Consider the following 72,089-nt stretch of genomic DNA (forward strand, 5'->3'; position numbering starts at 1 on the left):
TAGTTATGGAGGTCATGACTGAAATATGGTCCCACTTAACTCTCTTGGGTTCTCCTTGCTTTGATGCTCAAATTCAAGATAAGTTGAAACTCTGAACTAATAACATGTTTCATCAATTAGTATTGATTATTAGATACCTAGATCTTTAAATGAAGAACAAGATTCTCATTTTTTCCCAGATTCATGGAAAATGACACAATATCCAGGTTCTTTGCAGAATCCAAAGTCAATAATATCTCATATATCAACAATAAATGAATAACTCAAGATAGTCATTATTGTGAGTCCATAAAGATTGTAGATTATGAAGAGCATGAGAATAAAAACTCATGCTGCTCATACATAACTGATAGTGCCCTGAATCTGTGCAATCTTAGAAGCATGTTCACTTTTAAGAAGTTTCTTTGGAAATACAGGCTGTTGGCATTTTATATGAGTCAAAATAGGAGAGAAAAACGACCAGTTCAAAAGATTGATAAACCAAAACCACAGCACTTGAGTTGAAAACTTTCTTATCACTTTATCTCCATGCCTAACAATGGAAGAGGTGCATAGTAGGCCCACTGGAAACATTTGCCGAGTGGGTCTGAGCTGAAGCAGAGCTCTTATGTTAAAGGATACCTGGTTTCTCACAAACTTAATTAATCCCAATCACATATGTAATTTATTTCAAAACCTTTCTCAAGCAGGGCTTAGTGTCATATACCACTACACTTCCTCCAAGGAATTGTTTTCAATCTGAAAACCCAACAAATCTAAATCTAAAGTTCAGGATTTCAGGTGAGCTTTCCTTAAAAGCAGCATAAAATGAACTAAAACTCACTGACAAATAAGCAATGTAAGCAGAATTCAGGACTCAGAATTTCATTTCCAAAGGAAAATGCCACTGCACCTGTACACTGGTTAAAGCAAATGCTGTCAGATAAATAAGCCTTGAGCTGGGATGCTGATATTGTTCACGGCACCCTGGGGAGAAAGAACACAGAAAGGGAGACCTGGAGGAGTTCCCTCCCTCAGAACCCTGCACATGATAGTGACACCAGCTTAGGGAACAAGAGGACAAAAAAGAACAAAAGACTTGGTTATTAAAAAGGATCTGTGAGCCTACAGAACCTTGCAGATCCTACAGAATCCACTTGAAAAGGTGCCGAGTAGTGAGGCTGTTCTGTCACCACACACACTCCAGTGACATATGGCCAATAGGTTGTTGGTAAATATTTAATACACCGAAACTCGAGACTCTGATGCCAAACCGCTAGGATTACAAAGAAGGAGAGCCATCATGACAAAGCTAGGGCCTGCTGGTGACAGTGGTGCTGTGTTACAGAGCTCAGATCTGCAGACTAAAATTAAAACTCACTCCATTCACATAACATGACTCCCTGCAGGGGACCTTGGTAGATTTTCCCTTTAGTTAAAGCTGTCTTCTGTGGTTCAGCAGCTCTAACACAGGGGGAAATTACATTGTTGGGTCTTCACATCTCTTACTGTACAGTGACCCAAGTTTCTGCTTTTTCTTGTAATTCCCAAGTCCCCAATTCAATAACAGTGTTTAGTTTGGGACAAATTTGTCATGCTCTCCTTAATTTGGTAACATAGGAGAATCTGCTAGTTGGTCCAATATTAGAGATAGACTTTCTGATTAGTGATGTATTTTAATTTTTTAAGTCAGAATTTTGGATAATTATAGTCAGGTCCCACTCATCGTATGGTCCTGAAGAAGTATTACAGTATTTAGTAATCCACTGAATTGGAGCATTTGTCTGTTTTCCCTACCACCCAATTCTATTGACTCACACCAAAAATTCAGGTCATCAGGAAAGTAACTGGAGAAGGAGAAACATGTTAATAATAATATTACTAGTTACTATTTTTGATCATGTGCCCAAGGTCCTGTGTTAAATGTCGAATATTCATTATCTCCCTTAATTTTGATAATAAATGTATAGCAAATATTATCTATATTTTATGGGAAAGAAATTGAGATAGAAAAGTCATCTGTCCTACAGGGAAAAACCCAAAAGAGGACATAGGTGTGTTCATATAAAACCTGTGTTCTTTGCTAGAAACCTGTATTAAGAGAATCTAAGAAGTCCTTTTAGGGGAAGGGGAAGGAAACTAGCCAGATTAACACAGAGAAGCAGGCTGAGAGCAAGATAGAGACATAACTATAAGAACTTTTTATTTCTCTTCTTTAAAGGGCAATTGACACGTTGTCTCCTGATGGGGTACAGTGGGGGTGGAGGATGGTGGCGAAACCAGAACTGGTGAAGAGGGTGAGATTCATGAAGCAAGATGAGCCCCAGTGTTGACCATGTACTCAGGTAGAGACAAAGTCTCTTATCTGCCTGAAATCCTAACATCCCAAAAAGCAGGATCTAGACCTATTTTTATAGACTTGGCTTAGACCAAAGAATAACAGAAAAGAGTGGTAATGAGCAAAGCTGAAAGGGAATGAAGAGTCTCAAACTTGGTGAAGGGTCTACAACTCATGGGTGATGAGTTTCATCTGTGCTGGAGGAATGGTCCTCCACTTGAGGCTGTGTGGCTGTCCTGCATACTTTATAATCTTTCTTTAAGGAACATCTGCCAAGAAAGCCACTGGGGAGGAATCAGCAGATACTGTGTGAGAAATTCTCTTTGGATTCAACCTTTCCTTGTTTCCTGAGTACAGAATATTTGTAAGACACACATAAATACTTAAGCTACTAGTGGATGAAAGATTTTACCAATTATTTATGCCCAGCCTACTGACTGGCCTTGGCATCTGTTCTGATCTCCCTATAAGGAAAAGTACCTGCTCCCAACACACACACACACTCATGTGGACTGGTCACCCCTGGCCAATATAGTGGTCCTTAGGTTACAGTTTCTACTGGAATCTTAGTTTCTAGCCAACCAGCACATCCGTCTGGAAGTCAGGTGATCAAATCTGTGTTACATTACTCATTGTCAAAATTTCAGCCAAATGAGGAACATATGTAAAATTTATAGGCATTCTGGCATCACTCTTAATTAGTAACCACGATCTGAGCATTTGTTATTTAAGCTCATTTAATTCTAGCCAGATTACAGTGTGTTGCAATGCAAGCTGCCTTCTGCAATATCATGTGAGGTTCCATTAGCAGGCTTCAGGGAAGCATGAAAAGTCACATCCAATCAGTTCTCAGAGCATGCTGTCCTGAGATGGAGCTAACATGAGCTACCAGGGGTGGCAGCTTCACCATGGGGGACCACCAGGTGGCGTTATACGAGAGGGGCTGCTGGTCAGCACACCTTAGTGACTGCCACAGGCCTTTTTAATTTTCCAACATATGTTTCATAATAAACATCATTTAGGAGTCATGCTCTTGTGAGTGCATGTACTCATTCACCCAAGTGATCAGAGGAAAGAAATAATTTTTTTTCACTCTAGATGGTAGGGCCTGGAAATACCATTGTTAACCTAGGTGAAGAGTGGGAGGCCTAATGAAGATTAATGAATTTTTAAAAATAAAAACAAGTGTCAAATCATGGGTTCAAAGGCTCTCAGTTGGCCATGTGGTTGCATGTCAGAGGGCTTCGTGTACTGTGGACACGTGTTACAGCTCTTTCTAATAAAACCTAAAACACTTGGATGCAAAATCTGGCAGGATTTGTCTCTCCACAAACATGCAGGGCAGTTTGTGCCAGGACATGCAGAAAATTAGGAGAGGCCAAAAGGATCAAGAGAAAGAAGGATGTTTAATAAACTCCCTATCTTCTCATTCTCTTTTCAGGGGAAAGGAGGTTATTTCAGGACCTTTGCATATCAGGGAAGACTTGGCTAGAAAGTCCGTGTTTTGATCTAGAAAAAAAAAAAGAAGAAGAAGAAGAAGAAGAAGAGGAAAGAAGAACTGGGGAGATATGAGGTGGAGCCCAAGGGAAGGGGATGACTCATCCAGACGTGGTCAGAAACAGTGCACTGTCATTCAGACCATCTCAGCTCTCTCCTGGAAAGGGCCAAACCTTGATTCTCGTCCTCATTCTACTCCTGTAGGACTTGGGCAAGTACTGCATTTCTTCAGATCTTATTTTCTTCACTGGACCTACAGAGGTTAAATTGCATGGCCCCATAGATCTTTTCCAGTTCGAATGTTCTATTATTTTAAGTAATGAATTCTAACTTCTCTATGATCCTTAGTGTATGGAATAAATCCTTATTTATTTAGACAAATTAAGATAATACCAAACCTTTCACACAAAGCTTTTTATTGAACTTAAAATGGATCAATGTGTATTTAGGGTCTTCTCTGTGCTCAAGCTTTTGATAAGAGTTGTAATATGAGACCTATAAGTAACTTATAACTCCTGTCGGAAGGAATTTGCAGGTCAGTTGAGAGATCACACAAATACACACAAAGCAATGAGTGGGTGGGACAATGTGACATACCGTAATGAATCATGATGGGGAATTGATAGTGCAATGGATGTCACCAAACTGAGTTGATCAGTCTGAGTTTGAGCTATCTTATATCTTGGAGGCAGAACTGATGCTGGAGTTTGGAGAAGATCTATAGAAGGGTAAGGATAGAAATGATAAGACAGAGGATAGCTTGAGCAAAAAAAGAGAAGTCATTTACAATTTGTATGATATATGTGAGCAAGAAGAGGGGCACAGAGGATGGAAGAACAGCGAGGAGACAGCCCAGACCTAAAAGAAGTAGTCATAGAATGAAGCAGTAGGAAGCGTAAGAGTGAAACAGAATCCAAAGGAAGACCTTAAAGGGTCAGTAAAATTTAAAACATACATTATCTATTAGGTATTGGTTTTCAACATAGCATTTTATCATACCATAATCTTACATTGCACTGGAATATTTTAATTTAATATTTACATGAGCATTTTTCATATTACATGCAATTCATAAAATCGCCATTAAATATCTAAAATATCTCAGTCTAGGCCACCTAAATTTGAATCCCTATCTTACCCTGTGCTAGGTGGGTTACCTTGGACAAGTGATTATGTTCTCTATGCCTTAGTTTCCTCATCTGTAGAGCTGGAACAGTAATACAATTGTCATGAAAGTAGATGGATTGAGATACCACAAGTGTCTAGAAGAGTGTCTGGTATGGTATAAGCTTTCAATAAATGCTAGTGTTTAAGTAGATTTACCACAATTTACTCAATCATTCCCCAGTTTCAGGAATTTACATTATTTTCAATTTTTAACTCTCATTGAAAGAGGCACTGCTGTGCACCTCTTTGCACAAAAGTTTTTTGTTGTTGTTGTTATTTAGAATTAGCCATTTCTTTAGGAGAAAGTTTCCCAGATTTAGAACTTCCCCAGTCAAAGGGTGCAAATATTTGAAGATAGTTGTTACATATTGCCAAAGCAATTCCCCAGAGGGCTGTATAGCCTTGCCTGTCTGAGATACAGTCTTTTCAGAAAAGAAATAGAGAAGTTGCTCATTTGATAAGGTAGATTAGCATGTGAGCATTTTCAGTTTGCTTTGCATTCCCTTAACTACTAGTGAAATTCAATCCGTCTTTATAAATGAGCAACCCATCTACTTTTATGGATTATCTCTTCATGATTTTTGCTTATATGACTGTTGAGGTCTTGATCACTTTATACCATTTCCTCATGGTACTCTATTCAGTTTGTAGTTGGATGATATTTAACAGGAACTGATACATTCTTAATCAATGGTTTTCTGGAATTTAAAAATCATATATACGTTCAGATATGAAAATATATTTTTGTATATGTAAGTTAGGCACATGACTCTCAACTATAGACACTTGTTTTTATTAGTGGAAATTTGCACCTAATTTCAGAGTGCATTATTGAGACTTGATTGGGGAAAAAATTATGCATTGGTAAATCTAAATAGTAGAATCAGACTAACATGGCCCAGAGAAATTTCCAATCCAAAAGCCTTACCTCTACTATTCAACAAGCTCCCAGTCCTGCAAAAAGAAGGAGAAGGAAGATGGCATGATTTCAACCTAATACTTTTGGGTTATAGAAGGTTTGATGGATGGCAAAGGAATAATGAAGTGCATGTTCTCTTGGACAGTCTGACGTAAGCAGAGGAAGCAGAGTGGCCTATATTTCATGAAGCAAAACGTTGACAAGGGCCAAACTGCAAGCTCTCAGCACTCAGGTCATTTCATTAGCATTTGTTATTTTTATACATTGGTAGTTATGGATGTCAATGGCATTTTAATATCCCAGAATGGTCATAGTACCAGTACACTGACTCCCACTAATATTTCATGGCTCATGGATCATTTCTAAATCAAGAGCCTGGCTGGTAATATGTTTTAACACTTTCCATAACAAAACTAAACAGAATAAAAAGGATATTCTCTCCTGGGCACACAATATCCTCTCTCCCACTTACTTTAGGATAACCACCATGATTTTTCATTTATTTTTACGAGATTTATACGGGGAATTTCCTCCAGAGAATTCAGTTCAGAATTGCAAGTACTTAGGTAATTTGCTTGCATGGTATTAATTTTTATTTCTTCTGTGTTTTAAAGCATTTTAAACTGAGACATTGCTGCAGTACATTCTTCCTATGGACACAAACCAAATGCCAGCGTCCTCTATGAAATCTAGTTTGTAGACAAACACCTGCATGCCATGTACCTTAAAATCAGAAATTGGGTGAACAAAACCTTTTTTCTTACTTTTGTTATATTATTATGCAAGATAATATGCTTTCTTGCATTGAAGACACCCACCTGATTGTCCGATGCTTTAATATGATAATCGACATCTTAGAAAGCAAAAGATGACAGATTGAGATTCCCAAATCCACCTCTTACTATATAACTTACTCCTCTCTATAGCTGATTGACCTAAAGGTAGCTAGCTACCTGACAATTTGAACCAACAGAGCCTTTCCTAAGAATTTAAAATTAAGAGCAAGTATGAAAGAGAGGAGAGAAAATGGAAAAGAAAGATGGAGAGGTAGAAGATGGAAGAATGAAAGCATGGATATGAGCACAGTAGGAAATTTGACCATGAAGTAGAATCAAAAGTGACTTGATGTCAGATGCAGTGATGCATGCCTGTTATCCCACCTACTCAGGAGGAAGAGGCAGGAGAATCATAAGTTTAAGGCCAGCCTCAGCAACTTAGTAAGGCCCTAAGCAATTTAGTGAGATGCTATCTCGAAATTTTTTAAAAATAAATAAAATGGACTGGGGATGTAGTTGAGTTGTAAAGTGACCCTGGGTTCAATCCCCAGTACCATAAAAATAATGTTTTATAAAAAGGTGGCATGAGATGGCCACCACTTCTCTGTCACAGTTATCAAAGGACCATAGGTACCCACATCCAGGGAGAACAGAAGCAGTAGACAAGTAGAGAGGAAAATTGGAGGTGGAGAGTTTTGAAGACTTTCTACATTCTATCACTAGTCTCCTCTCTAGGTCTAGTTATATTCTTGCCTTTGACCGTAGTAAGACTGTATTTATTTATTTATTTTTAAACAAATGCCCTCTCTTTAGCTTACACAGTACCAAATTGGTTTCTACTTCTGGCAGTCAAAGCAGCCTAATACACAAGATTGTTAACATCTCTCCAGATGGACCATGAGTTTCTTGGAGGCAGGGACTCTAAATGTTTTATCCTAAAAGGTCTAAGACAGTGCCTGGCAATAGCATGTGCTCAATTAATATTCAATCACTCAACACATACCCAATAATATCACCTGAAAGAAATTAGTTGTGAACACCTGGGGTTAAATTTAGCTAATATTTAACAGTTCCCACTTCTGCTTTGGAGTTAATATACTCTACCCACCTTTGTATGAGAAAGACACTGTATAATTTCAGATGAATTCAAAACTCCTTTCTAGCAAAGAAAGAAAAAATAAACAGCCTTGGTTTCTACTCTCCCTAACATGCTCCTTTCTAGTATAAACTATTTTGTAACTACATAGTTTTTTTAAATAAGGCTTACCATTTTCCTATTCTTAACAGGTGGATAACTTCTCATCTATTCTGCAAATACATGCTGAATTCCTTATTTCACTCAAGGTACTGTAAAAAAATCCAAAATTCATAGGAAAGAGATTAGCAAGATTCTCTCATCTTGAAGCATTCACTAATGAGAAAGTTATACAAATGTATAATTATAATATTTGACAAGGTTCTGGAATGAAATCTTTACAAAACATAATGGAAGATAAAACTCAATGGAGGGAAAAAAATAGAGATGCCCTTCAAAAGGAGAGAGAGATTTTGAACTGGGTAATGAATGATAATAAAAGTTAACCCATTACAGCAAATAAAAATAATTTTCACCAATTGTACAAAGTAGAATACAAAACGGCAAGGTTAAGGGAGTTGCTTGGGTCAGATTATGAAGGACTTTATTAGAAACCACATTTAAGACTTCAGACATCTCCGAGTAGAACATGGTGCAAAGAAATGGCAACTTTTTTTTTTTAAGAAATGGTAACATTAAAAAAAAAAATGAGGGCGTAAGATTGGCACACATACGTTAATTATTAATTGATATCATTGAGAACTTACTAAGTGACAAGTACTATGTTAAATGTCTTATAAATTTAATATTATGAATCTCTGAGGGAAAATAACTCCCTTGTAGAACTATAAGAGATAATATCTAAAATTATATATGAAACTAGCATATACTAACTATCCCCAAAATGTTAGTTTATTTTTCCCTAATCTTGGTCATAGAACCAACCGATCCATAAGATAGCAAACTCTTTGAGGATGAGTGCAGCATTTTCTTTCTTTTAGAACTGGAGGCATGCAGAAGGAGAGTAATTAAAGTTTTGATGAATGAATTGATTTAAAACTTGCTGAATTGCTAGTGAGTGGCGGAGGAACAATGGAGGATCATCTTATTTGCAATCAGAAAACTCTCACATCTAACTGGAAACCCTTGCTTGTGTTTTTTTCCCCTCTTTAAAGGATGCTGCCATTATGATGACAGCAATGAAGGATAAAGTAAGAGGCAGCAGAAGCTTAGGGCAAGACAGAAACTACTCTGGGCCATAGATGGTCTTGACCATGTTCTTAATCTCTCTGGAAGTATCCCTTCACTCAAAGGTGTCGACTTTCAGGGTATGGGGAAATGGAAAAGCATGCAATGTAAGTCAAATCTAAGGTACTGTGTAAATGAAAACAACTGGGTGAAGTGGTAAAGAATGAGTTAAAATAGAACCATTATTAACATAGCATGTTGAGTGATATGGAAATAGAAGGAGGAAATGATCATGACCAGGAGGAAACAATTTTTTTCAGGCACTTCTCCAAACATCCACTAGCTGCATCTTTTAATTCCTTTTCGATTAACAGCTTTTAACCAGTTCAGACTACATCTCTGGGGATGAGATTTAACTAGCACACATATTTCCACATAATGTGTGCAGTATTGTCTTCCAGGGGAAAAGTCAAGATTAAAATAACATGCTGACCCAACTCTTCAACTCAACCATGCTCAATCAATACTTGGGGCTTGTGATGGCCACTGACTGGGAACAGAAAGTGTCTTCTCCCCAAAGGTCTAGTATATTGGGCCAGACGCTCTAGAGTAGAAGATTCGTCTTCTTTAGAAACATCTAAAATAGGCACTTGCCAGAGGCAGGACACCAGACTTCAAAGCCCCCACCTGACCTGTGAAATATTTTGAGAACTGGAAATGAGACATTGACAGAGAAAGAGGTGATTCTTATACCTATGGGCCTAACTTTCAAAAGAATCTAGAAGACCACACTGAGGTTAAACAGAAAACTTAGGAGTTATTTGATAAAATCAAATCAGTTAGTACTCAGCTCACTCCTGGAATCAGAAGATCTATGTTCTGGGCCCAACAACACACTTATTTACTGGGTATCTCTGAAAAATCACTTAGGGTTCTGTGGATCTCTGTTATGTCTAGTGTCAAATAATAATATTAGATTAAAAGATAGATATCTGACAGAGTGGAACCCGGCTAAATTAAATCTAAAAGAAATTTATTGGAAGGTTTCAAATTGTTCACAAAATTGAGGGAAGATCTAGAGAACCAGACTAGGAAAGGATACAAGAAAGAACCCATAGGCGTTCTGGGACCTCCGGAGCAGGAACACCCTAACAAGGATGCCCATGCCAGAGGAAATGAGCATCAACTCTTCTTTTACATCCTCTTGGTTTTTTGCTGTCTTCATAAAGTCTGTTCTGACAGAGATTATTACCTGGCTTATGACCTTGCCTGCCCATGAATTTGATGAGAACAAGATCAATACACTATAAATCCAGTTAAATATACATGTGATGGACAAATGTCATTCCCAAAATGAAGCATTGCCATTGTTTTAGCATTAATAGAAAAAGACAGAATGGACTCTGGGCAGTCAAAAATCTATTGGGATCCACTTTAGTCCCTTCACTTAAGTCCCTTTATAGCAGCAGCATCCCTTTAAATTTTATTATATATTTCATGGTATAAGTTCCTGAATGGAAGTAATCACAACACAAGTGGATATATATGCAAAGGCAAATCATAGCTCCCCCAGGAAGTCCAATTTAGTGATATCTTGAGCAGGCTTGTGAATGTATCTCTAGAACCTTTTCAAGGGAGTTCTAATGCCACGTCAGGCTTGGAAGTTGCCACTGTCCTTCCATCATCATGTATATTTTCCCCCAAAGTGCTTTCCCATATCATCCAACCATAGCCAGATGTGACAACCAGATACCCTAGCATCATGATTCCTTAACTGTCCCCACCTTCCACTCTAGGCTTGGAAGGCAAGACGAGAGTGTGACAAGGTGTCATTCAGCCCCAGCAAAGGCAGCAAATACCCTCCCACTCTCCTTTATTAGAAACACTCGATTTAGCAATCCTCCTCCCTTCTGCTGTGCTCACTGCTCCCCCTCCCCACCTCGTATGCCATATGCTTTTAATCATGCCCCCACGGTTTCTCTTCCTGCTATGTCCTGGACAAATTAAACTTGAAAAACAGAAATCTGAGAACTTGGAGCAAATATGGAAACTCGTGACCATGGTGGTAATCAGCAAACAGGCTGAATCCTCCAGCCTATAGGTAAGGAGATGGCTTTGGCCCTCAACAAAACTAAATCCATAGCCCACTGACTGCCAGTAAAAGAAGGGGGTTCATTGCACTCCTTTTGAATTAAAGATTTCCTTGAGGGACCTCTGGAAGTCCATTCTGGAAGATCCACCCAACATCTACTTCAAAAATTGGGAGTTTTCCTTTTCACTGCCCACCCCCCAGAAGCTCCAACTATATTTTAGGAGGTTTGTGAAATTTCTGACACTGATTCCAAAATATTGAGTGATATAATCACACATATCTTTCTAGGGGAATCACACTGTAATTTTGGCAGATTTTTACAAATGTACCACTTCAAAAACAAAAATCTAGTCCGAATCACTCATCTTGAAGGTTGTAAATATAATGGCTAAGGTCTTTAAATCTGTCAGAGAGATGTGCTTCAATTCCTTTCTTTATCACTTCTAAAATGTGAGGTCCTAGGCAAATTACCTCTAAATATCTATTTCCATAGGCATTTGTGACAAAAAAATAAAAACAAATATCAAATATGTATTTGTATATATACAATGGTTCATAACATTGTATAATATATTAGATGGTTTAAAAATATAAAGTGACTTCAAAGTATCCGTCACTCCATAAATGTTAGATTTTTATCATCATCATCATCATCATCAACAGATGGAGAGCTTAAAAGCCAATAGTAAATGATATTTTTAGGTAATTAAAGAATCACCATCAAACTAGGTCTTCTTATTTCTGATAAATTTCACTACTTGGAACAGATTCCTAAGTTTACTCTATTTATTGGGATCCCAGGCCCAAGAAGGGGAAAACGTCTTAATACTAGACTTAGCATGAACGTGGCCAATATCATATATAACAGGGTTTGCTTCTGTTAAAGATGAATTCACCTGAAACACCAACTAGTGAAATTCACAGCCTCATAGACTCACAAAGATTCATGGGACCCCAGGAATCATTGATCCCAACCACTTCATTTCAGAGATGGGAAATGGAGGTTTAGATTGGCGAGGCAACTAAGAAACAACTGCAGTCAGTAGGGAAATAAGACAGAAGGCCAATTTATAGTGCTCCAAGTGTTCAACCAGTGTTGCCACAGCAATGTCTTAAACTACAACTGAGAGTCAGAAGAACTGTTTTTGGATTTCAGCTGCAATACACACACAATAAATGTTTATTCTCAGAATATTTAGCAAGCACCAATTAGGTATAAGGCTTTGGAAGCATCAGAGAATTCAGCAGTACCTAAACAGATCAAATCTGTGATCTTTTGTTATGTTTTAGATATAAGGTGTCCCCCAAAATCTCATGTGTGATTTTCAGAGATAAAATGATCAGATTATGAGAGTCATAACCTATTCAGTGGATTAATCCACTTATATGGATTGATTGGACAGTAACTGTAGACCAGTAAGCTGTGTCTGGAGAAGGTAGGTCACTGGGGGCATGTTTGCTTTCGAGGTTTATATCTTGTCCATGGCAAGCAGAACTCTCTCTCAGCTTCCTAGTTGCCACATCCTGAGATTCTTTCCTCCTCCAGTCCTCCCAACATGATGTTCTGCCTGACCTTGAGATATGGAATTGGCTGACCCTGGACTGAGCCTCTGAAAGGGTGAGCCAAAATAAACTTACTCTCCTCTACATTGTTCTTGTTAGGTGAATTGGTCACAGCAATGCAAAAGCTGACTAAAACAACCTTCTAGAATTTATATTCTAGAAAAGTAGACATACACAAAATGGCACACCACAAATTGATGATTATAATTGTGCTATAATAGCTTTGTGGGCCTAAGTACAATTGCCTGGCACACAGGAATGGGGGATATTACATGAACAAATGTACATGGGCACATAGCCCTGTTCCACACTCATGAGCTGTTACACTGTGTACCAGCTTCCCCATTTCCTACATTGTTTGCCAGTTATCACTTCGTGTGTAAAATACTTTAAGTCAGGAAATTTCATCCCTCAAGAGTTGGGTTCTGACTCCTGTTTCGTGGAGGTCACCAGGATTGTCAATTTTTTTTTTAATGGACACTCCTGAAACACTTTCATGTTTTAGAGCTCTTTAGTGATCTTCTCCAAGTTGTACTCATTTTCTTCCCCAGTTCTGAGAAAGCCTGTCATCTTTTGACAAGTGAAATCATAAATGACTTAAAATGAAATCACTTTTTTTTTTTTTTTTTTTTTTTTTAAACACAGAAGGATGTTTCTTTTTCTTCACTGCTTAAAGAGGTGGAGCATAGAGCAATGTTCCAGGAGGGTCTTTTCTTCCATGCTGACCTAAAGGCCAGGACTCTGTGAAGTTAAATTATAACCACACTGCACCTGTAGCAGCCAAGCTGAAGCACACTGCCCACAGTTCCATCCCCTTTAACCATCTCTCAGCATCTTCATTCTTCACTCTGCTCCACACTGGCACTACCTATTCCTCCAATGCTTCTTTTGTGAAATTTCCTGCCCTGTACAAGCCCCTGAGTTATCTCCCTGTTTTTTTGAAGGATCAGGTTGAACTTCTGCTGACTTTCTAATCCCAGATCTTCTTTGCACTCACTGTGTGGCCTTGGGCTAGCTAGCTCCTAATTGCCCTAAGCCTATTTTCTAAGTTTATAAAAGGGGCAAATACCTACCTCACAGGATGATTTTAGGATTAAATTAAATGCCATGAAACAGCTTCCAAGGTCATATTCAGTAAGGTGTTCAAAAACATTTTTTTCCTCTTTCTTTTCTCTAGTGGGGCTCCTAGCAAATGATATGGGTCTTCTGAAGGTGTTCTGTAGAGCCCTAGTTTTTGGCAGAGGGGCTTCAGGGTTATGTGACAAACAAAATGAAAAGCTGACCACAAGACTCTGATCCTGTGGCCTTCCTGCAACTACAGCAAATCCTTTTACATCTTCTCTATGTAGTGAGATTCTGCAAAATATTTTGTTTTAAAATATAATTTTAGATCTAAAATAAGTTGCAACATGGGAAACTTAGCCAAGTACAAAGTTAGAAGGAAGAGTCCACAAAGGACCTCCTTCACCTCTGACACCAACTATAAGTTCAGAGGGTTGTCAAAACCATCCTCAGGAACAATTCACTAGGACTCAGAACACTCTGAAAGAGGTTACATTCACAGTTACAGTTTGTTTCAGCTCAAGGATAGAGATTAAAATCAGCGGATGTAATAAGTGTATAGGGCAGAGTTCAGGAGGGTTCAGATGTGTAGCCTGAAGTTGTGGGGCCAGGACAGTATCATTCTCCCAGCATCAGTATGGGACAGTCCATACAGTACTGTCCAACAGAGCAGCCTTACTTGAGGCTCAGTAGACAGAGTTTATATTAAGGCTCAGTCTGTAGCTTTGATGGTGGTAAACCAATACTGTGTTGTGTGGTCCAAAACCTGTAACCTAAATCCATGACAAACTGGTGTGCCTATCCCTCACCCTAAATTACACTGTTAGACTATTCAGCGTGACTGACAGCCCTCAGGCAGACATTCCTACTAGGACTGACATTCCAAATACCTAGAGATTACCTCCCAAAAGCCAAAATCAAACGTTAGATCTATTTTTGAACAGGGATAAATTCTTTGCTATATAGAAAGCTACTGTCAGAGTCACAGTATACACTTGAAGTCTGCCAAGATCTTCTCTACCTTCTTCCCATTCATTCCCTACCTGGAACTCATCTCTCCTCTCTGTTTATCCTGAGTTCAGGTCTATCTCAAGCTTTATACCTCCAATCACAATCTTGGTTGACCACAATGGCCCACATTGATTCATTTTTCTTATTTCCAGTGGTACATTTTATCTACGTGGTTGCTAGTACTTCAGGTTAATGAACATTTATTATGTGTACAGGTTCTAGAGGGAAAAAAAGTGAAATGACTAACACATTAATCCCTGATTTAAAGGAGTTTAACATCTAGTAGAGCAGGAAGGTTATTTTCATTCATTTACTTAATTAATGTTTATAAAATATCTGTCCTGTCCAAGGACCCCAACTAGTTGTCAGAATATATAATTAATGCAGAATTAAAGGCAGATAAAATATAAGATTCCCTGAAAAGTGATATGAATAAAGAAGTCAGATTCCAGTGAGTCTTGGTATCACCTTAAGGAGCTAAGCCTTTACTCTAGAGTTCAGTGTTTCCTGAATATTGAAAAACTTACCCTATTACCTTAAAATGTTGTTTTAGAGTTAACAGTCATATATTTATTCTGATGAATCTTGTAAAAATATTATGTGATCAGTATATTATAACCTATGATTTCAGATATTATTGCTTCAAAACAAATTATAAAAGTGGTTTGTTTTAGATTATTTAACGACTACTATGGCCATATCATCCCTGGGTATTCAGTTATGATGACAATCATGTAATCAGGAATAGAATGGCTGAAGCTTAGAAATCATTGCTATAGTAAAGGGAATGCCATGCTCAGGGGTGGTTTAAGGAAAGTCTCCAAGAAACTAACATGGAAAATGGATTAGGCTGTGTTGAGTCAGAAGCAAGGGAGACCAGTAAAGATGCTATTGGAACAGTCCTGATGAGAAATGATTCTGAATGAGGGCTAAGTTGTGTGGTTGAAGAGGAAAGGGTAGATGGCTAGCCGTGTTTAGGACTTGGAGGATGATATGGAAGTAGCCATTGAGAAAAAGGGAAATCTAAGGCAACTCCCAGGTTTATAACTTGTGTGATCCAAAAGGTTATGAGCGCATTCAAGACAGGAAACAGAGAAAGAAAGGAAAAACGGTTTGAAGGGAAAGAAGTTGGGGTTAGAAGTACCAGGAGGGCTTGCTTTACTTAATTGTATGTTATTTTCTCAGAGCTTCATGTGTATAAATCTTATCTCTTCAGTGAAAATTTAATCAAAAAATCAATGATAGCCCTTTTTTGGGGGAGGGGGTACTAGGGATTGAATTCAGGGGCACTTGACCACTGAGCCACTTTCCCAACCTTATTTTGTATTCTATTTAGAGACAGGGTCTCACTGAGTTGCTTAGCACCTCATTGATGAGGTTGGCTTTGAACTCTCAGTCCTCCTGCCTCAGCCTCCCAAGCTGTTGGGATTACAGGCATGTGCCACCGCGCCTGGCCAATGATAGCCCTTTTATAGTGATATCCTTTTGTCATCAAAACCGGAAGTAATATCCATTTTTTATATGTGCCACCACGTGTTTAGTGGATGGGCATCATCTTCATCAAAAGGCTTGGAGTCTCAATCCCAATGAGCTGCTTGACTTAAAATAAGTTGCTTAGCTTTTCTGAGCCTGTTTCTGATCTCCAAAGTGGGGTGACATGACAGCACCTGTCACACATATGGTAAAGAGCAATACAACTTTGGGTGGGGGCTAGGGGGTAGTTTTATGTTCAATGAGAATTTCCTCTTGAATTGATTTGAGTCACTTATCACAATATCAGTGGTGAGAAACTGTCTGCGAGACCATGTGAAATAATGAAATGCACACTAGTCCTCTCCTGACCTAACTTTCAAAGAGCAAAGCTACCTGGTGACTGTATCCAGACATCAGAAGGAAACAGCTGTTTTCCTACTTAACCCCATGTTTTCTTCATTCTCCAGGAAAACAAGGTTCCACATCTCAAATTCCCTTCCATGGTCAAGAAGGCTTTCTCCCCTCCTCTCTTACCTGTAACCCCAGTCATCTGAGGCTACTCTTAAGCTTGGCTGTGATTTGCCTTATACATTTTAATGCTTGACTGATGACTAATTCTCTAATATACAAAAAGGTCAGACTTTCTGTGTACAAAATGATACCCACCTGGATGTACAACAGAAAGAATGTGTTTCTAACATGGAAAAAAATGTCAATAAAAGGCTTCCCAGAGCCCCTGTAAAAAAAGGAAAAGATCAGACTCCCTAGACAGAAGAACAAGAAGGTTTCCATTTGCTTACCTCCCTCAGAAAGTCAAACACCTCAGTGAACATCTTCCCCTTGACCCTGTGGATCCATGGTCCACCCTTCTGCATCTGACCTTGATAGCTCTCTAACCCTCTGCCTTCCTTTTTGATTTAGCCAACGGGCACCAGAGCAGAAGACTGAATGGAAGATGGGGATTAGTAATGTCAAGGTTTTTGTTCTTCTCTCTCCTTCTTTGGAAGGTCAAAGTGACTGAATAGTCCAACCAGAAATCCCCATTCCTCTCACGTGTGCCTTTCTAAAGCATCGTTCTCTGCCAGTCTTCATTATACACTCTCTCCCTTTTCTCTTTAGGTCTAGGGGTGGTAGTGATGCCCTCCATGGCCGGCTGTAGAGTAGAGAAGCATTTCCTGAGGCAAGGTCCTCATTCTTCATCTTGGCTGTACCCTCATTTACTTATCTGCTTCAAATATAATAACTCTGCAGGTGATTTCCGAAGCTTTACACCTAGCCAAGAATCAACTCTCCTTCTTAACATATCCTCTGTTTCTTTATCATTTCACAGTAAACACTTCTGAGTATTAATTTCCTTCTACTGAAGCTAATCAGAAGTAGATATGTTAGTGTTTATTTACTAGGACATGCTTATTTCTAAAAGTCATGGTTCTGGAGAAATCAAACACAACTTTTCTTCTAATATAAATTTAAAGTCAGTGATTTCATGATAGATTTCTTTTCTATTTAATTTGTCAGGGTCTAATTTACAGATGACTTTTCCTGCCTTTTTCCTTAATTAAAATTTGATAAAAGAAGGCAAACCAGTCCTTGATTGGAGAAATGATCAAAGAAACAACCATAAACAAGTAAACAATTGGAATGCAGATCTCTGTTCTGCTATTTCCTAGATATATGATCTCAGGAGGAGTTCCTTAATTTTTTCCAACCGCAAATTAGTTCCACGGTATGTGGGGATACAAATAATTCCAATACATTTAATGAAAGTTAAATAAGATAAATGGAAGATCCATTCTGTAAATTTAGAGTTACATCAGTGTTCATCAGGAGTGGGTGATGATTTTGTGTTGTTTCTTTGTCACAAACTCATGTGAGACCTTGAGCAAGTCACTCAACTTCAGTGATCATAACATTGTCCATCCTTAAAGCAAGGAGATGAGTGCTGCTGGTGATGTTCTGGGGTTGTTTCCAACTCTGTCATTCTATCAGTCTGTGATTCTACTGGTTTGTTTGTGGGTCGTGACAGTTTCTTGCGGAGTCCTGGAAAATGCTATGGAAATTGAGCCCATAGAGTTTGGCAGGAAACAGGAAGCTGACTTTAGTGCTGATGTGATGATGGTTCTGTTGGTTTTGGAAGACATGCTCTGTCTCAGCATCCTCTGAATTGTTTCCTCTCCAAGTGAGCACAAAGATGAAGGGTATACAGGAAAGCCAACCCAGAGCTGACACCTAAGAAGCACTGTGCAGAGGACTGCACCCAGAGAGTGAGCTCTGAGCCCCTGGAAGGCTGCCTCTGCCTTCCCTAAAGGCTCTAGCTGACTGCTGCACAGCCTACCCTGGAAAGCCCTATGGGGGAACAAGTGGTAATGACTCTTAAATGTATTTATGGTAGGAGAAAAATGTGTATGAGAACACTGAGCAGAAAACTTCTGACCAGAGAGAGTGTTGCTGATAGGAAATAACTTCTAGGGAAAACGTGTCATTTTTCTCAAAAGGAAAGATAAAAACATTCAGGGAAATATAAGACGTGAGAAGTAGGGAAGGTATTTAGTGATCAGTTGTTTCAACTCTGTCTTCTATAAAGGTGGAAACCAAGATAAGTGGACAGGGGGCAATAAGAGAATTGAGTTGTTCCATACCCATACTGCTTTTCATCGCTGAGCGGACCTCTCTCACAGGCACACCCATGCACATGTATATGCACATGTATATGTATGTGTATGTGTACATATAGAACAGATACATAGTGTGTATAACTGGCATAGGAATGGCTAAGACGTGGAGATATGTAAATAAATTTCATGATACCAACCCATAAAGTAAATATAACTTACTCCCCATTTTTTTTTTTTTAAGAAGCAGAGATTAAGCTAGGTTGAGTGACGTTCTCAAGGTCACAAATCTAATTAGTGGAAGAGCTTGAGCCTTTTGTCCTTGACAATCAGAATCAGAGGAAAGGAAAACTTTTTTCTTTCTTTTTTTTTTTTTTTTTTCCTCCAGCTTAGAACATCCGGCCCAGGGATGAGTAAGCAGACACTAAGGTACTTTTTTAACTTCCTAAAGATATAACAACTTGGATGCTTCTAAGTATCAGCCAGTTATTTCTTTATAGTCTTGCTTTCTATCCTGGCCACTGGCAAAGTGGCATTATTATCCTATGAGTCATCATGCTAATAAATATATCTAATTTGGAGATAACCCCTTCTTCACTTCCCAGCATGGTTAACCCTTTCCTTCCTCTCCAACCTTTCCCACTCCCAGCAACATTCCCTGGTGTCTAAAAACAAAATGACACTGAAGCCAGTGGCATGAAATGAAGAGGACAGTAATATCCTAAAATATTGCAAAACCATAACTCTGGAAAGCTTAGAGAGTCAGTGCCTTTGGTAGCAGAAAAGATGTAGGAAGGAATATATTCAGGTACATTCTAGAGTTTGCAAAGAGGCTGCGTTCTGAAAACTATGGGTGGTGGTCAAGGAGTGAGATGGAGGAGGAGCATTTAGGTAGCAAGTTCACATTCTTCAGTTCTTTCAAGCTACCGAAGCAATTTGTACCTTGGTTTGTGATTGCATGTATCTCTCAGCACTTTGACTTTTTCTTTTCATATCTGTTTCTTAAAGGGGAAAGACTATCGATTAAAGAGAAAATACCCAGGACACAGGCCAGAGCTTGGCACAGAAAACATTTTCACAGGTATTTGCTTGTTGAAAGAGTAACTTCAGGAGTAGGAGGAATTCAGTGAAGTGTTTTCTACGGCATTGCTTCCTATAGGAAGCATTTTCTCACTTTGAAAGATTCAGATGGGAAAAACTGTCACCCACTCTGGCCCCAGGCATGAACATTTGGACCAGGCATCTGGCAAGAGCTCCCTTCCAGGCATCTTGAGTCAGGTAAACCTGTGTGATCCAATCAGGACTTTAACCCAAACCCAAACCCAATTCTTCCAGCATAACCAGGAAAGTTGTTCTTTCTTTTTCTTACTCTATGTGCTCTAAAAACCAAGTAATTTATAACTGTCATGGGGCCTTTTTCGCGAGAGAGAGAGAGAGAGAGAGGGAGAGAGAGAGAGAGAAATAAGAGTATTATATGAGGATGTAAGAATAATTCCATATAAAAAAGCTAACAGAATTGAGAGAGTGAGTGAGTCTTCATATATCCTGTTAAAAACCTGAATCCAGTCATACATTAGTGACTACCTTTTTGTCTTTTCTAGTTACAAGAGTCCATAAATTCTCCTGTAATTTGAGTTGGGGATCTCTCACTAGCAATCAAAAGAGATCTGGCCAGATAATTAATCAAGTGACTCCTAACACACTTGGATTTTGCCATCCCATTTGGAGGTAAATGGGAAGAATGACCTACTGGTTCATGAAATTCAGTATAAAGATACAAACCAAAGGTTGGGTGATACATGTTTTTTCTTAGAAAAACTGTATTTAAGTAAAATTTTTAAGAAAGTAAGAACTTCCTAGGCCTGAGGAGAGTCTTAGCAGAAGTAATGAAAGATTTTCTTGCCAAATTTTTAGTGGTGGAACTTATATATGTAACCTTTCACCTGCTTTTCTAGTTGTGGGACAGTCCATACATACTAGAAAGATAACCGGGAGTGAACTCAGAAGAACAGCTCTTTTTTTTTTTTTTTTTTTTTTTCCAGTTGGTTCTTTTTAGTTATACATGACAGTAGATTCCATTTTGATATAATTCTACAAGCATGGAATATATCTTAATTAGGACCCTATTCTAATGAATGTACATGATGGTGAGATTCACTGTGGTGCATTCATACATGTACATGGGAAAATTAAGTCAGATTCATTCCACTGTCTTAAACCTTTTCACATCCCCCTCACTGCCCTTCATTCTACTTTGTCTAATCTGTGGTATGTATACACAATGGGGTATTTACTTGTGTATGATCTATCAAAATAAATAACTGCATTCTATGGTCATGTACAACTAGTTAGAACAAATAAAAATTAAATTAAATAAAGAAGTATGACTTTATGACATTTGCCGGTAAATGGATGGACCTGTAGGCTATCATAAGTGAAATAAGCCAATCTCGAAAAACCAAAGGTCAAATGTTTTCTCTGATATGTGGAAATTAACCCACAAGAAGGGGAGAGAGGGAAAGAATAAAAGATCATCTCTTCATCACCTACTATACTATATCTCACTGCAACCCTGAATAAAGCTACATTCGTCTAAAAAGATGAATAAAGAATGTCTCATATCCTTTATTGCTAACGAGGGGATAATAATATTTGCTTCATGGGTGGTTATAAGAGTTAAATAAAATTACATATGAATATTGAAACCTGACTGAATGGGTGAAGAAAAGTCTATTTTGTGTATCTCTCTGCCCTTGTAATACTTACTTATGAATGAGGGAGAAAGACTAAGGGAAAAAAAAATGATATATCTCAGGAATTGTAAGTGCTATGAAAAAAAAAAGGTAGGGTAAAAAGAAGTGCCACTTTAAGTAGAGTGGTCATGGAGGGTACCACTGAGGAAGTGGCCAAAGCTAGGGTCTGTGTGAAGTAGTCTGATAAGACCTGAAGCCATCTGGGAGAACCATTCCAAGAGAGAAACTAGACACTTCAATGTCTGAGGGTCAGCAGAGAAGTCACAGAGGTACAGCAGAGTAAACAAGGAAGGGAGTGGTGGGAGATAACACATGTATCTGATTTTAATATGACTACTTATTTATTTTTCTGTTTACCACGTTCAACTCTAAGCTACTAGAAAGCAGGGATGGCATCTTCTGCATCAACATTTCTTTTTCTCAATTTTTTATTTGTTCTGATTAGTTGCTCATGACAGTAGAATGAATTTATACATTTTGATAAATCATACATAAATGGAGTGTAATTTCTCATTTTTCTGATTGTACATATTATAGGATCACATCAGTCTTGCAGTCATATATGTACATGAGGCAATAATGTTGGTTTCACTCTACTATCCTTCCTACCCCTATATTCATTCCCCTCCCTTCACTCCCCTCTACCTAATATAAAGTAACTCTATTCTTCCCTAGCACCCCTCTGCCTTATTGCAAATTAGTGTCCACATATCAGAGAAAACATTCTGTCTTTGGTTTTTGGGGTTTGGTTTATTTTGTTTAGCATGATATTCTCTAACTCCATCCATTTACCAACAAATGCCCTAATGTCATTTTTATTTAAAGCTGAGTATTATTCCATCATATATGTATGTGTGTATGTGTGTGTTTGTGTGTATGTATATATATCTCACATTTTCTTTATCCATTCATCTATTGAAGGGCATCTAGGTTGGTTTCATAGTTTACCTATTGTGAGTTGAGCTACTATAAATATTGATATGGCTGCATCACTGTAGTATGCTGATCTTAAGTCCTTTGGGTATAGGCTGAGGAGTTTGATAACTAAATCAAATGGGGTTCCATTTCAAGTTTTCTGAGAACTCTCCATGCTACTTTGCATAATGGTTGCACCATTAATAAAAACAGCAAATATTATTGCCACCTTTACATTCCCGCCAGCAATGTAAGAATGTACCTTTTTTCCTACATCCTCGCCAACATTTATTGTTGCCTGTATTCTCAATAATTACCATTCTGATTGGAGTGAGATGAAATCTTAGAGTAGTTTTGATTTACATTTCTCTAATTACTAGAGATGATGAACATTTTTTCATATACTTGTTGATCAATTGTATATCTTCTGTGAAGTGTCTGTTCAGTTCTTTTGTCCATTTATTGATTGGGATATATGTTTATTTGGTGTTGAGTTTTTTGAGCTTTTTATATATCCTAGAGATCAATGCTTTATCTGAGGTGCTTGTGGTAAAGATTTTCTCCCAATCTGTAGACTCTCTTCACATTATTGATTGTTTTCTTTGCTGAGAAGAAGCTTTTTAGTTTGAATACATCCCATTTATTGATTCTTGATTTTACTTCTTATGCTTTAGGGGTCTTGTTAAGGAAGTCGGAGCCTAGGCTGGCATGGTGAAGATTTGGGCCTACTTTTTCTTCTAGTAGTCATAGGGTCTCTGTTCTAGTGCCTAAGTCTTTGATCCACTTTGAGTTGAGTTTCATGCAGGGTGAGAGATAAAGGTCTAGTTTCATTTTGTTACATGTGGCTTTCTATTTGTCCCAGAATCATTTGTTGAATAGGCTATCTTTTCTCCAGTGAATTCTTCTGGTGCCTTTGTCTAGTGTGAGATAACTATTTTTATGTAGGTTTGTCTCTGAGTCTTCTATTCTGTACCATTGGTCTACATGTCTCTTTTGGTGCCAATACCATTCTGTTTTTATTTCTATAGCTCTGTAACATAGTTTAAGTTCTGGTATTTTGATACCTCCTGCTTCACTCTTCTTGATAAAGATTGCTGTGGTTATTCTGGGTCTCTTATTTTTCCAAATGAATCTCATGGTTGCTTTTTCTAGTTCTATGAAGAATGCCATTGGGATTTTAATAGGAATTGCATTAAGTTTGTATAATGCTCTTGTATGGCCATTTTGACAATATTAATTCTGCCTATCCAGGAGCATTGGAGGTCTTTCCATCTTCTAAGGTAGTCTTCAATTTCTTTCTTTAGTGTTCTGTAGTTTTAATCATAGGGGTCTTTAATCTCTTTTGTTAGGCATCAACATTTCTGATGCCTGGCATAATACTAACAAAGAGAGGATGCTAAAACACTTGATAAGTATTTATATTGAATTGTGCATGCATAATTAGATTATTGGGATCTAAATAAGTGACTGTCAGATTTACATCTGAATAATATATTTGGGTTAGTATAGATGTGACATACTTAAACACTTAGAAACACTAGGAGAACAACAGGGCATGAATAATAACAAGTTCCATTTTTAGTTGTTTTGGGGCTTTGGTGCTCTTTAGTCAAAGAGATCACCTATATGAATGGCAATGAGATATTACAGAAATGTTACTGTACATATTTTTGTATATGTCTTTGATTGATTTAATGTTAAGTGTGCACAGAATGTTATTGTATGACTTCTTGGTTTATCAATCTGAAAAACGAAATAAGACATTATGATAAATGGTAAGGAAATTAGTGAAGAAAATCTAGTCTTGAAAAACAAAATAGTGTATACACAAGTGACTAGACTGGCACTTAAATGAACAAATTCTCACTTGTCTATTTCATTTAATCTAGATATCAAAGATATATTTCTAGGCAGGCTTGGGAATAGAGAATCTTGCTTATTTCTATACATTTTTGAAGTTTTCAAACAAAATTAACCATATTGTGGGACAACAGGAGGTTTTTGGAATAGAAAATTACTTTAAAAAATATAGCACTATGAGTTTTTAAACATATTAACAATATCTACAAAACAAGAGCATATAGGAGATATATAAGAGCTCAATAAACTATAACCATGTAACAGAAGATGAAACATTTTTCAATAGTGCATGCATAATTCAATAGTTTCCAATTGTGTTTTAACTTTTTGTGTTATTTTTGCCAATGGTTCAGTGACAGAGTACAGAAACAAGAAAATAAATGGAAATGAATAAAATGATGAAAGTATCAGTAAAATACACACACACACAAGCATACAAACACACATTTATGTATAAAAATTGAAAGTATGAAGATATAACAAATACAGAAATAGTGACTACAAAGTAGAAAATAGAAATATAATGGACAAGAAAAACTGCTTAAGTTGTCATTGAAGCAAAGTTTCTAGATATCTAAAAAAAGGTATGTTACTGATTAAAAAAGGATAATGTACTTCAGATAAATTTTACATACAATGATAAATACTGAGATAAATTCCTGTAAAATTTTTCAACTACAAGAATAATTAAGTCTTCCCTTGAACATCAAAAAAGATTTATTTAAAAGGGGAAATATTATGGACTGTTCTCACATTTCTCCATAGACATATTTTAAAATAAAATATAAAAATGATGAACAATCTTCAAGAAACATTTTTATTCCCAGTGAAATTCTTTTTTTTTTTTTTTTTGTGGTGCTGGGGATTGAACCCAGGGCCTTGTGCTTATGAGGCAAGCACTCTACCAACTGAGCTATATCCCCAGCCCCCCAGTGAAATTCTTTTTCAAATAAAAAAGACAAGAAAACAAAAATGTATATTTTGAAAATGTGAGAATTATATTTCACAAGTGCTTACAAATAATAGTAAAAGATAAATTTAAATCAAGCAAAATAAAACAACAGTAAAAAGAAGTGTATTTATTGTTAGGACTATGAAAAATGTAGAACTTGTAACAATGAACAGAACATACATATTAAAAAATCAACTTATAAAAATTAAGAAAATTAGATATAGTGGGAGGTAATGTGCAAGTATTTATTTCCTCATATTATGTAACTAGATAGAAAAATGTTTTTAGAGCTCAAACTTGTTAACTGAAATGGGTAAGACTTTAGCATATTTATAGATTTAAACAAAAAGAAATATATTTATTTGGGTTTGTGTCCATGTCCTCTATTCTGTACCATTGATCTACCTGTCTATTTTGGCACCAATACCATGCTGTTTTTCTTACTATTGCTTTGTAGTAGAGTTGAAGATCTGGTATTGCGATACCCCCTGCTTCACTCCTTCTGCCAAGGATTGCTTTAGCTATTCTGGGTTTCTTATTCTTCCAGATGAATTTCATAATTGCTTGCTCTATTTCTGTAAGGTCCATCATTGGGATTTTAATTGGAATCACATTGAATCTGTATAGCACTTTTGGTAGTATGGCCATTTTGTCAATATTAATTCTTCCTATCCAAGAACATGGGAGATCTTTCCATCTTCTAAGGTTTTCTTTAATTTCTTTCTTTAGTGTTCTGTAGTTCTCATTGTAGAGGTCTTTCACCTCTTTTTGTGAGATTGATTCCCAAGTATTTTTTTTTTCGATGCTATTGTGTATGGGGTAGTTCTCCTAATTTCTCTTTCTGAAGATTCATCACTTATATATAAAAATGCATTGGATTTATGAGCATTGATCTTGTAACCTGCTACTTTACTGAATTCACTTATGAGATCTAAAAGTTTTCTGGTGGAGTTTCCGGGTTCCTCTATGTATATAATCATATCATCAGCAAATAGGGATAGTTTGAGTTCTTTTCCTATTCGTATCCCTTTAATTTCTTTGGTTTGCCTAATTGCTCTGGCTAGAGTTTCAAGGACAATATTAAATAGAAGTGGTTCAAGAGGGCATTTCTCGTATTAGACAAAGGAGCCAAAAATATGCAATGGAGAAAAGATAGCCTCTTCAACAAATATGCTGGGAAAACTGGAAATCCATATGCAACAGAATGAAATTAAACCCCTGTCTCTCACCCTACACAAAACTCAACTCAAAATGGATCAAGGACCTTGGAATCAGACCAGAGACCCTTCAGCTTATAGAAGAAAAAGTAGGTCCAAATCTTCAACATGTCGGTCTAGGATCAGACTTCCTTAACACGACTCCCATAGCACAAGAAATAAAAGCAAGAATCAACAACTGGGATAGATTCAAACTAAAAAGCTTTCTCTCAGCAAAGGAAACTATCAGTAATGTGAAGAGAGAGCCTACAGAGTGGGAGAAAATCTTTGCCACTCATACTTCAGATAGAGCGCTAATTTCCAGAATCTATAAAGAACTCAAAAAACTCTACACCAAGAATACAAATAATCCAATCAACAAATGGGCTAAGGAAATGAACAGACACTTCACAGAAGAAGAGCTACAAGCAATCAACAGCTATATGAAAAAGTGTCCAATATCTCTAGTAATAAGAGAAATGCAAATCAAAACTACCCTAAGATTCCATCTCACCCCAATTAGAATGGCGATTATCAAGAACTCAAGCAATAATAGGTGTTGGCGAGGATGTGGGGAAAAAGGTACACTCACACATTGCTGGTGGGGTTGCAAATTAGTGCAGCCACTCTGGAAAGCAGTATGGAGATTCCTCAGAAAGCTTGGAATGGAACCACCATTTGACCCAGCTATCCTATTCCTTGGCCTATACCCAAAGGACTTAAAATCAGCATACTACAGAGATACAGCCACATCAATGTTCATAGCTGCTCAATTCACAATAGCCAGATTGTGGAACCAACCTAGATGCCCTTCAATTGATGAATGGATAAAGAAACTGCGGTATATATATACAATGGAATATTACTCCACCATAAAGAATGATAAAATTATGGCATTTGCAGGCAAATGGATGAAATTGGAGAATATCATGCTAAGTGAGATAAGCCAATCTCAAAAAACCAAAGGAAGAATGATCTCACTGATAGGGGATGATGACACATAATGGGGGGTGGGAGGGGTTAGTGTTAGGGTAAGGTTAGGGAGGTTGGCAAGAATTGAGGAAGGAAGGACTGTATAGAAGGAAAAGAGGGGTGGGAGGGATGGAGGGAAGGGAAAAAATAACAGAATGAATCAAACAACATTACCCTACGTAAATTTATGATTACACTAATGGTATGCCTTTACTCCATGTACAAACAGAGAAACAACAAGTATCCCATTTGTTTACAATTTAAAAAAAAAGAAATATAATATCACAAACAAAACTGTCTAGTGTAAATAACAGGACTGGTGAGAAAAAATGGACATATATTGTCACTGGTCATGATAAGGATTCAATAAATCTCTAGAGGGTTTGTTTATCCAAAATTATGATTAAAAAGTTAACCAGTAGAGTAAAATAAAATCTGTATAAATCAACAGAAAAAAAAAAAAAAAAGAACAAACCAGAGACTACATACTGTTTAGGGATTTTTTTGGGGGGATACCAGGGATTGAACACAGGGGCACTTAACCACTAAGGGACATCCCCAGTCCTTTGTTTTGTTTTGTTTTGTTTTTATTGTATTTTACTTAGAGACAGGGTCTCACCAAGTTGCTTAGCAACTTGCTTTTGCTCAGGCTGTTTTGAAGTTGCAACCCTCCTGTCTCAGCCTCCTAAGCTGCTGGGATTATAGGCATGCACCAACATGCCCAGCTATTTTGTCATTTTTTAGTGTTCTTTTAGTCCCATCAATTTGTTTTTCTGTGAACCTAAAGTTGTCTAACATTGCTATTACTCCTGCTTATTGGGTTTATTTGGTTGGTTTTTCCCATCATTAATTTTCAACCCCTGTTAATCACCTTGTCATGTTTTTTGTATATTACACATAGTTGGAATTTGATTTACAATTTAATATTCAAATTATTTTTTCTTTTAATAGGTGATTTCACTCAGTTTATCGCTATGATATACATGTTTTATGTTGCTTCTGTTCCTATATTTTATAAATACTTTTTACTTTTTAAAAATTTTCCCTACATATGCTGGACTTGGTGGCTCATGCCTGTAATCCCAGCGGCCTGGGAGGCTGAGGCAGGAGGATCATGAGTTCAAAGCCAGTCTCAGCAATTCAGTGAGGCCCTAAACAACTTGGCAAGACCCTAAGCAACTCAGCGAGATCCTGTCTCTGAATAAAATACAAAAGCAGTAGGGCTGGGGATGTGGCTCAGTGGTTGAATGCCCCTGAGTTCAATTCCCAGTACCCAAAAAGAAAAAAAGGATGACAAATTTTTCATTCCAAATCGAATAGGTAATAATTTTAAATTCTTCTGAACTAAATTATAAAGTATCCAGATTAGACATATAAGGAAATACAGAAATATATTCAATGCAGGTGATTTTAATGACTAATTTAAGTTTGCATTAAATTAGATTAAGTTAAAAATAAGACTATGTAAGACTGAAAAACACCATCATTATAAAGTGGATACAGCTGACATACACCCCACTGTATACCCTAAAATAGAAAATACATCTTTTTTCAAGTATTGAAAACTTATCAAAGATAACCATATACTAGGTCACTAGGAAGGTTCTTAGAATTCCAAAATGTAGAAAAAGGTAAGATAATATTTGCTAATCAAAATGAACAAAATAAAATAAATAGCAGAAAAGCAAGGGTGTAGGCTGGAAGGGATGGGAGGAAAAGGAGAGAAGGATGGATGGAGAAAGGAAGGAAAAAGTAAGTAGCAACAATCTGTGCCCCAGAAATTCTAAACTTTTCTCTTAAATCTTTGAGTCAAAGAAGAAGTCAAAAATGAATCTGAAAAACATTTTGAAAATAACCATAACTGGTACGCTACATTTTTAATTGATGGAATAAAGCTAAAGCAATGCTCAAAAATCATGATCTTAAAAATGTACATTAGTGAATAGGAAAGAAAGAAAAAAATGAACCACTGGGAAATCATGATTAATAGATTAAAAGAGTAAAGACATATAATTATTTCCATAGATGTGGCAAAGGCAGTTCATTAAATTTAATACCCACTCTTGACAATACCTCTTAATAAACTAGAAATACAACTCAGAGTCAGAATCTTAATTAATGGGGAAACAATAGGGACATTGCTATAAAGTAAAAGCTAGATCCAAATGTTTCCATCATTATTAGTATTTCACATTTTGTGCAGAAATTATCCAATGCATTTAAGAAAAGAAGCAAAAGAGAGATGTAGCATTTAGAAGATGGAGGTAAAAGCATGTTTAACCATACACACAAAAATGATTTTGAAGAAAATCCAGAGCACAGATGCACAACTACCACAACTTAAAAAGAATTTACTATGGTAGCTATAAATGATATTCATATACAGAAAACTGGCCTTAATTTATGTCCAAAAAAGCCATTAGATGAAAATATCTCTACTTACAAATGTAACAAAATTCATAACTTACAATGAAATTCCAAGGAAACACATGTAAGATCAACATGAATAAAACTTAAAAACACTAATCATAGAGTCAGAAGTAGTAACAAACAAATGGAAATATTTTGTCATTTTCCTATACAGAAAATCTAACATCACATACTTTAGTTTTCCTTTAATCAGTAAATTCAGTATATATTTAACTTTAAAAAACAACAAAAGATTCTAGGATAAAGAAGAGTTTGAAAATTAATATTTTATAGGAAGCAATAAGAAGTTAGTAACTTTTTAAAACAGAAGAGTGTTAAAAAAAGAATAATCTTAGCAAGTGTTAAAATACATTATAAAGCTGCAATCATTTAAAAGCATGAGGAGTCCACTGAGAAAATTCTTTCCAACTCTTGTCTTTTAAAATAGCCTAGTTTGGGATCCAAATAGTCATTTAGAAGGATCTCTGGGACCTGGCACTGAAGAATCCCCTTCCTCTGAACAGCATGACCTTAAGAGTGACTGCTGACTTTGATGTAGTAGAGTCCACAGAGTCAATGATGATGGAGGGGTTGGGTCACCTTCTTTGAACCATTATTTACTGAGTAGTAACAAGTCCCATATCAGTTGCTAAGAGATAAGCTTTATGTCGTATATTCAGGACATCCATCCCTAAATACTAGTATTTTCTTTTTTTTATAATGTTGTAAAAGTTGATTACATATTTTTCTCAGCCTTGCTTGTAAGTGTGGCCATGAGTCACCATTAGAAGTATAATAGAGGCTTTCAGGACAAGACACTTCTCTCCCAGGTAAGGAAATGGTAGATAAGGAGAAAGGCTCTCACCACCTTGCATTCTCTTGCTTTCTGACTGTGAATGGGGTCATGACTTCTGGAACCACTGTCACAGCATGAATGATAACATTATGGAAGAAAAGCCTGAAGAAGGCAGACAAGTATGAGAATTGCCCAGGTCCTTGTTAACATGTTGAGTGACCCAACCAGGGCAGCAGCGGCTATCTCCAAACTTCTTGTGAGGTTACGGAGGGGAATATACTCCTATACAGATGAGCTTCTGTTTGTAGGGAATTCCGTTATTTTGAGTAGAATGCACTCCTAGTTGAAAAGATAAAATTTTTGGAAATTACAACTGGGCATATGTAGTTCCTATTTTCATGGAGCTTAGAGTAGTGAGAAATACTAAAATACAGTCAAGAATCTGTTACAATCTTGTTACTAACCCTTGTTTAGAACAGTTCTCTTGTTGACTGTTGTTCACGCATCATTCTGATTCACTTTTTTTGTTTTAATTTGTACAACCACCACAAGTTAGTCTAAATTATGGGCTGTGTGTGTGTGTGTGTGTGTGGTGTGTGCTTGCGCACATCACTAGTGTGATGGGGCACCAAATTCAAAGGATGGATAAGGGGTGGAATGGCTTCTATGCCACAGGAGGAAATGGCACGGATAAAACTGCTTTTTTTAGGTGATGAATGATAGTTTTCAGTTCAGTATTTATACCAGTGATTTAGTGGGTAGCTGGACGAGTTGCCACTGAGTCATGAGGAGGAAGACTGGTCTGCCTTACCTTTACACTTCATGTCCATCCATGAAAGGCTAAGTGAGCAGTTCCAGCTTCCTTCTTCTCCCTTCACACACGGCTTGAGGCTCCAACTAAGAGGCTATAGTTGTTATGATTCAGGGAATAAAGAGGATCTTCCCGCATGAGTACAAGAGTGATCACTCCCACATGTGGGCAAAGTCAACCAGAATGCTCCATTCAAACGTCTCCTCACCATCCTGTCATGTTTATTAATTATTCTTCATCAACTAGAAATCAGGGGGCCCCAGGAATGCCCGCCTGGCTACAATGGACACCACATTCGTCACTGTACAGCTGGTGTAGGCCGTGATGTATACAGATCTGATTCTAGACAGAGATAACCCTCTGTTGCAAGCATTCACAGCCGTGTGGTTTCCCAGACACTCAATGCCTAAAAGACAGGTTGACCTTTTCAGAGTTTAGCTAATCAAGATACATTTCACCTCTCCAAGAAAAAATTAAAAAAAGAAAGAAAAAGCCTTCTGCTTATGCATTCAACACAGGAAGTGCCTGCCTCACCTGCAGATACACTGCCCATCTTCAGATTTCAAGTATGAAGTGGAGCCAGCGGGACACTACCCTGTGTATATAGTTTAAGAGTTAATTAACTCACTTAATAAGATACGTAACAAATGGGTTCCTGGGTTTCAAAGACCTTTGAAAACACTAAAATACTGTATTGAAATATGAGTGATATGAATCCTAGTGCAAAAAAAAAAGTCTGGTATTAGGCCCTTATTTAACAAACTTCAAAGGTTCCTATTTCCTACAGAATTAAGTCTTGACTCCTTATCATAAAAAGAGAATAATCAAGGTCTTTGCCATGTCTCTATTAAAATGTATTCAGGTCCACTTTCCAAAAAATGGCTGATGCTGCTTATTCCCCTTCTTTGCTAAGTGATTCATCAAATTGGTGAAAACCACAATCAGAAAGTGAGGGCCACCTCATGGCCAGTTGTCAGAGGACCCCAGGAAACTGTTTCAGCTTCATCCTCTACAAATAGATGAGTGTGGGGAGAACTCAGTGTCAAGAAGCCTCTTGGCACAAGCTTCATTCCCTTCCCTCTGTCTCCAGAAAGTACTAAAGTGGTTCCTTGTCCCATCTGGCTGTTCAACCAGAAACCCAGCAGTAACGAAGGGCCAGAAGCAAGTGGGGAACTGCAGCCACAGTGCACACTGCAACCTCCACAACCGTGGGCTTCCAACTCCCTATTGCCAGCCTCAAGTCTCACTGCAGCTCCACTCCATGGGTTCTTAAATGCTCTAAGCACCGGATCAGTCAACAATCCCAAGACATGCCTCTTCTTTCCTGTGCCCTTCCCCTATCTACGTGTTTCCAGGCTTAGATTCTCAACCCTGTTTGCACATTAAACTCATCTGTCAAAATTTGAAAAAACACACATTTGAGAGAGTCTGCCCCCAGAGATTATGATTCAGTACAACTAGAGTGGGACCCAGCCACTGGGGCATTGTGTTTTAAGCTCTCCTGATTATTTTAAGGAGGAGCTAGCTACCCTTTCCTCAAATCCTACTTTTAGCTGAAAAGGAAACATTTCCTTTTACATGTAATAAATGCTGACATTTGCTGAGCATATACTCTGTGCCATGGACTGTGCCAAGTGTTATTCATGCAAACAAGCTCTTTAAAGATCTATTTTTGTGTAGTCAGAGTTGAAATTCAGACATTTGGGTATATTTCTTAGGTTTCCTACTTACCAGTTATATGACAATGGACAAGTTATGTAACTTCTCTGTGCCTCAGTTTCCTTATCTATAAAATGAGACTCTACCTGGCATAGGTTTGTTATGAAGATTAAATGAGCTAGTATTTATACAAAGCTTTGAAAAGAACCTGGCATGATGTAAGTGACGATTACAGGTATGTCGAAGAAATAAACTACATAATTCAAAATTCACAATAATCCTGATACTGGGTCTATTGTCCTGATTCTGCAGCTAGAAACATTGAAAAATTCTAACTTTAGTATCTGAGCTCTTAACCATAGTGTACCCCACACCAAATGACTGGGAGTTTCAGGCAAGGGACTGAAAGAGAGAGAGATTAAGGAAAGGAAGTAAGAATTAAGGAAGAAAGCAAAAATCAGAAAGAAGAAGCAAAAGATAAGAATTAGGAGAATGCATGATCAATTTACTGGTTCAGGTCTCAAGACAAGATACAAAGATGGGGGCATGACTGGATTTCCACGGCCAACATGTAAGAGCAGTGTGATGAACTAATCAGGACCTTTCCTTCTTCAGAAGTTCTGTGATAGTGCAGGGATTACACTTCCTAGAGGATCCTCTTGAAAACAAAGTCACCACATTCTCCCATTTCAGAGTAGGCCAGCTGGGGACTCCAGTTTCCCAATCCGCTTCCTCTCAACCCAGAGTACGAAGAGGCTGAAATGTGTTTGACAACCTTTTTCAAACAAAGGTAGGCAGAGGCTCTCATTGGAAGAGATGCTATTTACTTTTTGGGAAAGAAGTTATCTCCTATTCTTTGGAATCGTAGTCAGTTTTAACAGAATATTGGATAACTTACACAATACTATTGTATTCCTCATAGTGCTGGAGGCTGCAAGTCTGACATCAGACTGACAAGTATCATCCGTGCTTGGTTAAGGCCCTCTTCCTGGTTTACAAATAGACATCTTCTCTTTATGTCCTCACTTGGTGACCAGAGCTCACTTGGAGGACCAGAGCTCTGGTCCCTTCATCATCTTATAAGGGTATTAATCTCATTCATGAGAGCCTCCCCATCATGACTTCATTACTCTCCAAAGACCCCCCTCTCCTTATACCATCACATTTTGGATTTAGGATCTAACATATAAATGGGGGTGGGGCATCAATCCATAGTAGAAAGTCAAGACTGTGTTTTACAGGTTCTTTCCCTGAACCACTTTAGGGAAAGCAACCAGAAAGAATTTCAAATATAAATGTGAGCCAGAAGATATCCTAAAACCCCATTTCTGGTTGGAATATCCAGTTCATTTCTGGTTTTGCTCCCCCCTGTTCTTGAGTTATTGGGGTAAATAAAAGAACACAGAGAGATGATATGGTAAGTTTTCAAGAAGAACAAAAGATGGATCTCATCTTTGTCTTAGGGTCCCTGGGTAGATATTAGAATTTAGCTATGAGCTTGCTGGAGGCAACTATAATGTGGAGCAGGAAGAACCCCCATCCAAGACTGAGGTTTGAGGCTACAGGTTGGAAGTTACTAGGGACTAAATGGAGCATCCCAAGTGGTTACCAACTACAAGATTTCCTAAGATGAACTTATAGCACCTAAATAAGAGACTATATGGCTTATAAAATAAGACTCTATTAGTATTTCTATTCATATCTGATTGAACCAGGTAGGTTAATAACTTCAACTGGTTCATACAGTCACCCAGAGAGATAGTAGCAATAACAACCTCTGAGACCACTCCTAGTGCTCACATGTTTCATCCTATCCTTCAGGTTTCCCTGTCTCCAAGTCAAGAGGTAGAGGTAGAACTTGGTATTTCAGGTTATTACAACAGAGTTCTAGAGCAGCTACTTGCCAAGCATCAAACTGTGTCTGTAGCCATTGCCTAGTAATATTCTTCTCAAAGCTAACTCTGCTTTTTTCAAGTTTCTGTTCATAGCTACACATCCCCATCATCCTAAATCATAAAATATAGAAGCAGGAATTGCTTGCCTCTCAACACCATGAGCTAAAATGAGGTGAAGAACAGGTTCCCATCATGGCCATCACTGCAAATATCAGCAGCAGGTGCAGCTGGAGGAGAGCTTATCTGAAAGAGGCAATGTTACCCGTGGTTGAACTTCAGCTTTGGAATGGTTATAAGAAATTAATTTCTTCTTTGAAACATAAGGAAAACTTTAATAGTATTACATTACACCCCAAATCATGGCAGTCTTGTCAGCCATAGAGAAAGGAGGAATGGGTTCCTTGGGACACTTGATTATACCATAAGTCACACAATCCTAAAATATCTGCAGTTCATCTTCCTAGACTTCAGGAGGGTAGGAGAGAAAGACCAAAGATGAGGGTGTGAACCAATTTAATATTTCCATTTTTATCTCTTATGCTTTCTTTGGGAAGACTTTATAAACCTAAGCTACATGTGATAGGCTTAAGTGGCCTTTTCCTCCAGCCCATGTTAGTTTAGGTCAACCAAGAAGATTCCTAGATGATATTAAATGTGAAAGAGGATTATTAGGGAGGGATCAGGAGAAAGCTGAGAGAGCCCTAAGATCATGATGTAGTTCTGTACAAGGCAAAAGTAAAGAAAGGAGCATTGAGTTGAAAACAATCTCAGACTGTAGCAGAGGTGCAATAACATGTTAGCCAGGCCAGTGAGGAGTTCTTCAGCCAGAGTTGCCCACTGAGGAGTTCCATCCTAGAATGCCTAGGAGCAGCCTACAGGAACAGCAGCCTGAGAGCTGACACACGGGTAGATGAGGGGCAGCAGCTACAGCCATCATCAATTATGTTCCTCATAGTGGATGATGATTATAACTAATGTCCATAGCTACCAGAATCCCCAAGCTGATAGTCAGGACCCAAAGCTTAAAAAAAAAGACAGAAATAAACTCTGGATAACTTATAAAAAGGCATTTATAGCAAGTTATCCTGCAAGATTTATGGGAAGACTGGAGAAAAGGGCAATCACAGGTATGCCTAGAAGTGTGATCAAGATATTGCTGCTGCTACCACTGGACCCCATTTGCTGCCACTGTCACTGGAGAGTGGACTTCACCTCTGACATCACTCCTACCTTGTGTGGACACAAATGCCACTGCCACCATGGCCACTGCTGAATAACATGCTAAATGGCTGCCTCTTGTCTGCATCACCTGGTTTGTATTCAAAGTCCAGTAAGGGAGCTTCCAATTAACTAAACGTTAGTCTCATGTCCTGACCTCCAGGCAGGGTTGCCAGCATTAACAAATAAAGTCACAAAATGCACAGATAAGAATTGTAGATAATGAAATTATTTTAACGTAAGTATATCCCGTGCACTACTTTTGACCCACTTATATTGAGAAATACTTCTTATTTATCTGAAATACAAATTTAACTGGGTATTTTTAAATTTACCTGACAACCCCACCCCAGAAGAAAGAGAATAAATGTCTAGCACAGGTGGTGGGCCCTGACTTCCATCAAGATTCAGAGAGGTGAATTCTCCAAACACAGAAAAGAGATTATAATGTTGTGTTGTCAATGACAGGAACATCTACTTTTTTTGAGTCAAGTTGATATGGTATCCCTTATAGTAACCAACATTAATGTAGACCTAGTTATCCAAGTTTCATGGGGATACATTTTTAACCTGAATATTTCAAGAACAGAATAAAGCAAACAGAAAGCCATGTTTGCTCTTGATTCTCATGAAACTTGGTTTCTGCAGATATATATGTACTTTTTTTAAAAATATCAGATCTGGACTTCACCAAGGAACAATAACATGCAGGGGGCACAAATACAACTGACTAGAACTACATCTGCCAACTCCATTTGAACAATTTCACAGATAGAAAGACTGGGTGCTTTGGTCAGGGACTCTGACAGACAAGGTTTCAATGAACACCACATGCCCACAGTACTTCAGCAGCCCCAGCAGAAGAATGACCTTGAGGAACCCAACCCTGGTCTTAATACAAAAGTACTTCCACTCAATCCTGGGACCACTCTGTCTGTGCCTGTGCTTTTCAGATGCATCTGCCAGTAGGACAGGAGTCATGCCTGAAAAGGGCCAGGAAGCCTACTGAAATAGCCCAAATATGGAGAGAGATTTTTGTTCTTGAAAAACAGTCTCCCACATAACCAGAACCATGTGTCCCAAGTCTGTGTAACTTTGTTCTCAGTGGGGTATCAGATGCTGTCTGGCCTTGGAATGTGCTTTCTCCAGGCAACCAGTACCAGGCGGGGAGGAGGGATCCTCACAGATCCTCCCCCAGGGCCCACAGGCTGCAAGGTTCCCCCAGGGCAATCAAATCACTTCATCTCTGTCTTTTATACCTCACCCCCTCAACCTTTTCCAAACAGAAAAGAGGAAATTATGTTTTCATAGTGTGCCCCTTCCTAAGTGACACTTAGGCTAGGCAGTTTCCAAAAGAGACTCTTTTCAAAGTCCTCTTTTGCATGCTGGATGGGGAAAAGAAGTGCTTTATAAAATTCTCACTATTGCCTAGGGATATATCTCAGTGGTAGAGCACTTGTCTAATGTGCACGAAGCTCTGAGTTCAATCCCCAGCAAAACAAAAATAAAAGGCTCCTTGTGATTTTGCAAAAATAGTTAAGATTATTCTATTTCATAATTTCCCCCAACCCCCAAACACACATGCAGATATCCATTATATTTTTAAATCATTTGTTAGCTTACCTTTATCTGTAACATTTTTTTTTGTTTTTGTTTTAATTAGTTATACATGGTGGTAGAATGCACTTTGGTACATCATTTTTAATGGAGTATAATTTCTCATTCTTCTGGTTATACATGATGCAGAATACCACCAGTCGTGTAGTTATATATGTATACGGGGTGATAATGTTTGATTCATTCTACTACCCCTGTGCCCCCTCCCTTCACTCCCCTCTACCTAATCTAAAGTTTTTAAGTTTACTAATCAAACAGTGCTAAGCACTATGCCAAGCCCTAGTGATACACAGATGAAAAGTCACAGTGATCCCTGCCTTCAGAGTTTTCTTCTTTACATAACCCCAGAAATAAGTATAAAGTATAAACTGTTTCATATACAGTTTATTTCCAATTAAACTATTTATTGAGGGCATTGGAATACCCCAAGGGAAAAAACTTCAAGGACAATAAAATCTGGTTGAAAATACAGCAGATCCTCTTCCTCCTTTCCTTTCTTGCTTACAGTCATTATTTATGAAACATCTATCCTGGGTAAGACACTCTGCTGGAGCCTGGTATCCAGGAGTTAACCAAACACGTAGAGGCACTCCTATAGCTGAGAATGCAGCCTACAGCAGTAGTGATACATTTAAAGATCATTCCTCAAATGAAATCAAAACTGCAAATGGCAATAATATTTTTTGAGTAATTTGTCTACCATCATAGGGCTACTCAGTGGTGGCAGAGCTTTGACTCAAACACAGAACTGACTCCAAAATCCATGTTCTTATTATTACACTACATTCCCCTCCCTAGAGTGACTAGGGAGTGTCTGACAGATTTTGAGCAGATTAACAACATAATGAGCCTTTTGGCCTCATTTCCAGCCAGTCACCAGAGGTACACTCACTCCTCCACTACCCCACCCTCCCATCCTTTGTACTGCCTCCCATTGGCCAAACTCAAATAGAATCTGGCCAGCAAAGTTGTACAGGTGCTTTCTATCTGCACCTCTCAGAGATGTAGGAGTAGACTACCTCCCAGGCACAGAGTAGGAAAAAGAAGGTGAAGAATAGGTCTGGGAGTGGAAGTAATAGAGAATAGATACAGGGACTTTATTGGCTTGGCTCACCTCATTTTCCTACCATCTAAAAATTGTCTCCCATATATTAAGTGGTCAATAAAAATGTGTTAATGAGTAAAAGATGTCCTGTGAAAGAGAAGGACATGAGACCTACCTTAGAGCCTCACAGGTGTGATTCAGTAAGAATTTCTAACCAGGCAAAGGCCATGAGCCTGGGATGGAAAACCAGACCTAAAGTCAGCATCTAAAGACAGACTGAATTTCCGTTTGTTCAGGGCTAAACACTTCTATAAAGTCTAAAGGTCATATAAATTGGAAGACACATATCATATCCACAAATGTTAGGGAATGCCTTTTGCATGCATATAAACCAACATCCACCAGATAGAAAGATAGGAACTGAGGTTAAGTGTGCATGCTGTCCAGGGTCTTTGTTGTGAATCACCAAGGTGCAAGTAATAGAAACTTAAATGAGCTAAATAACAAAAAGAACATATTATAAGAACATAGAGCTATATCAAGGACCCAAGGAAAGGAGGTACAGAGGAGGGACCACCATAATTATTCTCTCCATCTCTCTAAGATCAGATGTTTCTAGTAATAATGGCAAACATTTTGAACTCCTGCTATTTGCCAAGTACTAGGCTAGATTCAAGGTGAACACAATAGGATCTCATCTCTGCTTCTCTGATCATATTTAAATACTCTCTGTCTCTCTCATTGGTTTTACCTGATTCTTTGTTCAGATAGTTCAAACAAGCAGGTCTCACCCCACTAAGTCCTTATTGCCCTTTGAAATCTAGTACCTACAGAAAGATAAATTTTGATTCTAAGTGCCAAAAAGAGAGAACCCAAGGAGCTGATTAGATGTTCAATTGTCCAATCAAGCCACTGGGTAGGCCAGAGGGCTGAGTCATGATTCCCCACCCAATAAGCAAGGATAATAGAAATATACTCCATGAAGAGAACATGGGCAGCTTTTCCAAGAAGGGAACAGAGGGAAGACACTTCATTAGTACAACAAATATCTTTTTCCATCTCCATTCATTTGTATACTCTATAGAAAATATAAAAGGACAGGATTTGAAATGGGACAGGATTTCAAATAGGATTTTTAAACAGTACACAGGTGAATAAAACATTTGCCTCTGTTTATGAATGCCCTGTGAATGGAACACACACCCTTTGGAAATTGATCCTTCCAACTTGTTTGTAAAATATTCAATTATAACTCACCAGATGACCCAACTACCCACAGACTCCACCTTGTAGGATTGCCACAGACAATAGCCAGCATGAAATAGTTAGTCGGTTTTTTCTTGCTGTGACCAAAATACCTGACGTAAACAACTTAAGGGAGGAAAAGGTTATTTTTTCTCAGTGTTTCAGAGACTTTAGTCCATGGTTGACTGGCTCCATTTCTCTGGACCTGACATGAGGCAGAACATCATGGAAGAAGGGAATGGTAGAAGAAAGCTGCTCCATTCATGACAGCCTGGAAGCAGAAAGAAGGAGCAAAGAAGGGGCCAGGGATGAGATACCATCCTCAAGGGAATGTCTCCCAACAACCTACTTCTTCAAATTAGGTCCCAAGTACCTATAGTTTCCATTTTATCCTATTAGTTCAAATTATTAATTCATCAAATGAATTAATGTATTGATTAGGTTAAAACTCTCATGATCTACTTGTTTCCTATAATCCCCATCATTGGGGACCAAGACTTCAATACATGTATTTTAGGGGGACATTCCAGATCCAAACCATAACAAATTAAAGGAAAAAGGAGGGTATTTATTTTCCCTAAGTTCTGACTAAATGAACAGCTATAGCAAAAACAGGGAGATCAAACAGATATTCCTGACATTAGACCACACTAATGAAAATATCTATAATGCAATCAAAGGAACAAAAAATCTCTAAAATATAGAGCCAGTAGAAAGATAAGATGATTCACGCTAAATCAAATATAAAGGAGTTTAGAATCTGAGTCATGTGGTGTTCAGTGGATTATAGATTCTTGCCATTGGCCATAATGGTAATGTTCAGAAAGTTTAAAATATTAACTATAATTTAATTCATTTGGCCCTATCCTTAAAAATACTGAAGAAAGACAGAAACCTGGGAAGTGATCAGAGTCACACACAATTGTGCTAACTTCATTGTCTTAGCCCATTGGGGTTTCTACAACAAAATACCATAAACTGAAAAACTATAACAGAATGTTGTTGCTTATAGTCTTGAAGTCTGGAAAGTCCAAGATTTAGGCACCAACAAATTCAGTGTCTGATGAGGACTCACTCTGAGGTTCATACATGGTAACCTTCTCACTGTGTCCTCACATGACAGAAGAGGCAAAGAAGTTCTGTCTAACCACCTTTGTAAGAATACTAATCGCATCCCCATGGAATGAAAACACTCATCATGACCGGATTTACTCCCAAAGGTTCTACCTCCTATTACCATCTCATTAATAATTAGGTTTCACCATATGAATTTTTGGGATCAAAAACATTCAGACCATAGCATACACATTAGAAAAAAAAAAATGGTTCCCAAGAAGCCCCTAGTCATTGTATGTGTCATCAGGATTAGAGGAATTAGAGCTGTGGATGAATAGAATGGTCCAGATACGTATTTCTGCCTCTGAAAAAAGTCTTATGAAATAAAAGGGATCATTGAGTGGCACTCTTCTGGAAAGATAGCCATGAGAAGACAGAGAGAAGAATGTAGTGATACTGCAACAAACCAAGACTACTTGGAACTACCCAAAACCAGAACAGCCCTAGAAGTTTCAGAGAAAGCTTCACCCTGCCCACACCTTAAATTTGTACTTTCAGTCTCCGGAACTGTGAGAGAATAAATTTCTCTGGTTTAAACAACTTCAGATTGAGGTATTTTGTAATGGCAGCCCCAGAAAACTAATACAGATACCCCACAAGTTACATGTAAATCTTTGTCTCCCTGATTAGAGTCTAAACTCCCAAAATATAAGGCCCGGGTTGTATTCACCTTTTTATCTTACATGGTAGAGATTCTTAGTATATTCTGGATAGATACATTCAAATTCACTCAGCAGAAATTGATTGCATACTATACAGAAACCCTTAAGTATGTAGCACAGTTCGAAACAAATTTTTGAGAACCCGACCTCAAAGAACTGATAAATGAATGAATGAATGAAAGATGGATAATAAACTGCTCAAAGAAAATTTAAACTCTCACATTTGACCAGGATTAGTTCAAGCATTTAAAGTAAGCAAAATTTGAAGAATGAGTTTAAGAAATTGAGTTTCTGAGGTTAAAACAGTGCTTCTCCCCTGGGGCAAGTTTATTCCCCAGGATATTTTTGACACTGTCTGGAAATACTTTGGGTTTTTACAACCATTAGAGAAGGTTATTGGCATCCAGTAGGTGAAAGCCAGTGCTGTTGCTAAACATCCTACAGTGCACATGTCAGACTCAACAGCAAAGAATTACCTAGCCCAAAATGTCAATAATGCTGAGGTTAAAAAGAATCAAGTAAAAAATATGCAGGGAACCCAAGGAATATGTAGGAAAGCAAATGAAGCTACAACATCTCCCATCAGCTCAGTTCTGGCTTAAATAATTGCATACATTAACATACTTCATCCCATCTCACAGATGAAGAGACCAAGTCCAGAGTTCAAACATCTTTCCCAAGATTGAGCATTTAGTAAATGGCAATGCCAACATGACCCAGGTCTAACTCCCAATGTTTCTCCCGCCACATCACAGCTGACTTGTTTAGTACCACTTTCCTGACTTGAATTTGGAATTTAAATTGAATCCCTTATGAGTGAAGATAATAAATCCAAATCAATACCAAAAAGGAGATATGTGGGTCCATTATTATACTGCCATTAGTACAATTTAAGAGGACTCTGTAGAGACCACCACAACTCTCAACCAAGTGGTGAGAAGGGAAGTAAAATTCTGAGGAACAGCTGTAAAGGGGAGCGGGGGAGATTGAAGAGTGAACCATATACAGATATAAGTAATGAAAGATAATTCTATAGCAATACAGGAGTTTAAACTAAGGAGAATAATTGAGAAAGGGTAAAGAAATACCTGAATGAAATCATGAGACTATGAAAACAATAGGAAATATAAACAGATACAAATAAGAAATATCTGAGAAGAGGGACAGAAGCACAGTTCATCCATTCAGCTTAATATGTTAAGTGCCTCCTTTGTGCTGAATAACATGCAAACACTAGAGGATACACTGCTGAGCAAATAGATGTAGTCTCTATTATCATGAAATTTACAGTTTGATGGAACATGTCAAAACAATCCCATAACAGGCACATTTGTGTCTGTATATATACAAAGATTTAGTCTCAATTAGATGTAGTAGACGTTTGGAGAATCAAGAGGCTATTATGCAACCCTGGGTTTCCGTGTTTTCTTAAATTATGCATCTCTGTCAGCCTCTTTACATGCTTTCTTCAAGGGTAACAGCATAATGATGATTATGATCTTCTTGCTTGTGTTCAAAAGGATTGCTCAGCAGCCTCTGATGAGGTTTAAGTAGTTGGGGAAAAATAAAAAATGAGGACTGCTTTTGGAGTGGCACATTAGAGGAAATTATCTGTGAGGATTAAGGTCCTTCACAAACAGAAGGGCTCTTTCTGGAGTGACCTAGTTGAAATGATTTTAAATAGATCATATTTGGCACTCTAATAATATTACAATCCTAATTTTCTTCTTTTTGTTCCCATCCTCACCACTCCCCCAACAGAGAGCTTTGCAATAGTCAGTTTTAGAACAAGTAACTAAGACAAATTATAGATTATATTGGGGAGGTCGCTGACATATCTATGAAGCAGCTAAAATCTATGTTCAGGGGCTATTTATGCCCAATGCCTAGAAAAGCTCCAGCCCATAGAAAGTGCTCAATAAATCTTTGCAGAATGTATGGGTGTTCTTTTTCTCCAGGAGTCCCTTTTAAATTTGTAAAGTACTCAGGTACTCAGCATCCTCTCATTCTTTGATGACTGATGGGGTCACCTTTGTAGTCCCTGGCAGCAATCATTCATTCATGTACTTACAGAGTATTTAGAAGCTTCATAATGAGGCATTATTACAGCATAGTTAGCAAACCACCTAAGAAATGTTGTGCAGTCTGCAATGGAAAACGTCCAGTTTTAAATACATAAAATATTTCAGGAAGAGATTCTTCCTAAGGGACAGGAAAAAGGAAGAACAATGGAATGAATCTGAGGGAACATGCATACGTGCATGCATGGATGTAACACAGTGGATCCCAGCATGGGGAATATCCATAGGACATCAATTTAAAAAATAAAAAGTAAACTGTAAACGGACTGAAGAAAGATAAGTGGAGTGGAAGTGGGGGAGCAGGGGGCAGGGAGAAAGTGCTAGGGATTGAATTAGAGCCAGATGAGTTCCATACCTTTGTGATAATGTCAGGATGCATCCTGGTGCTGCATATAACTACAAAGGATAAATAAAATAATTAAAAAATAAAAAGATATTCTTCCTATTAAAAGTAACAGACTTCCTCTATGAAGGAAGGAAAGCAGAGAAGGTATTCTGCCAAAAACCACATCCCATTCCACCTTCATCCCACCTCCCAAAAATGCTGATTGCAGGACAGAAAGAGACTGATACACGTAGAAGCTTAGAGAGATGAATTGTGAGATACCCCTAGCTACTTACCCTCAAGTTAATAAAGAAAAGAGGCAGTTTTGCAGTTTTCTCAGTATAAGGGAAGAATGAAACAGATCAACAGAAATCTAATAAAGACTTAGTTTAAAGTGAATTTTTCCAGAGGCACCCTCATCCCAAATGTAACATTAGTGCTGTGAACTCTTATGCAACTGTTTAAGACAGATCAATATGTAATAAGTGAGGGGGTTATAACATATTAGGTGCAAAGAACAATCTGAAAGAAACATTAAATAATTTACTTTGTGTGTATATGTGTACATATGCATATATATAAATGTATGAATATATATACAAACACAACAATAATTAGTCTATCAGTCAATAATATCAGTTTTAATTCTCTTTATGGTATTTATCACTCATTTTTATTTTAAAAATTATTTCATGCTCTACCTACCTACCTATTTACCTGCCTGCTACCTGTGTGCTTAGGTCCCTCACTAGAATGACAGTTCCAAGAAAACAAAACCTTGCCTCTTTCATGCATAACTATATCAACCAGTCTGGCAAATAGTAGGTTCCAGTAGTAACATACTGAAAGAAAAAATAAATTAATAAATTTGTAAATGCATACAAAGAATTTCAGAACACAGTGGTCACCTCTGGCAGGAAGCTTGGCAGATGGAGAGAAAAGGGGCAATGGAGGGAATACATTAGCATATGTACTACTCTTTTATATTTTGTGAATGTTCTATAACAAGCCCTATATTATTTATAAAACTAAATAAATTAACAATATAGCTTTATAAGGATTTTTGGTGACATTTGATCAGTTTATATAGATATAATTCAACTTTCTTTAGTAGAATTAAAGTCCTACAACATAAAGATAGACATCCCTAACAAGACAGCATGGGGGTACACAAATCAGAAATGGCATAAAATAGAAAGGAAGAACCAGCCTGGATTCAGTCATTACTATGGTCTGAATGTTTGTGTCCTCTCAAAATTCATATGTTGAAATCATAACCTCAAGGTACTGGTATTAGAAGGTGGGACCTTTTAGAAGGTGTTCAGGTGGTAAGATGAGGACGGAGTCCTCAGGAATGGAACTCCTGTCTTATCCCCTCCTACCATGTGAGGACACTGCTAAAAGGAAACATCTCTAAATCAGTGTTCTGGGCCCTCACCAGACAGAGAATCTGCAGCACCGTGATCTTGAACTTTCCAACCTCCAGAACTATGGGAAACACATTTATGTTGTTCATAAGTCATCCAGCCAAATATATTTTGTGATAGTAGAAATGATTTTGTCTTCTTTAAAAATGATTGTGTTACGTAAACCTTCTAGGCAAGCAACCCTTTCTGAACTGCTGTAAAAAAATTTCTAGAGCTAGAAGACAGTTATATAGATGATGGTTAAATTGTATAGAATGCTATCTTTTAAAAGGTTTATTTCCGTCTGAGTGACACATTATATACAAACACCTTATATTTGACCCACAGGCTAAAAATGTAAGATGCCTTTCCTTCACCAAAGGAAGAGATGCTTTCAGGTTGATGGGTAAGATAGATATGTGAAAGAATTGATACAGTGTGTCAATATCTGAACAAATTTTTCTTGGAGCAAAGCAAGTTCACAGGATGGCATATTGTATTGCAATTTAGCAACTGAAGAATGAAAAAAAGTTTGACTGTTAAAGAATTTAAGAGAGTTGGGAGGAGAATTTATAGCAATAACTAATGCTCTTGAGCTTTTGATATACAAACATTGACTTAGCTCCTAATATGTGTTAAGCAGGGGTGGAGTATCAGGAAAAAGTTGTTGAAATACAATACTCACTCAAGCCCTATTTATTTAGATGTTATATAATTAGCTAATGTGAAAATATATAATAAAAGCTAATAACTACCTTGCTGTCTAGTGGTAGTCTCAAGATTAATATTTTAATTTCTGTTCAAAACCTTAATCCTTAGAAATGAAAAGTTGTACCCCATTTGTGTACAATGAATCAAAATGTGTCTGTAAAAATAAAAAATATTTTAATTAAAAAAAAGAGAAAAAAAGCCTTAATCCTTTACCTATAAGATAAATATTATAAAATATCACATAAATTCAGCTATGAAGAAATCGTTTGCTCTTTCTCAAATCATGCCACATGGGTAAGTGGCCATGCTGCTTCTTAAAATAAGAACTATTCATAGGCAAATAATCTCAACAATACCTCTACATTTTCTATTCTCATTTTACCTGCAATTCTGCCAACATATGTAATACTGAGGGTTCCCACTTTATTTCCTACTTGAAGCAAACTATTCAGAAATTAATTCCTCTCAGAATTTCCTCAACTGCCTAAAAAAGTCTATTCCTCATTCCCTCTTTCAAACTAATCCTGTTCCTTTTTTGTTCTTCTCTAGCAGTGCCTCTTTCAGCATAGTTCCTGGTTGATAAGTCCTTCCTTCCCTATTTCACATCAGTGCCTTGAAGACAGCTCATCATAGCTCATTCAATTCTGTATTTTCAGTACCCAGCATCTTGTCTGGGACAACAGTATGGTGGAACTCCAACAACAGAAAGTCTTATGCCCGCGTAATAAGTCAACAGGAAATGTTTGCTTAAACAACAAACCCAGGTGCATAGGTAATCCTTCCTCTACCCACACTGAATGTCAAATTCTTACACCCAAAGTTCAAAAACCCTTATGCCCAAAGTTCAAATGTACTAATTCAGTTTATTTTAATAAACCCCTAATTATCAACCTCTGTGTTATGGTTTGAAAGTCTCTCCCCAAAAGCATGTGTTGGAAACTTAATCTCCAATGCAGTACTATAGGAGATGGAATCTATTGGAGGTTTATAAGTTATGAGTATTCCACCTTCATGGATGGAGTAGTGCCGATTATAAAAGGGCATGAAGGGCTTTTCTTCTTTCTATCTCTCTTCTCCTTCTCCTCCTCCCATTCCCTCCCTCTCCTTTTCTCCATCTCTCCTTCTCTCTTGGCCTTCAGTCAAGAAGACTCTTGTTTGATGCCAGCCCCTTGGGTCTTGGACTTCTCAATCTCCAGAAACATGAGTCAATAAATTTATGTTTATTACAAATTACCCAGTCTCAGATATTCTGCTATAGCAACACAAGATGAACTAAGACACTTTCTACACTTAAAATGCACAAATATAGACCTATTTCTGTGGTTCCACTCTCGTAAATAGTACCATCATTCCACGTGATTACCCAAAACAGAAAATCAAACCACACTAGTTGAATATCTAGTGTTTATTGCCAAGCAGCTTTTTACTCTTATTCTGATAACCATGCTATGAATTGTTCGGCGGCGATGCCTCTGGCCAACTGTCAGCCCAAATATTTTGGGATAACACCGTCTCAGGAGGAGGTACATGTGACCTAGTTGAGGTGAAATCAGGCTTGCGCATTCTAAGATGGACAGTAATGTAAGACAGGCCATGTTGCTGAGGCTCAGTCCTATGATTAGGGGCATCATGCCGAGTCTAACCGAGAAGAAGCAGTAGAAATATAGTCCCTAAAAGTGGCATTTGAGACCTGAATGAGGTTACACTCTCAAAGTTTGTTCAGTTGAGTCTAATTTCTCTTTTTGTTTAAGCCAGACTACCAACAGGTTGGGTTTTCTTTCATTTTCAACATCAGCATGGATTCTCCTTTTCTTAGACATTCAGAGTGAGTATTCTGGTCAGACGCACCCCCTAAATATCTCCTAAATATGTCTACTTTCCTCCATATCTATTGACAGGACAGACTACCATCACTGCTCCCTGCATCATTGTCTTAACTTCTACCCTAGTCTTTTCCTTTTCTAAGCCAATCTCTATGCTAGAGTCGATGATTTTTCTAAAATGCATAGTATGATCATATTACTGCCCTGAAGCCACCACCTCTACTAAACCTTCCTTAACTCTTCTAGTCTACGGGGATATTTCTTTCTCGCCTATCCACTACTGTTGTGGTTTGGATGTGAGGTGTCCCCCAAAAGCTCACATGTGAAACAATGCAAGAAATGATTGGGTTATGAGAGCCTTAACCCAATCAGTGAATTAATCACTTGATGGGATTAACTGAGTGGTAACTGAAGGCAGATGGGCTGTGGCTGGAGGAGATGGGGCATTGGGGACATGGCTTTGGGGTATATATGTGTATCTGGCAAGTGGAGATCTCTCTCTCTCTCTCTCTCTCTCTCTGCCTCTCTCTCTCTCTCTCCCTCTCTGCTTCCTGACCATCATGTGAGCTGCTTCCCTTCACCAGACTATCCCACCATTATGTTCAACCTCACCTCGAGCCCTAAGGAATGGAGCCAGTTATCTATGGACTGAGACCTCTGAAATCATGAGCCCCCCAAATAAGATTTTCTTCCTCTATTGTTGTTCTGGTTGAGTCCTTTAGTCACAGCAGTGAAAAAGCTGACCATAGGAACTATCATCTACTGGCATTAAGTGCAAACCACTTGGCTGAAAACAACTTTAACAACTGTGTGACCTTTGCCTCAACCTTCTGTCCTAGTCTTCTCTCCCTCCAACCTAATCTATACCAAAGGACTTTTCTAAAATTACTGCTGACCTCAAGACCCTCTCATCTCTCCCCACTGCATATAGTGTAAGATCTGAACTTACACCATATACAAAGTCTCTACTCAATTTTCTAGCTTTATTACTAACTTACCTCTCACAACTGTAATCTTCTCTCTAGCCACACTGAATTCCCTAGGTGCACTATGATCTCTCTCATCCCCCAACTTTTTTCTATGCAGTTCTCTTCTTTGGGGGAATGATTTTCCTACTTCTTCCCATTTCCTTCTCCAATTCCATCTAGCAACTCCTACTTGTTCTTAAAACTGTGCTTAGAGCCAGATATGGTGGCATATACCTGTAATCCTAGCAACTTGGGAGACCACTATTCCTAATGTGTATGGTGTACTTCTGGGTAGGGCATAATAACCTAGTGCATACTCTCTCATGGCATTTACCACTATATTATAATTGCCTAGCTTAATTTGTTTCCTATATATATAGGCAATCCCAAGAAGACAAGAAGTATGTCTTAGTCAGTGTTCTATCTCAGCATCTGACACAGGGATTGGCACAAGATCAATACTTAATACGTATCTGTTGACTGCATGATAAGTGTATGGTAATTTGAAAAAATATTCTATCTGAAAGTTGATAAATATTTTCTCCAAAAGATGGGAGTTAACCTTAGCTGCTGCCTCCCTCAGAGCTGAGAACAGGTCTCAATGCTGCAGAGGGAAAAAATAAGCAGGAACAGATGATGTGGCATATGCAGCTCCTTGCTCTTTTACTGCAGCAAGAATTCACTTTCACTTTCAGGTAGGCCTAGGCTGCTGTGCAGTCTATTCCATGGCTTCTTCAGGGAGCCCAGAAGAAAGACAACTTGGCATTCAGTGAATGGACTCTGTTCTGATGAGGAAGTTTTGGGGGCAGTGGTCTTCTACCACATTGTCAGTTCAGTCAGACTGCCAAGCAGCCAAATTTGTTAACTGAAGGGGAGGAGGAAGGAAGACTAATGGATTAACCCCAGCCAGTGGTGCATTGCAGTTTTCAGGAAAGAAGAGAGTGGCAGACTTTCCCTAGCAACACACTATGGGGAGAAAGTGGGAGGAGGGATCAGTGATGTGTCCCTCCAAACAACACAAGTCTTTCCATGTGAATCTGTTCTGTCCATGCCCGTGGGCCCTTTTCTGAGTCCCCATCCTAAACCCACCATCTCAATTAAACCTTCCCTAACTGTTTAACCTACAGTATTCTCTCTTCTTCTCCTATCAGGCTCACTACAAAGGGATATACTAAATGGATACAGGCAAGACTGCCTACAGGAATCCACTTCTCCTGATCTGAAAAACCAGAGTATCACTGGCAAATGCCATTTCCCACCAAATGGCATTTGATAGACTGGATCAGGTGCTGGAAAATAGGAACTTCTCCATGGATCCTCTATCAAATGTTACCTATCTACATTCTCTCTGTCCACAGTTCATAATTCCCAATCTATCCCCCAAATTATTGGGATTAGGGTTAAGCACCACTGTGATTAGTCCTTATCTAGTTTACATGGACCTGAGATGCAGGTTACTTAAGTTACAGTGAGGTATCTTGTTGCAGATAAACAATTTTACTGCTATTCATTTGGCAAATAAGAGTAGACCTGCTCTCCGGTGAAACAGGAATCAACCTATTTTATTTACAGCCTATCATATACAGGGAAAGAGGTTGCAAGTCCTTAGGCCCTCAAGGACAATCAAGATATAGGTCTCTACTCTCAGAGAAACTGAAGTCTAGAATTTGATCTTAGCAAAGGGTCCACTGGCCAGAAAATAGGAATGCAGGAAAGGGGGCAAACACGTGAAAGGAAAAGGGACTTGAGCCCAAATGGATTCATGGGCTCTTCTCAGTGAGAGGGTAGTGTACAGTCATTCCAGGCTAAGGAAATTGAGAAAGCCAAAATGTAAAAGCAGGAATGTGCCAGTTTCTTCAAGGAATAGTGTGAAAATCAATTATTTACGAAACAAATCTGTGAATGGATGGTTTTTCACACAACAAAAATTCACCGGAGGAATCTCTTCAACAAAATTTGAAACCTATTACTGTATTGTTTTAGGGAGTTGTAAATCTATAGTTGTTTTAGAGAGTTACTGGAAATCTGCTTTCCATCTTTTAGGTTTTGCAGTCTGAAACTACTTGTGAGACACTGCATTTACTGCTGAGTACTGGAACAGTGCTTCTCGAATTTTAATATGAATATGAGTCATCTGGGGATTATATTAACATGCAAATTCTAATTCAATAGATCAGAGGAGCAGGTTTTGAAATCCCACAATTCTAACTAACTCCTAGATGACATGCATGCTGCTGGTCCATGGACCTCATTTTGAGCAGAAAAGTGCTAGAATTATCTCACACTTTGTTGAAGTAACTCTTATCTGGTATTACAGATTTCTCATTAAACATAGCAGATGATAGCGTCCTTACAACAACAACAACAAAAACCTGTATCTTGTAAAATGTGAACAGTGATTATAACTTCTTCCCCATTCTGACTCTTAGAGGTGGGGGCTGCTCATTATCAAATGCATAGTTCAATCAGGACAACCATGAAGCACTTTTATGGCCCATAACAGAGGTCAGTCAACTACTGTCCATGAGCCAAATCCAGTAAATCACCTATTTTTATAAATAAGGTTTTACTGGAACATAGATAATTCCATTCATTTACATGTTGTCTATGGTTGCTTTTATGTTTTTAGTCAGAATTAGTAAGTTGCCACAGAAACCATATGACCCCTAAAGCCTAAAATATTTACCATCTGGCCCTTTACAGAAAAAGTTTGTTGGCCCCTGCCCTATAAGATTGAGGACATGATTTTTTAGTATCTCACTAGCTCCGGATTTTGATACATAAGCTTCCCTTTAAGCTTACTGCTCTGAAATTCAACTATCCAGGACATTGTGAAAGGGATAGAAAGATCTCCCAAATTCTCTCTTTGTAAGAGGGACTGGACTTTGCAAGAAAATCTAGTCCATGTCATCTGGTTAGTGGTAGGCGATCCTGGGAGATTTGAACCAGGAAGACTCCATGAAACTTCCAGCAAATGCAAAAACTTTTCAATGAATCTTTATTTCCTTGATACTGGGTCTAACCTGTGCGTGGCTGCTATGTTGACTCAGGAGTAAACCCCAGCAAAGGCAACATTAAACTGTGGGTGTGTATTGCTTCTCATTCATCCTGGAACTCAGATCAGACTTCATGGTCTGGCATACCTCACTTGATAAAGAACCAATCCTCCTGAGAATCCTTGTTTCAGATCAGTTAGTGCCTATTCCCATCTTGACACAGAATTATAAAAGCATCAAGAGCACAGGAAGTCAATCCTTGCCAACTGCCTGGGGAATTTGAACTGTGACAGAAAACAGGCATTTGCATGGATAGTCTCTTAGCTTGTCACGTTGACCTGAATCAGTGGACACAGAGATCAAAAGAAAATGAGGAATGATGCATGTTAATGAGGGGTAAGGGCCAAAGTAAGGTGCCCTTAAGAGTTTGGTATAAGGAGAGCAAAGACCTGCTGTGAGTTAAACTATAAAATCAATAGAAAATGAATCAAGAGTGAAAATAGGAGAGACACATTAAAGTTTCAGAAGAGCTCTCCCAAGCCCCTAAGACTTGACAATAACCAGATGAAATTATTAGCACATCTAAAGGGGAAAAATGTGTCTAGCTTCAGAAGTGCTGCTCAATGACATAATCACAGGGGGGAGGGGAAACAGGGGCTGATATTCTAGTGCCATCTTCACCCAAACCAGAGGGAAGGATGCTCAGGAAAATGGGCTGGGTTCGTGTCTCTTGGGGACTTTTTCTTTTTCTTCCCACTTCTTCTTTCTTCCTCCCATTCCCCTCCCTCTTTCCCTTCCTCTTTTCACCCCCTTTTCTTTCTTCATCTTCCTTTTCTCCTTTCCACAAATAAGGCCCCGTGCTAGAGAGCCTTGGAATATAATGTTGAAAAAAATTGATAGTCTCTGCTCACAGGAAGCTTAGGAGACTAGTCGGGGAAGCAGGCATTAATAAAATAATGTTACATATAAATATATAATTGCTATAAGTAATACAAATGGTGAATACTGTAAAGTAAATGACAAAGCATAATCCTACCTTAAGGGTTTTGCACTTGCTGTTCCTCCTATCTGAAACTTTTCCCCAGATATCTTTTAAGACTCTTCCCTCACTTTCTCCAGGTCTCTGCTCAAACATCTATCATTGAGACCTTCCCTGTTAAACCTGTATATAAAACAGCAGCTTCCTTCTCCTCAACTCCTTTATGTAACTTGTTTTCCCCATCATATTTGTTATTTTCTGGCGTTACATGAATGCGTATACATAAGATGGTTAATCTCTGTTGTGTGTCTCTCTTCATAGTAGGGTAGAATATAAGCTCCAGGAGACCATGGTCTTGGCTTTGTTCATAGTTTTGCTGTATTGCTAAGATCCCTATTAGACACTGATACATGTTTATTAAAAACATTAATAAAAACTACAGATGATCTGAAAGAATGTGCCACGCAATTTTTTAAAGAGTAGTAGGAGTTAACTAGGCTGAGAAGCAGAAAAGTCACTGTAGGTAAGAAGATCCTAGAGAGTAAAAAGCACGAAACTGGGTTGAAGAGGAAGTAAAACCATGTTGGACATTATGGGACAAGCTGGGGTTTTTTTCCCTTTTATTTCAAGAGCAATTCAAAACCACTGAAGGTTTTAAGTTAAGAGATGGCATGTTCAGATTTGCATTTTTAAAAAGTCATCCTGGCTACTTATTGGATAGTGGATCAGAGCTATCAGCAAGATGCCATAAAGCATTTGAATCATGAAGCAAACTCCCCTTTCCTTGACTCTATGCTCACCAAACATTTTTTGTGATTAGAATTTGGCTTTTTAGAATTTGATGAAGAGAGACTATGACATGCACTTTCTCAGGTACATGAGATATGAGAGTCAATATAAAGTAGTAAGTGCATATTCTGTGTTTGCCATCATTCTCTTTGAACTCAAGTTCTGCAAGACCCTCCTGTAAGATGGATTCTGCCTCTACAAGCTGACAAGTCAAGTTCCTAAAGCAGGAAAGCTGAGAGTCAGTCTTTGGACCTCAGCCACCAGGCCAAGTGGAAGGTCCATCTTGCAGTCCATTGGCAGACCACCCGCAGGCCTTACCTGAAAATTCTTCAAATTCCAGCCTTGCCTTACATTCACTTCTTTCAGCCACTAATCAGAAAATCACAATATAATTCTGAACCAGGTCTTTTAAGGTTTGAATGAAATTTTGAACCAGTATAAAACTCAGCTTAGCTTGTGTCTGATCTCAAGAAATGAACCACCATATTGAAGGAAATGCAGTGGTTCGATTATTCTGGATTTGCGGGGGGGACCCTAAATGAGCATCTAAAAGATCTTTTTTGGGGTAACAACAAAATTAGCAATCAAGGTATTGATTTAGTCACAGACTTTGATGAATTTATTTAGAAATAAATTTGCTGAAAAGGTGAAATGCAGCCAAAGATTCAATCATACCCATGAAAGGACCAAAAGGGATTTCTGAAAAATAATGTACAAAGGAAGGTTCTGAAAAGTGAACAATTTAATGCAATTCCATCCCATCATGTTTCTTCTGCCTAGACATCTAAAGAGACCTGTGACTACATGACTTCTTAGATACTCCAATAGCCAACCCCAAATATGACCCTGAAATCAAAGTTTTCTCCATCAGCGGGTCACTGAAACACATAGTCTCCTACACAAAGTAAGCAAAACAGTACTATTTCTGTTCTGTATGGCTTTCTGACTTCCATGCCTATGTGTTTTGCCTTCTAGTTTCTACAGGAAAAAGTTACTTCCTCAAGGAACAGGTATTAAAAGATCTTAGTTCTATCTATTCTCAGCTTTGCTACAAACTAGCTATGAGACCTTTAAAAAGGTCCAAGAAATGGTACAGGATTTTCATTTGTTTAATGATTCAACAGACTTTGATTCTTTACACAATGCCAGGCTTCATGCTATATTCTTAAAAAATAAAGGTGCATCAGAGAAATCCTTTCCTTCAAGTTGCTCCAAGATCCTTTGGGGAGATAGACAAGAGAAGTAAGTGTAACAACAGCAGCACAATAAGCCCTATAACAGAAATATGTACAGGGTATTAAGTGGGCTTAAAGGATGATGCGATTCTGCCCAAGGGAGCCTGGGAATGCATCCAAGAGGAAGTGGCAGCTGAACCAAGATTTAGAAGAATTGGAGTTCAGCAGGGCAGTGGGTGGGCCTTAGGGAATGGAGAATATTCTGAGCAAAGGGTTCAGCATGAACAATAGTGTTGAGGTAAGGAAATACATGCTTTATTGAGGCAAGCTGCAAATCTCCAAGAAATCCAAGGGTGTGATGGGTTGTACAGAATAAGGAAGAGCAAAAGATAGGGAACAGGTCACATATCTCACACTGCCAGGTCCCTCACTCCTCATATCTCCTCAGCTCACTGTTCCTGTACGTGCTCACTACTTTTTTCTGCCAGCACCTGTAACTCTGTCTGAAAGTTTTCTCTGGTCTCAGGAGCATTTTCTTCCCATTCACTGGGTGAATTGAAGTACTGAAGTGTCAAAGCCACCAGCAGCTGCCATATACCAATGATGTATTATAATTGACTGATAAATCCTCAACAGATTCTGCTTCTGAAACAGTTGCTATGTAGTATCCTATGACTACATACATATCTTCCCTTTCCTGTCTCACTTCCCCACTTAGCCAACATTGCTTCCTAGGATCACTTCCCAGACAAATAAATTACTCTCATTGAAATCTTTGTCTTATTTTGGGTCTACCCTCAAGATTTCAGTGCAAGTAATTTGTTTGGTAATCCCTAAAGTATGTGTATCATCATAATTACTGAGATGGTCACCTCCTGAGGGTTGGAATGCCATGAAAGTAGAAGGTTTATGCAACAGCTCCCGTATCTTAAAGATATAGAAGTAATATGAGGTATGATGAAAGTGAAGTTGGTTGTCTTGTTTTAATGGCAAATGTGCTTTGAGAGCACAAATGACAGATAAGCCAACTATCAGTTCAGGGCATGATATGAAAGTAGAGAGAGAGTCTCCAAGGCAATATGTAAAGAGATTAACTTTCTCGCTCCTTAAAAGCAGACTTTGCTGAAGATCAGGACCAGAAATTGTAAAAGTGACAGACGTACAAAGGTGGTCGAGTTCACAGTTCTGGCAAGTTTCTTGCTTTAGCAGTCAGGGCTCCAAAAGGGAGGAATGAGGATATTTTGGAGGATCTACTAGAAAATATCAGACCTCAGATATCCCTCAGTCCTCTGGGCTGGCAAAGCAACCACTTCCCTACAGAGAGAGGAGAGGAGCCTTCCATGGCCTGGAAACCCTGAAAAGCTTCACCTGAGAAACACATTGTGAGATGACCATATCCCCCGCAGGCTGTGCTTCTCCTGGTCACTCTGAGAAGAGCTGCAAGTGTATTCACCTAAGTAGATTGATGGCTGGGTTAACATTTAGCACATTTCTGTTTTTTATTATGTATGATTAAAAGAAGGCTTATTCTTTACAACGTTTTGTATGAACTCGTTGGATTATAAAGTAGGTTTTATTATAAAGATTTATGTCCTTGCGTTTTATTTATTTAATGAAGGTAGAAAAGTGGCAAGAAGAAATACAGCCTTGATGAGTTTCTTTCTCTTGTCTTCCTTCTTTCCTTCCTTCTTCCCTTCCTCTCCCTTCCTTCCATTTTGTTTTGTTTTTGTTTCAAGACATGCTTTCATGATGTTGCCCAAGCTGGTCTCAAACTCCTGGACCCATGCAATGCTCCTGCCTCAGCCTCCTGCTTGCAGGATCTACAGTAGTGTGCCATTGCACTTGGCATTGATGAGTTCACTTTTCAAATAAGACAGTAGAATAATGGCAAATACACAGAACTGTCAATCATTACCAAAAATTCCTTCAGGCAGCACTGCTTGTAGACATACAAAATATATGAGAACAAGTCTCAACACAGACTAAGCAGAAAATTATTAAATGAAACAAGACCATACAGGCAATAAAAACCTCAAAACAAACCAATACAAAATGGGCAAAATATTTGAACAAATGCTTTGCCAAAGCAGATAGAGGCAAGTAGGCACATGGAAAAAATGAACATTACAGTCTTCAAGAATGCAAATTAAAACCACATTAAGATGCCACTGAATACTTAAGCTAAAATTGAAAAGTCTGATCACACCAAATATTGGAGAGGATGTGACGACACTGGAACTCTCACATGACAATCAGTTCAGAAAACAAATGGCAGTTTCTAAAACAACTTAACACACCTGTTACATCAAGCCACCATTTGGTCAGAAGAAGAGAAAGCATATGTCCACACAAAGGCTTGTGCATGCATTTTTAGAGCAGCTTTATTTGTGAGACCCCAAAACCACAAACTGTCTGTACATCCATCAACAGGTGAATGAACAATAAAATCATGGTATATCCTTTTACTAGAATATACTCAGCAATAAAAAGGAATGAATTATGAATTCATGTGACAATATAGATGACTTTCCAAGTAAGAACATTAATTATTGTGTGTAGAAAAAATAAGGCTTTATTTACCCCCAGACAAAAAAGCAGGCTTTATTTTGCCTGTTATAATAGCAGAATTGTCCAAAATCAGTGTTCCTTAACCATGTTGCAGCCCACAGTGTGTCTCTCGAGGCCCCTCCACATTGTTATGATGAGTTTTTAAGTAGTCAGAGTGGCAGAGATAGAGGATATATATGGACCTGGAAAAATGATGTCCCACTCACTGAGACTGATGTAATCATCCCCACTGCTGAATACTCAGTCTGTTGGCCCATATGCCTACTACAGTCATTGTTCCTTGGTATGCCAATAGCTTCTTTCTGTGACCACCAATGATCCTGCCTGAGGGTTTCCCTCTGTGTTGCATTCCTGACCCTCACATGGGGCAGGACAGAATTGCTGGAGAATAAACCTCCAACAACAGAAGCACCCATTGACAAAGGTGGGCAGGAAAAAATATATCTTCTTACTGGCCCCTTGAATACAACAAAGCAATCCCACGTGGTCTCCCAGAAGTGCCTACAGCCCTAAGAACCAATAGCCCATAGCCATAACCTTCTCATTAATTAAAGTGATATTATCTTCCTTCCCCACACTCTCTCTTCAAGAGGAATGTGATAATTTGCATGAATGAGGTTGAATTGGATGATTTCTGTTTCATTTCTACTCTGAAGTTCTATAGGTTGAAGATCAAATCCAAGACTCAATCCCTATGGGGTTTTCCCTTCATGAGTCCCATATCAAATCGAACACTCTTAGTTCTCTTGCTTTCTCAGTACTGGAAGTATGGATCACTTTAATGCAGACTTATTTTGCTTTCCAGTTGTTTTAGAAGGACCAGTCTGGTCTTCCCATCTAGACACTTTCTCAAACCATATATCATCTAAAGTAGTGAGGTCCCTCAAAGTAATAATAATCACCTCACCCAAGTACTCACCACAATCCCATGAAGTAGGTTCTATTATTGTCGTTCTTATTCTGTAGAAGCGTGAACTAAGACTCAGGGATATTAAGTCATTTCCCCAAGGGCACTCTGCTAGTAAGTGGAAGCATCAGACTTTGAACTCAGACACTCTGTCTTCTTAAACATTATCCTCTACCACTTCCCAAGAACTATTTTTAACCATATATTTCCTTCATGAAAATCCTATTTTGAAACATTTACCTGTATAAACTAATTAACTACAAATTACCTGATTTGATTAGGCAATAACAATCTATTTTCTTATATTTTGTATTAACCAGAGACATACAGAATTTCTAAACACAAATTTAGACTAACTACTATATTAGCTCGAATGCCATCTCCATGAAAGCTATTTGTTGAATGGATGGATGGATGGATGAAAAAGCTTAGCTTACATGATTTCCACCAAAATTAAAAACACTTGATATTTAAGTTAGCTTGGAGGTAGGTCGTTTTTTTTTTTGTTAGGCAATTCCAAAAAGCAAATTCCTAAATAAATTCAGTGAACCCTTGTTACCTTACCACCTTCTGGACCCTAAGTAATCTAGGGATCCCAAACAGTAATTGCTGGACTTTTTATCGGGGCTGGAGGTTATTTGTGTGGAGGAATTGTTTTGTGTTGTGTTGCTTTTATCTTTTGTTCTGGTGAAGAGCCTCGAGTATGTTTATAAAGGACAGAATAGACTCCTCTGGAATACCTGGGCAATAGTAGTAAGGAAAGGGCACTTAATCTTCATTTGGACAATTCTCGATAAAACTGATTTCTTACTTGTCCCCACAGGTCACAGTTATAATGATTGCTTAAAAACATAAATCAGGTCCTACCCTACCCTATTGCTCTCCTACACAAAATGCTCTTAAACTTAATCTCCTTGCCATGGTCTAGAAGATTATAAGACCTACTCTCTCAGCAAAATAGTATATGATTAATTTTTCCTTTAGAAAGATAACTAAGAAAAGTCATGACAGTTGGTGGATATTTCTACAAAAAGATCAAATTTTTCACTCAATTACCCAACAGTAGTTCACCAATCTACTCTTAGATGCAAACCTAACAATTGGGCTCTCGGGGTCTCACATTTGAATATGCACCTACTACTAAGGATTAGCAGGCATTTTAGGAAACTCCCAACATGAAAGAAAAATATTCAAACATGCAAACAGACAGACACAAACAAACTTAAAATCCTCACAATCAAGAAAAGGTATTGAAGATTTCATCTCTATCAAACAAAGAGAAGATGACATGGAAAAATAGGAACAAGTAGAGAAGAAGAAACTCTCCTGGTAATTAAAAGTAATCAAAATAAAACATTCAAAAAGAGGCTTAGAAGAAAGAGGGAAATTTTTAAGAAAGTATGCAAAAGAAACAAAGAGAAAATAGGAAAGGAGAAAAAAATGAACAGGAAGAGAAGAGAATCAAACAGAAGTTTCAAAATCTCTCTAAATAGGGAGGTTCAAAAGTTGAAGCAATGAATTTATCAGAGGAGATATATGAAAATTTACCAGAATTGAAAAACATGAATCACCAGAAAGAAAAGGAAGGGTCACTAGAAAAAAGGTAATTCTTTCTTTATCTTAATACAGAGAGATACTAGCTAATGCTTAAGATTAACAAGCCAAGAAGTAGCATATTATTCATAAATTCAGAGATAAATACAAAAATAAAGTTATGAGAGTCAGAGTTGAAATTAATGTCTCTGAGAAATGGATCTGGAGGACAGGAATGAGAGGGGAAGAGTGCTGAACGTGTGCATGTGTGTGTTCTATGAAGTATCTTAAAATATGGACATGTATTAATATATAAAGATACAGTAGATAAGTGATTTTTAAGACATTTTTTCCAAGGCCTGGTTTCTCTCCTGGGAATATTGGTCTTGTGGTGGCCTCTTTCAGCAATGTTTCAATTCAGTTTCCTTTGGAACTGATGTGGTTTTCATAATTTGTGGTATCTTCCTGATGTGACTCTTAAGGAGGTAATCTGAAAAAAGTGCTTTAGGAAACTTGTCTATTCCAAAGAATTCTCTGTAACTCCAAGCATTATAGCTCAATTAAGGGTACTGTGGGACAAATTCGAACACACACACACACACACACACACACACATACACATAGTTTAGCATGATTTCGACTCATCTCTTTGTCCTCTATTTTCTCTGAGACCTGCAAAATTTGCTGTGATTATCAAAATTGCTGGTCAAATGTTCAGGACACTGGGTATTGCCATTTCTTCTATCTATCCTCTGTATATATGGCCATATCCTGTGTAGATATGGCCAAAAGTTTCCCAAATAGCAGTTTGGATAGACCTGAGAAGTCACCCAAGAAATACTTAAAAAAAAGAAGGAAGAGAAACAAGAAAAGGGGCAAAAAGGAGGATTATGGGGAAAACAACCATTTTTACATTTGAGATGCTATCAAATTAACAACAGTATGTCATTAGTTGGAGCCAACATCTACAAATAGAAAACATTCTGATTGTTTTGACTTTGAGGAAAGACCTTCAACCTATAGTTACTGAGCTTCTAAGCAAGTGTCCAGCATGTGATGTAGAAAATAAATAAATAAATAAATAATAGGCTATGACTAATACTCATGCATAATTTATGTTCTCTTCTTTACAAAGTTGACATCCATGAAACAAACAGAAAACAAATTTGTAGTTACTCTATGATATCATTCACGTAGTGGATGCAAAGGATTCTACCTGTCAAACAGACCAGAAATTAACTGCGGAAAAAGTGTTAGATTTGAGTAATCGTGAATGTGTGCTACCTACATATGAAGTATTTTTATGTATTCTTTTACAGACTATTCATAACTATCTGATAAATAATTATCATTATTGCCTCCACATGCATAAGAAAGTTTTAATTAAACAACATGCTGATTCACACAGCCAGGATGACAACAGGGTTGTAAATGTCTGATTCCAGACTTTTTTTTTAATGTCTGTTTTCTCATTGCATAGGGTTCTGAAGAACAGAAAAGACATGAAGAGATGGACAAGACGTCATTATAAATGGCAAAACAAAAACCTAAGTGGGGCTCTTTCTTTGCTTCCTGGTAACATGTCCTGAATGGTTTTCTTCTGCCTTGATATTCTGCTTCACCTCCAGAGCAATGGAATCAGTCACCTATAGACTGAGATTTCTGAAACAAAGAGCACAAAGTAAATTTTCCTCCTCTTAAAAAAAAAACACCTGAACTGAAATGAGTGCAAGAAAATGCATAGCAGACTCAACTCACCACCAAGAAGGATTTGATTGGGAGGGAGCTTGGATGAGCTGGGTTTATAAGTAAGACAGACTGGGATATAAATTATAACTCTGCAACTTACTGACAGCCTAAGAGAAAAGGCAAGTTTCCCAGTCTCTGTTTCTCTATCCATAAAATGGGATAACTGCTTCTAAGACTTTTTTATGAGATTTCAATGGGAAAAGTTATATTTTTCAAGAGCATCTGTCATAAATTTTTGTTTCTCTTTTCCTGATTGGAACAGAGTATTATTGATGGTGGGAAACAGTGGGTGGTTGTTGGTCACAAGCACCTGGCCTAATCCATCAGTCAAAACAACCACCTGCACAATCAGGGTTGTACATTATTCATTGGATTCTGACAGACTCTCTGGTGGTTTTATTTTGACCAGCTCAAGTCAGTCCAAACAGTTTGTGCAGCTCTAGGAAACAAGCTGAGTTTGGCCTGTGCATTTTGGCATCCTGGACGACAGGATCATGGTGGGGGAGGGGGGAGGAAGGGAGCGAGGATGGAAAAGTACCCGGCACTAACTCTTGAATCCAACTTCCTGCTGGCAAAATCCACCTCTTGCTGACTCTGAGTCACCAACAGCATGCCTTCCCTCCCCTGCGGCCCATCCGCCCATTAGGCCGGCAGCTCTCCTCCTATTCTGATTTCCCTTGCTTGCTCCCACACGTGTGCTCAAGGTGGAGGCAACCCTAATGAGAGAACACGAGGCGGCTACCGCAGGCTTTTCTATCTCAGCCGTTAGGAGGAGGCCAGCAGCAGCCTCGCCTGCAGAGCCTACTGGACCCACTGCCTTGCAGGCCACCCCCCAACCCAGGCTGCCCTCACTCCTGTGCCCTGGAGCTCTCCCGTGGGTTAAGAAATCATATGAACTAGGCTCCTAGAACCCAGAGGCACCAGATCTGCCTCCTGGTAAGGAAGAATCCTTAGGCACTTGCTCTTGGGGTTTGTCCCATGTGTTGACGCAGTGGGAGACTGGGATGAAGCATGATATAATGAGCATCAGGAAGATGTTCATCACTAATTCTTCTAGAAATTAGTGTTCCTCAGCTTGATATGAGGGTCCTCAATAACTTGCCTTTCAGTCTCTTTTCCATAATGACCCTCTCTTCCAGTCCAGTATGTGCTGTGAACTTGACCAAATCAATCATAAGACTGCCCTGGAACACTTGGTAGAATCGCAGAATTCAAGATTCTGAACCAATAGATTGAACTGGGCTCTTTACACAGGAAATACCTTAGGTAATTCTACTGATGGTGCAGTGGGCACACAGCACCAGTCTGGTGGTTTTCTGTGTCCTAGATGGGCAGTCCTAAGCCTCACTTGGGTGTCTCCATGGTCACTTTAGGGGAAGGAAGTAGTGAGAGCAAGGGGAGCTCAGATGTCAAGAAGTCCCCCAATGTGGGCTGAACTGATCCCACCCACTCCACAAAAAAAAAAAAAAAAAAAAAAAAAAAAAAAGGTTGAATTCTAATCCCAGGTTCATATGAATGTGACCTTATTGGAAATTGTATTTTTGGAGAACTAATTTGTTAAGATGAGGCTAAGTTGGAGTAGGGTGGACCTTAGGCCTAATATGACTGAAGTGCCAATGAGGAGGAAACAGAAAGAAACAAAGAAGAGGGCCATGTGCAGATAAAAGCAGAGACTGGAGTCTTGCTGCCACTAACCAGGATAAGGAGCACCAAGAATTGCTGGCAGCCGCCAGTATCTAGAGGAGGCAAGAAAGATGAGAAGAATTCTTTTCTGGAATTTGTCCCTGGAAATGCCTTAATTTCATACTCCAAGGCTCCAGAACTATGAAAGGATAAATTTCTGTTGTTTTAAGCTACCAATTTTGTAGCCATTTGGTATGGCATTCCTAGGATACTAATATATTCCCCCTGGTTGTTTGTTTGTTTCTCTCTCTCTCTCTCTCTCTCTCTCTCTCTCTCTCTCTCATCACACACACACACACACACACACACACACTCTTACCCCCACACATCCTTTAACTGGAGCTGAGCAGCTTGGTTATTTTTATTTGTTATATTTTTGAGTTCAGCATAACCTTTCATTCGAAGAAGAAGAAGAAAAAAGAAAACCCACCATTTTTGCTAAACTGAATCATAAGTTCTTCCACGGGCATACCTACTTTTCACCTATTAGAATAGTATTCAACCCAGGAGTACAATAGTGCACATCTGTAATCCTGGCAACTCCAGAGGTTGAGGCAGGCGGATCACTAATTCAAGGCCAGCCTAAGCAACTTAGTGAGGTCATGTCTCAAAATGAAAAGTCAAAAGGGCTGGGGATGTGGCTCAATGGAAAAGCACCCTTGGGTTCAATCCCCAGTGCCATATTATATATATATATATTTTTTTTTTTCATTACAACCACGAAGCCCAACTCAAACATGATCACACTATATCATCCACAGTTAGATGTGATTTCTTCTGCTTTTGAATTCCAAATGAAGTTTTGAGTCTTCTCTTAGAGTATCTACCATATTTAACACTGCATTCTAGATACATGTGAAATTTTTTAGTCCCTGTGTCGACTGCATTCTAGGCGTTATGTTTCGTTCCTTTTTGTGTCCTCTCCTCCACTCCCACCCCATTCTTTTAAAGTATATTTCACAGAGCAGTTGGTGTCCAATGAGCACTTCTTCAATAGAAGCTGTTAGTGAGATTCTACAAACAGTCCTATTCATTTGGGTTAAGTGTGTTGTGTAGGTTTGAATGTCTTTTAAAGCCTCAGATAGTAAACTTCTATATGTTAACTTATTACAACTTAGGGGTTTAAAAAATCTATACCAATTAGCTAGTTAGCTGAATATAAATCTTATAAAACAGAAGGAAGAAAAGTCCAAAGCACAGTTATTTTTCTGAGTGAAGGAGAATTCAAGCCTCCCAGGAAATAAAATGAGAGCATGGAGTGTTCAGAGGGAAAGAAGAAATTACCAAACACAACTTTCTTTAACTTTGTGCTCTTGATTTTTCAGAGAACTTAAAGCAGAGGAGGGAGAGTGAAGTCCATTGAAACTACACTTTGCTAAATAGTCCTCGTCTAATCGGTCCTTGTGGTAGACCACAGTTTAAAACAACAATAACAGCATTTCTAATTTAAGGAAATAATTTGATGTAATGCAAACATTATCTTATATTATCAACTATGACTTATTTTATGATTCCTGAAACATTAAAACTTTGGTAATATTTCTCTGTTAGATATTAATTTCAAATTCCCAAATGTTTTTTTCCCCTAAAATATGCCTGGCCCTCAAAAGTTTCCTGAGATGGAGAGATAGATAGATAGATTTTTGTTGTTGTTGTTAAAAGATGGCTTGTTGTTCTTAGTTTTTAAAAAAGTTAGATTCCATCATAATAATGCAAGATAGTGGTTTTTTTTCCCGTAGAACCAAGCAATTTAAAAAAAAAAAAACCTCAAGAAATGATAATATTACACCTGAATTTGATAGTATCTATTATATTTTACTATACATTCAGCCAACCAGGATCTAGCTAACTTAGACTGTTTAATCTGACTTATTTTGCCTTCCATTCTTTGAGTACAGAGTCTGATAATCATAAGAAATATCGTTCTAGGTTAGCTTCCAGAATGTTTTTGTTTCAACATGCAGTCCTCAGACACCTATATTACTCCTTGACTATTACAAGGACAGGGTTCTTATTTTATCTTAATCAACCCAATGTCATCCCCACCTCCCATAAAACCAGCTGCAGTGTAACTGCTCAATGAACAGCTATTGAATCAATAAAGGAGTCTTTATCAACCCAAAGAAATACCGAAACCTAGCAAGATTTTCAAGGCATCCATTTAAAAGGAAAAAAAGGGAAATTTGGACATTTATGAAACAGGTAAATCATCAGAAAATATAATTGTCCAAAATCTCAGTCTTTCAGGCATCAAGTTAACCGAGACTTTCTGTCACCTAAAGATAATGAAGGACATTTCAAAAGGCCTCCTGATGTGGAGAACACTGTTTCACACCCATGTGCTGCCGAGGACAGAGGGTCTATTCGAGTTAATTGGCCAACGGTATTTTTCAGGTGTCAACGTATCCTCTACTTAGTCATCGAATGAGCCCCATCGGGTTACCACGTCCTGGTGCTATTCTATTTTCATAAGTGTTCTTTCGTCACCAACACATTTTCATCCTTCTTAATAGTTCCAATGGCATCACTTCACTCCACTAACGTAAAAAACCAGCAATCTAAAAATCACCCTCGGCTGTTTCCCACTCATCCACAGACAGCGAAGCTGCCATTTACGGACACTTGCTGTTGCCATGTTTTTCAGAAAGTTTGCCATTCCACAAGCTGTTTTTAGCCCCCATACCCACGACACTTCTCCAGGCATTTAGTATTTCTTTATCTGATGCTTCTCCAAGGCAATACCTCCGCCTCCTCATTGAATCATGCGGGCTGTCTCTTAATCAAATGATATTTTTTGAAGTGTTTCCTCACTGGAGCCCACAAGGTTGTTTCTCATATTTCCCCCACACCTGCTTTGTACACTGACTGAAGGAGAACTACTTACGTGCTTTATTGTCCTTTTTGGAACAGAAATATGATATCTGTCATTTCCCCATTCCCCACAATCTGGCCCAACAGTTGAAAGTGTCTAAAAATATCAACTAATACTTTGTTATTTTCTTGCTCCCTAGAAAATGATATATTTCCTCTGTTTGTATCTGGTGTTCTATAAAAGATTGGCCAGATTCAAAAAATCTGTGGTGAAGTGAAAACAGCTTGAAAAATCAGCAGTAGAAAGATAGATTCAAATCTCATTTAACAGAGATGTCGCTATGAACACAAGGACATCTCAACCTCATTCCCTCATCTGCAAAATGGGGATACAAGGAATTAAATAACAAGTGGAAAGAGTTAAATGAAATATTGTACTGTAGGTCATGTGTCTAATAGTATGTGACAAAAATTAGGGAACCAATAGTGTCCCTATATGAAGGGTATAGCTTTGGCAAGATGGTATAATAGGTAGGTATCTATGCAGAGTTTGCCCATTAACCACCCATTTTAGTGTTAAGATAGAAAGAAATTGTTAAGGTTGGAAACAAAATTCTTAAGAAGAATGAAGTAGTTTTCATTGAGGTAAAAAAAATCTCAGTAAGTTATCTTGGGGAGTAGAAGATGAAACCTATCATAGAATGGCAGAAACCAATAGCAAAAATAGCTCAACTACTCAACAAGATAAAGAAACTGAAGGCTTCAGGATAGGAGAAAACAGAGAAGAGGTGCGGAGAAGAGGGCAAAATGGAGAGAGCAGACAGCAGGGTGAGACTAGTGACCAAGTTAGCCAGTGTGGTCAAGGCACAGTTTAAAAAGAGAAATGAGAAAATATTCAATAATCCATTTTAAATTGTTTTATGTTAGGGATTTAATAGCACTCACTATACACATGAAACCTGACTCACACAAGATCCTGGAGGAGCTTTGTTACTTGAGTTTCATTGTGGAATGGTTATGCACATCCAGGACTAGAGACAGACTTCTCCCTCTGAGTTAACACAACAGGCTAAGCATGTGTGAAATGATCCACTGAGAGTAGAGGCACTCACACGTGGATAGGACCAAGAGAGCATAGGCCCCTGGAAGTTAGCAAGAAATCCTTAGGGAAGTTAACAGTCTTTCCACAGGACAGGAAAGGCTGCTGGCCCTGGTATACAGAACAGGATTGGCAAACTATTTCTCCAGGGCCAGATAGCAAATCTTTCAGGCTTTGGGACATGTGGTTTCTATTACAACTACACAACTCTGCATTGTAGCAAGAAAATAGCCCCAGACAATAGGTGAATAAATGGCTGTGACTATGTGTCAATAAAACTTTATTTCCAAAACAAATCTAAACCAGTAAACTATCTTCCACAGACCAAATCCAGCCAGCTTCCTATTTCATTTATGGCTCTGTAAGCTTAAAATGTATTTTATGTTTTTAAGTGATAACATTTAAATGATTATATGAGTACCTAAATCATTTTGATTTTTGTCCTGCAAAGATTAAAATATTCACTATCTAGCCTTTTAAGAAAAAGGTTGGGCCTGGGACTAAATGGTTATGTTTCCTCAATATGCATGTTAAACCCTCATTGTGCTCTAGTAGAAGGTAGGACTTTGGAAGGTAATTAGGTCATGAAGGTGGAGCCCTAAGGAACGAGATTAGTGCCCTTTTAAGACCAGTATTAGAAAGATGATATCTTTCTTAGGTGAGGATATCATAAAAAGATGGCCAACTGCAAACCAGGAAGTGTGTCCTCAATGGACAGTGGGCCTACTGGCACCTAGATCTTAGGTTTCTCAGCATCCATCATTGTAAGAAATAAACTTCTGTAACTTATGAGTCTTCTAGTCTATTGTATGGGTATGGTATGTGCTTAGCAGCCTTAATTTGCCAACTCTTGCTCTTACTTATAACATGCTATAGATACCCAAGATCCATGTACACTAGACAAAATATTACTGTTTTTCATTAAGGCTCACGGTTGAAATTTGAGAAAAAATTATAGAGGGAAACTGCTTGTGAATTCTTAGATAGCCCTCAACAGCCATCTCTACATCTTAATGAAAGGGATCACAATATACACAGCAACATAATCATGTAGCCTGGGGGGTCTTTATTAACTTTCTTAACCCTTCATTTAAGGAACAAGAAAGATTCGTCAGTCCTCTTTTGAAAATACCTACCCTAATCCAAACTACCAAAATAATCATCAACATCAGCCTGGCCCTTGCTCTCACCCACATGTCACCTGAACTAGGTAGAGGCCTCCCTCCCAACTACTCTCTTTCTTCTCCCAATTTCTCTGTATTTCTGGTAAGTTTAACTTTCAAAAGTTATTCATTACCATAAAATCATTTTCTATAGCATTTTTGAGTGAAGTTTCCACAGATAAATTTAACCATAGTACAGTAAACCTTTTTCTCTGACTGTATTTGGAGCTCTCATTTATTTGGTGCATTTAATTTTTTAGATTATAGCTATAAAATAGATTCCTATTATAAGCAAATCTTCATAATGAAATGATCACCTCTACCTTAGTACCTGTTTGAAATTAGCAGCAGTATTTCATGTAGATATAAAAGTATACATCGATATTTAATTCTCTATTTATTATACCCCTTTTATATTTTTGAGTTAGTAATGTAGATCTTCATATAACTTCACATAGTACATATTATAGTCTATATACTATAATTGTAGGGAATAGATTTGTACAATTAGTTGTTATCTTTTTTTTTTTTTCTTTTTTTTTTTATTTATTTATTTATTTATTTTTACGTTTACATAGGGTAATGATGTTTATTATATTTTCCCCCTCCCCCCCACCCCTCCCACCCCTCCCACCCCTCCCACCCCTCTTTTCCCTCTACACAGTCCTTCTTTCCTTCATTCTTACTGCTCTCCTTAGCCTAACTCTAAACCTAACCCTAAACCTAATGCTAGCCCGTCCCACCCCCCATTATATGTCCTCATCCGCTTATCAGCGAGATCATTCGTCCTTTAGTTTTTTGAGATTGGCTTATCTCACTTAGCATGATATTCTCCAATTTCGACCATTTGCCTACAAATGCCATAATTTTATCATTCTTCATTGCGGAGTAATATTCCATTGTATAAATATGCCACAGTTTCTTTATCCATTCATCAACCGAAGGACATCTAGGTTGGTTCCACAATCTGGCTATGGTGAATTGAGCAGCAATGAACATTGATGTGGCTGTATCTCTGTAGTATGCTGCTTTTAAGTCCTTTGGGTATAGGCCAAGGAGTGGGATAGCTGGGTCAAATGGTGTTTCCATTCCAAGCTTTCTGAGGAATCTCCACACTGCTTTCCAGAGTGGTTGCACTAATTTGCAACCCCACCAGCAATGTATGAGTGTTCCTTTTTCACCACATCCTCGCCAACACCTATTGTTGCTTGTATTCTTGATAATCGCCATTCTAATTGGGGTGAGATGAAATCTTAGGGTAGTTTTGATTTGCATTTCCCTTATTACTAGGAATGTTGAACATTTTTCATATATCTGTTGATTACTTGTACATCTTCTTCTGTGAAGTGTCTGTTCATTTCCTTAGCCCATTTGTTGATTGGATTATTTGTATTCTTCGTGTAGAGTTTTTTGAGTTCTTTATAGATTCTGGAAATTAGCGCTCTATCTGAGGTATGGTTGGCAAAGATATTCTCCCACTCTGTAGGCTCTCTCTTCACATTTCTGATAGTTTCCTTTGCTGACAGAAAGCTTTTTAGTTTGAATCTATCCCAGTTGTTGATTCTTGCTTTTATTTCTTGTGCTATGGGAGTCCTGTTAAGGAAATCTGATCCTGAGCCAACAAGTTGAAGATTTGGACCTACTTTTTCTTCTATAAGATGCAGGGTCTCTGGTCTGATTCCGAGGTCCTTGATCCATTTTGAGTTGAGTTTTGTGTAGGGTGAGAGATAGGGGTTTAGTTTCATTCTATTGCATATAGTTTTCCAGTTTTCCCAGCACCATTTGTTGAAGAGGCTATCTTTTCTCCATTGCATATTGTTGGAACCTTTGTCTAGTATGAGAAAATTGTATTTATTTGGGTTTGTGTCCATGTCCTCTATTCTGTACCATTGATCTACCTGCCTATTTTGGTACCAATACCATGCGGTTTTTGTTACTATTGCTTTGTAGTAGAGTTGAAGATCTGGTATTGCAATACCCCCTGCTTCGCTCTTGCTACTGAGGATTGCTTTAGCTATTCTAGGTTTTTTATTCTTCCAGATGAATTTAATAATTGCTTGCTCTATTTCTGCGAGGTACATCATTGGGATTTTAATTGGAATTGCATTGAATCTGTATAGAACTTTAGGTAGTATAGCCATTTTGACGATATTAATTCTGCCTATCCAGGAACATGGGAGATCTTTCCATCTTCTAAGGTTTTCTTGAATTTCTTTCTTTAGTGTTCTGTAGTTCTCATTGTAGAGGTCTTTCACCTCTTTTGTGAGATTGATTCCCAAGTATTTTATTTTCTTCGATGCTATTGTGAATGGGGTAGTTTTCCTAATTTCTCTTTCTGAAGATTCATCACTTATGTATAAAAATGCATTGGATTTATGAGCATTGATCTTGTAACCTGCTACTTTACTGAATTCACTTATGAGTTCTAAAAGTTTTCTGGTGGAATTTCCAGGTTCCTCTAAATATATAATCATGTCATCAGCGAACAGGGATAGTTTGAGTTCTTCTTTTCCTATTCGTATCCCTTTAATTTCTTTGGTTTGTCTGATTGCTCTGGCTAGAGTCTCAAGGACGATGTTGAATAGAAGCGGTGAAAGAGGGCATCCCTGCCTTGTTCCAGTTTTTAGGGGGAACGCTTTCAGTTTTTCACCATTTAGAATGATATTAGCCATGGGCTTAGCGTAGATGGCCTTTATAATGTTTAGGAATGTTCCCATTACCCCAATTTTTTCTAGTGTTTTGAGCATGAAGGGATGCTGTATTTTATCAAATGCTTTTTCTGCATCTATTGAAATTAATCATGTGATTCTTAACTTTAAGTCTGTTGATATGGTGAATGACATTTATTGATTTCCGAATGTTGAACCAACCTTGCATCCCTGGGATAAAACCCACTTGATCGTGGTGCACTATCTTTTTAATATATATTTGTATGCGATTTGCTAAAATTTTGTTGAGAATTTTGCATCGATGTTCATTAAGGATATTGGTCTGAAATTTTCTTTCCTTGATGTGTCTCTGTCTGGTTTAGGTATCAGGGTGATATTGGCTTCATAGAACGAGTTTGGTAGGGTTCCCTCCTCTTCTATTTCATGGAATAGTTTGAGGAGTATTGGAATGAGCTCTTCTTTAAAGGTTTTGTAGAACTCGGCTGAGAACCCATCTGGTCCTGGACTTTTCTTTGTTGGTAGGCTTTTGATGACCTCTTCTATTTCATTGCTTGAAATTGGTTTATTTAAGTTGTGTATGTCCTCCTCGTTCAGTTTAGGTAGTTCATATGTCTCTAGAAATTTGTTGATGTCTTCAAGGTTTTCTGTTTTGTTGGAGTATAGATTTTCGAAATAGCTTCTAATTATGTTTTGTATTTCACTCGTGTCTGTTGTGATGTTTCCTTGTTCATTCCGAATTTTAGTAATTTGAGTTTTCTCCCTCTTTCTCTTTGTTAGTGTG

The 72,089-nt window shown here is 38.1% G+C and overlaps 1 non-coding gene across 1 annotated transcript; it reads right to left on the bottom strand.

Moving 5' to 3' along the window:
• Nucleotides 1-25,130: 25,130 nt before the first annotated feature.
• On the bottom strand, nucleotides 25,131-25,204 carry Trnam-cau (transfer RNA methionine (anticodon CAU)). The gene has a single exon. It is a non-coding gene; the product is annotated as a tRNA-Met (tRNA).
• Nucleotides 25,205-72,089: the final 46,885 nt, after the last annotated feature.

The sequence above is a fragment of the Sciurus carolinensis genome, chromosome 11, assembly GCF_902686445.1.
Source record: "Sciurus carolinensis chromosome 11, mSciCar1.2, whole genome shotgun sequence".
Taxonomy (NCBI): Eukaryota; Metazoa; Chordata; class Mammalia; order Rodentia; family Sciuridae; genus Sciurus; species Sciurus carolinensis.